Raw genomic sequence first — 72,089 nt, 5'->3', positions numbered from 1 at the left:
GATAATTTAGAAGAAATGAGGTTTAATTGGCTCACAGTTCTGCAGGCTGTACAGAAAGCATGGTGGCATCTGCTTCTAAGGAGACCTCAGGAAGCTTCCAATCATGGTGGCAGGCAAAGAGGAAGCAGGCAGTCACGTGGCGAAAGCAAGAGCAAAAGAGAGAGAGCAGGGAGGTGCTACACACTTTTAAACCGCCAGATCTCTCAAGAACTCACTCGCTATCCTGAGGGCAGCATCAAGGGGAGGGTGCTAAACATTCATGAGAAATCCACCCGAATGATCCAAGCACCTCCCACCAGGCCCCACCTCCAATGACGGGGGCTGCATTTCAACATGGGATTTGGGTGGGGACACATATCCAAACTTTGTGACATGGCTTCTGCTTCTAAGTCCCTGTTGAAACAATAATACCAATGTAATGTCAAGCTAAATTTATGACAAGAATAGCACACCGTCTGGAAGAGGAGAAATGAAAGTAAACTCTTATGAGGTCCTTATATTAAATGACATAATGACATTTGAAGATAAACAGTGCTAAATTACGGGTGTATGCTGCCTTAGTTTCTTATTGCTGCTATGACAAATCACCAAAAGTACCTCAGTGACTGACAGCAACATAAATATATTGTCTAACAGTTATGGGGGCCATACATCTGAAGGGATCTCATTTGGCTAAAATTCAGGCTTTGGCAGGGCTGAGTTTCTTGCTAGTGGCTGTCGTGGAGAAGGCATTTTCTTACCGTTTTCAGCTTCCAGAGGCTGCCTGCATTCCTTGGCTCATAGCTGTCTTCCATCTTCAGCACCAGAGATGGTCATGGCTGTCTTCCATCTTCAATGCCAGAGATGGCCACCTTATTCCTTCTCATATCACAGCACTCTAACATTGATGATCTGCCTCCTTCTTCACATTAAAGAACTGTGATTACGTGGGCCAATGGATAATCTCCCTATCATAAAGTCAGTTGATTTGCAGTTTTGATCCCCTCTGTAGACTTAATTCTCTTAGTTATGTCACATGCTATATGCACAGGTTTCAGGGAGTATAACATGAACATCTTTGGGAGGCCGTTATTCTGCCTATCACATACATATACTATAAAACCTAAAGCAACCCCTGCAATAACAAAGAGTTATAGCTAATAAGTCAATAAAATAAAATAAAATCATAAAATAAGCTCATTTAATATATACAAAGTCAGAAAAATAAGTGAATGGAGAACAGAGACAAATCAGACACATAGGGAACAAACAGCTAGCTGAGAGACATCTCTAACAACAGCAATAATCATATCAACTGTGACTGGTCTAAATAATCGAATAAAAAGACAGAGATTGTCAGATTGGGAAGAAAAAGCAAGTCTCAACAATATTCCGCCCACAACACACACAGACGTGCATGCACATACACACACAACTCACACACATACAATGTAAATATAAAGGTACAAATCGATTAAAAACCAAAGGATAGAAAATGATACACTGGGCTAACAATTATAAGAAGAAAGCTACTGTGGGCATACAAATATAAAAGTAGACTCCAGTAAAAAGAGTATTGACAGAGGTAAGTCATTTCATAAAGATAAAAGCCCAAATGTACAGGAGGACAGAACAATTCTGAACATCTATGCATCTAATAACATAGCTTCAAAATACATAAAGCCAAAACTGGTGGCACCATAAGGAAAAATAGATAAATCAACAATTATAGTGGGAAACTTCAGTACCCTATTAAGACGAAAATCAGACTGGACTCATACTGTTTGACTGGACGAATTTGACCTCGTGATATCAATCCAACATTTCACCCAACTACAGCAGAATATATATTCTTTGCAAATGTACACAGACCATTTATCAAGACAGCTTATATATCAAATTATTGAAAAGCCTGCATATATTTTAAAAGATTAAGATCATACCAGTTAGTCTCTCTGGCAAGAATGGAATTAAATTAGAAATCGGTAACTGAAAGAAGTCTAGCAAATCCTCAAATATTTGGAAATTAAACAATGTATTTCTAAAGCAAAAACAAAAACAAACAAATGAAAAACTGGGTCAAAGAAAAAAATAAAAAGGCAAACTGGAAACTAGAAAATACATTACATTAAAATTTGTGTCATGCTGCTGAAGTTATATTGAGGCTGAAATGAGCAGCATTAAAGGCACACATTGGAAAAAAGAATGGCCTTATCTTATGCTTTAATAAAATAGAGGAAAAGGGGCAAATTAAATTCAAAGTAAGCAGAAGACAAGAAATAAAGATTAGAGCAAGCATCAATGAATAGAAAACAGAAATACAATAGATAAAAAATCATCAAAACCAAAACCAGATTTTTTTGAGAAGATCACTATAATTGATAAACTTCTAGACAGAATGACCAATAATAAACAGAGAAGACAATTCATCAATATCAGAAATGAGAGAGACGGCATCAGTAAATACTCTACAGATATTAAAAGAATTATCAAGAAATATTATGAACGACTTTATGCCAATTAATTTGACAACCCAGACAATAACCTAAATGGACAATTTCATCATAGATTCAAATGACTAAAACTCACTCAAGAAGAAACAGGAAGCCTGGACAGTTTTATGCTTATTAAAGTAATTGAATTTATGGTTAAAAGTTTTTCCGCATAGAAAACTCCAGGCTCAGATGCTTTCATTGGTTAATCCTGAGCAAATATTTTAAACAAAGTTTTAGAAAATCCAACCCAATAGTATAAGACAACATATCAGGACAAAGTAAGGTTTAACCCAGTATGCAAGCTTGATTTATCATTTGAAAGACAATCAATTAACAAACTAAAATAATAAAATAATTTTATTATCTCTATAAATGCAGAAAAATCATTTGGCAAATCCAACATCCATTCTTGACAAACACTCTTAGCCAACTAGGGGTAGAAGGCACTTCCTTTAACCTGATAAAGTGTACCTGTGGAAAACTTTTAACTAACATCCTGCTTAAATGGTGAAAGACTAACAGATCATCCACTAAGAGTGAGAACCAGATAAGAATGTACTCTCTCATTACCTGTTTTCAACTTTATATTAGGGTTCTCACTTGTGTGATAACACAAGAAAAATAAAAGAAAGTTACCCAGATTAGGTGTTTGCTGTCCACATGATCTTCTATGTAGAAAGCTCAGTGTAATCTACAATGAAGCCGTTATAACTAATAAATGAATTTAGCAAGGTTGTAAGTTTCAAGATCAACAAACACACAAAAACAATTGTTTTTCTATATGGGATTGTTTTTCTATATAGCAGCAAGTCTGACCACACTGGGTCTTGGAGAGGAGGTGGAGCACCTAGAACTCATATATTGTTAGTGGGAATGTAAATGGTGCATCCAATTTGAGATGCTATGTGGTATTTCTGCAAAAGTTAAAAATACACCTACTGTGTGAGCCAGCCTTTCCATTTCTAGGTACCTACCCAAGAGAAAAGAAAGTGTATGTCTATACAAAGACATGGACATGAACTTCCATAGTAGCTTTACTTTTTAATATCTAAAAATTGGAAATAACCTAATTGTTAATCAGCAGATGAATAGATAAACAAATTGTGGTGTATTCATGTAAATTAAATACTATTCAGCAATAAAAGGAAGTAAATATGCAGCAACATGGATAGACCTCAAAATAATTGTGCTGAATTAAGAAGACAGGCCAAGAAAAATAATTAATATATATGTGTATATATGTATATATATACATATGTGTATATACGTATATGTATATATACATATGTGTATATATACACATGTGTATATATGTATATGTATATATACATATGTGTATATACACATATGTATATATGCATATGTATATATACACATATGTATATACGCATATGTATATATGTATATATGTATATGTATATATACATGTATATATGTGTATATATGTGTATATATATATTTGTATATATATGTATATGTGTGTATATATATGTGTGTGTATGTGTGTGTGTGTGTGTATATATATATATATGCTGTGGGAATGATTCCCTTGATTTAAGTCCAGAAAAATGCAAACCAATCTAGAATGATAGGAGGAGATTGGTGATTATCTGGGAGCGGGGAGTGAGAGCAGCGGGTGTGACAGGGAACATTTGTGAAGATGCATAATCCAACCCTGGGAGATGATGTTTATTGTCATGAGTGCAGTAATTGTTTCATAGGTGTATAACAAGATTCACATTTACCACATTGTACACTTCAAATATGCACAGTTTATTGTATGTCAATAAAGATTTATTAACAAACAAGACCGAAAAATGTGTTTACATTTTTATAAATGGCTCTTACACTGGTCTGTGTCATTTTTATAAATAGCGAGATAACTGTTTATTACATCTGCACTATTTTGGCCCTTCCCTAGAACAATTTACATTCATGTCAACAGTACAGGATAGGCCCCAAGAAGAATCCCAAACTCAATATAGACTAAATCCTAAACATTGAGCACCTCAATAAAATTACTTTACATAAACACAGCAACTGAAATTACAAGCAATGGTTAGGCTGTTATTAATTTTTAGGTCTACATCAAATAATATTCATGTTAAAATCCAAACAAATACCACCTGTCACCCAAGAAGTGCTCTAACATCAACCAGGGTTGCTGGAGAGCTGAAAGACCACTGGCAGGACATTGCATACATTTGTCAGTGCACTGTGGGGGAGGTGAGTCCACTTACTGGGAGCTGCATGTCACAGCCCTTTTGGTTAATTTTTAGCTTCACCTGAAAATACTTTCTCTCTTGAGAAAACCACACCACAGTGTGATAATGTGAAATAGCGCCATAAAACAAGAAGACATTAATTTATTATTTTCCTCATTTTCAGATGTATGAAAACAGTCAAGAAAAGTATTTAGAAGAACAAACAGCCTCAGAATTTCAGAACTTTCAGAGAACATCTGACTTATGAAGTATATTCATTAAATGTCAACTATGTTTACCTCTTCAGTTCTCAAGTTGCTTAACCTTGCATTGCCAAACAAAAATAAACACATTGGCTTATTATTTCATCACAGCATTGAATAAATTTTAAATTTCATTGTTAAATAGTTTTAATATCTTCTGGGTTCAGAAAACATCATGGTAGTGGCATAAAAGTAGACACATAAATCAAACTGATTTTTGACAAAGGCACCAAACATACATATATTAGGGAAAGGACAGTCCCTTCAATAAATAGTGCTGGGAAAACTGGATATCCACATGCAGAATAATGATACTAGATTCCTTTATCTCATCATATACAAAAATCAATTCAAAGTAGAACAAAAACTTAAATGTAAAAGCTTGAAATATAAAAGTACTAGAAGAAAACTTAGAGAAAACGCTTTATAACATTGGTCTAAGCAAATATTTTTCAAGGATAAGACCTCAAAATCACAGGCAATAAAAGCAAAAAAAGACAAATAGAATAACGTGAAACTAAAAAGCTTCTACACAGAAAAGAAAACAATCAGGAGTGAAAGGTAACCTACAGAATAGGAGAAAATATTTGCAAACTATGCATCTGACAAGACGTTAATACTAAAAATACATAGGAAACTCAAACAACTCAATAGCAAATAACAATAATAATTTAATGTAAAAATGAGGAAAAAACCTGAATAGACATTCTCAAAGGAAGACATACAAAGGGCCAACAAATGTATGAAAAAAATGTTCAACATTACTAATCATCAGGGAAATGCAAATCAAAACCACAATGAGATATCACCTCATTTCAACTAGAATAGCTATTATCAAAAAGACAAGAAATAATAAATACTGGCATAGATGTGGAGAAATCTTATACGCTGTTGGTGGGAATGTAAATTGTACAACCATTATGGAACTCAGTATGGAAGTTCTTTAAAAAATTAAAAATAGAACGTACCATACGACCCAGCAATTCCACTACTGGGTATACCTCCAAAGGAAATGAAATTGATACGTTGAAGAGATAGCTGCACTGCCATGTTTATGGCAGCACAATTCACAATAGCTAAGATACGAAATCAAGCTAAGTGTCCATCAATGGATAAGTGGATAAAGAAACTATGATATATATACTCCATGGAATACTATTCAGTCATAAAAGAATGACATCCTGTCATTTGCAGCAACGTGGATGAATCTGGAAGACATTATGCTAAGTGAAAAAAAACAAGCACAGAAAGACAAATACCACATTTTCTCACTCATATGTGGAAGCTAAAGAAGGTGATCTCCTAGACGTAGAAAGTAGAATATTGATTACCGGGGCTGGAGAGGGGCTACTGTCTAGAGACTGCCCAACGGGTACAAAGTCACAGTTGGATAGGAGGAAGAAGTTCCGATATTCCAGAATAGGAAGGTGACTATGCTTGGCAATATTATATTGTATGTTGCCAAGTAGTCAGAAGAGAGGATTTTCAGTGTTATCACCACATATGATAAATGCATGAGAAGGTGGATATTCTAAGTACCCTGATTCAATTATTACAGAATGTATTCATATATTGAAACTGAACCACAGATAGGTACAACATCATGTGTCAGTTAAAAACAAAATAAAAGACAATTATTTTCTGTGTTCAGAATGAAAACCGAGTCTTAAAAGGAGCTACATATTCATTAAAAGTCAATGTTCTCAGCTTCAAGGGATATATGATACAGGGGGCTGGTGCTATTGAGGGCTTTAAGGAAGGTTTTTAATATTCAACCTTTGGATGTAGACACTTTTGGCCAAGAATAAAAAGCTATTGACTAAAAGGTTACAGTGCAACTGAGATTTCATTAGCTTCACCATCTTTGCAATAGAAAAATCTGTTTGTTATGCATATTTCTACTTTGCTTTTTTTGTTTTTTAATTTAATGTGTCTATGCTTATTATATTAAAACATAGTCATTTGCACCAACGTCTACGCATCAATAGAACAGTGTGATGCACTGTGAAATGTTGCCGAGACACCACCGTCTTGTAGCTCAGCCTGTGCGAACAGTCTTAAGACTACAGCTCAGAAAACCATTTCGTTCCTTGATATGCAACCTCCTAGACACGAGACTAGATTAAAGATGTGTCTGCTGCATGACACCACATTAGTATATTATTGCATAAGTAATGACTCATTGACTGGAGTATAAAAAAGATTGATAATTTACAAAGAAAGTCAATCAATAAATAAACTGTCCCTAACCAGCTCAAGAGCTGGCAGAATGACATTCCATTATCCTGTCAGGCATATTGCAATGAAAAGCGTGAAGCCCCGGGGGCATGGCACCCTACCTGCCTGGCTAGCTCGTACATCCCTCCCCTGCCAGATCCTCCAGCTCATCGGACTTCTCCACCTTTCCCACAACTGCGGCCTCACCACATACCCACGTCCAGATACATATTTGTGTGTCACTTCAATACACGGTACGGTAAGGCTGGCGCCTGCCGGTGGGATGGCTGCCGTGGTGACAGCACCATGTCACTCAAGCTCGGCAGCTGATCCCTGGTAGACAGCGCTGTCAGAGAATCGGAGACTTCCACATGTACGAGTGAAATTAACTTCTGTTAGTCTGACATTTTCCACAATCAATACTCACAGGGCCCTTGTCTCCAGGATCAAAATTCATAAATCAAAAGCAGAAAGCATGAAATAAGGTATTTGATAAATCCATTAAGTGCAGTGGCAGTGTACTTCCGTCATGCTGTCTAAAGTACACTCGTGTGAGCAAAAATCCTCCAGATTTACTACGGGGAGTGCGTGCTGGGCCTGCGTGCCGCTGCTGCGTGCATCCTGGAGAGTGCTGCAGTTACTGAGGCAATATTTTCATCTCAAAATAGCAATGTGATTTGTATTCTTTCTTCAGGTTCCTGGCTGGTGGGAGAAAAAGAATGATGTAGGGCCTGGTTTAAGGAGGCAGAAATCCAACTGATAGTGATTTTGCTGGATACAAGTTACCTGCTGGGAAATGGACTTAGTCTTCATAGACAGAGAAATAATGAATTGTGTGTGTTTATATACATAGATATATATATATACTACAGGTGTGTATAGGAGATAGATACATATATACTATTTTGTGAGTGTATACACAATTATACTGTATATATGGTGTGTATATGAGGACTCTGTGTGTGTGTGTGTGTGTGTCCCTCGACCAACCGTGGAACTTGGCTTGATATGCCCCGTGGATTTAAGGCCCTCTGTGTACAAGAAAGGCTGGTTGTTTATCATCCTCAGTCGGTAAACGGGGAGCGATTGGGCTGTGGAGTGTCTGAAATACAAAGCCGCCCTCTCTCCTTGACCGTGTGCTGCGGGTGCTGCTGCTCTCAGAGTTGGTTTATGATTTTATGCAGCACATTTTATGACAGTAGATCGGCTCCTTATGTCTTCTGCACACCAAACTCCGAATTTAAACACTTCAGAATAAGGCAGCGGACACTGCGTTGCAACCCCTAGTCTCTGCAGTCATGGAGCCAGTGGTATTGGAAGTGGGAAGCTCTTATCCACTTATTTTTTTTAAATGCCTCAAATCTACAAATATTGACAAGGATAATAGCAGAAATAGGTTTCATCTGAAAATTAAAAATCAGCAGACATTCGTTTAGAACTTGCAGTGTTCTAGATGCTGGGCGGAGCATGCAAAGATAGATTTAAATACTTCTGTCCTCACAGAGCACTGATAGAATCTGACTGTCAGGTGGGATTAGGAGTCACCTGAAACCAACCTGAACCCAGTGTAGCAACACATCGTGCCTTCAAAGTGTGTGAAGCAGGGGATTTGTATTCTCCTATTTCTAGAAGGAAGCTCCAACAGATCCCATGGATTTTGATTTGGGGTAATTTTTAGCTAATAGAATGTTCTAAACTATCCTTCAGCTGCAAACATGTTTTCAGTCTGCTAATTAAGTTTGTCCCTGGCACTGGTCACAGCCTCTTCCTTCTTGGGGAGGTGCGGCTGCAGAGGAGGCCTCGTTCTCAGGGAGGAGAGGCCTGTTAGGTTCCTCTGATCCTTCTCGAGCTCCACGCGTGGTGTTTACTGTGTTTACTGCCGCCACCTGAAGGTGGGACTGGCAGGAAGGAAGCCCGCGCTATGCTGCTTCTGAGCCTCAGGGTCCCCAGTTTCTCTGTGCTGCTACCCCCTCACGGAAAGAAAGTGTGGGGACAGCTGTTCCCAAAACACACGCCTCCCCTAAAGAAAATTTTCTCACAAAATTTTCCCTTTCAAAATCCACTAGCAACATGATGTATAAGCTAAAAGAGGGTGACGAGTTCCAAGAGTCACAGAACAGTGTCTTGAGCTTGTGTAGAAACGTCGACATTCTCTCCACCGTGGCGGCTCCCTTCGCCTGGAGCTGGCTTTAGTGCACGTGTCCGAGCCAGCCTCCCAGGCTCATCCTCCTGCGCACCGCGCTTCTACGGGAGGGCTAAGAAGACCATGGCCAGAGTCTTCGAAATAAAATGGCAGAATTTTGCAGAAAAGAGTTCCCACGGAAACTGGAAGCGCCACAGACCTTGAAAGGGTAAAAATGACTGCTGGCAAAAGGGCATACCTTGATATGGAGGAGCATCCAAAAGGAAATGGGATATAAGGAGCATCATACTGGAAGGTTCCAGGGCCGACGTGTTCTTCTGACGCTTATGTTTCTCTTGCTATTTTCTCTTTCCAAGGAAGATAAATTACACTGTGTGGATAGACGTGCAGGAAACCCAGTGGAGAGAAGCCTAGAGAAGGAGGTGTGGGCCAGGTAAGGGGAGCAGGTGTGAGCCAGGTAAAGGCTGCACTTTTCCCATTAATTAATATCTTGAGCCATGCTTTCCCAAGAAATACTGTTTTCTATTAATATGGGTACCTGCTACCTCTCTATTTCCTTTTTGTGAGTTTCTGCTTTTTCTCTGAGAATGAATTTGAGCATTATCTCAAAGATATATTTCTATTCTGCTAAATTACAAGCTTCTTGATTGAATCAGAGTTATCATTGCATGTTTGATGTTTACTAAACACTCCCAACAAATGTGTTTTTAGTGAATGAGTAGAAAGTGGGACAAAACCCAGTTTAGTTGCAAACAATGTTGAGTGTTCTTTGGGTTTAAATAATCCAAGGAGTCAGCATATGAGATGGGACAAGGCTCAATCTTTTATACATCTTGAAATCTCTGTTTTTTATTTTATTTTATTTTATTTTTTTGGTTCTATAGGACGGTAAAGCTTTATTTAAAATACAATTAAAGGAGGAGGAGACACCATCAGCCTCTCTGTCAGCTCAGGTGAGGCAAGGAATGGTAACAAATGTTCCCAGACTACAGGTAACTTACACCTGAAAAGATTAATTTTGCTTTTTGGTACTACTACCAGCTCTGCTCATTAAGGTCGCTTGGGGATCCAGGCTTACTGGGAACCCAGGAGTACCCAGCATTTCGAAGGTGGCATTTCCATATAAACAAGAAAGCGCCCCTCCAGCAGCTCTGTTCTCAGCCCATGCTGACCTGCGTCTTCGCAGCCCACTGGCTGGGATGGCTGCATGGAGCCCACGTACCGACAAGGGGAGCAGAAGGTACATCCTAGTGTGTGCCAGAGGCAGGAGAACCACAGAACCTGGTGAGTGTGCACGGAGGTCAGAGGGCCTGGGAGCAGCGCACGGAAGAGTGCAGGAGGGTCGGAGGGAACCGGGGAGACACGAGTGGGCGGCCCGGGCTGACCAGGAAGGCTACGTGGTTCTCAAGGGCATTTTAGTGGCCCTGGGTGCCAAGGAGGTTTCTCCTTCTGGGTTTCCCTTGACTGGGTCCTGAAAGCTGACCTTGTTTATTCAAATATATGTATCAAGTTCTTACGCTGTGCTGTTTTCAAGGCTCTGGATCTACCGTGGAGATCAGGACAAACGCAGCTCCTTCCTTCCCAGAATTGACATTCGGGAATTAAGTCAAGATTTGATCTGTGCCATCTACAGGCGTGGAGATGGCTGGACTCAAGGCTGGGCTGCGTGGGGCTAAGGGCAAATGAGGACCATGCACAGGACCTGGAGAGTTTACGGCAGAAATCGCAAAGCTTAAATGTCAGAGATGCAAAATGTGTCTGGGTCTGGAAACAGATTTTTAGGCATCTGGGGGTGTCTCAGTCAGCCAGTCTGCGTTAACAAAATGCCACAGGCTGAGTGGCTGAAACAGCATTTGTTTTTCATTGTCCTGGAGGCTGGAACCTGAAAGTGAGCCCAACTGATTGGGTTCTGGTGAGGCCTCCTCCTCCCTACACCCTCATGAGGCCTTGCTCAGGGAGTGCAGACAGAGAGCAAGCTCTGGTCTCTCTTCTTATCAGGACGCTAATCCCAACATGGGGCTCCGCTTTCATGACCTCGTCTCTACCCAATGACAGCATCTCCCAAAGACCCACCTCCTAACACTATCCTACTGGGGGCGTGGAATTTAACATGCGGATTTGGGGGAGACACAAGCATGGACCCTATAACAGCAGACTTGAGAAGACATCAGGAAGAGAGCCATTCCAGGTCCCTTATGGACAGGACTCCCTGGTCAACACGCTTTGTGGGGTCAGTGCCCTGAAAGGCAACTGCGTCCATGGCAGAATCTTGGGTCCTTAGGTATGCAAATTCACCACGGCCTTCCAAATGAGTGGAATAGTAATCAACCTATAGAATTTGAAGTCCCTTATGAAAAATAAGAAAATAAGGAGGCCAGGCACAGTGGCTTACACCTGTAATCACAGCCCTTTGGGAGGCCAAGGTGGGTGGATCATTTGAGGTCAGGAGTTCAAGACTAGCCTGGCCAACATAGTGAAACCCTGTCTCTACTAAAAAAAATACAAAAATCAGCTAGGTGTGGTGGTGCATGTAATCCCAGCTACTTGAGAGGCTGAGGCAGGATAACCATTTGAACCTGGAAGGCAGAGGTTGCAGTGAGCCGAGATCATGCCATTGTACTCCAGCCTGGGTGACAGAGTAAGACTCTGTCTCAAAAAAAAAAAAAAAAAAAAAAAGAAAGAAAGAAAGAAAAAGAAAGAAAGAAAAAGAAAGAAAAGAAAAAGAAGGTGGTGCTTAGCGTAAGAAAGTACCTGTTAGTACATAGATGGCTCTGGGTTCTCCATGCTTTATTTCTTTCACAAAAGGATATTCACATGGCCCAGTCACGAAGTCAAATAGCTTCCATGTGGGTGCAGGTTGCCCCTGGAACCTGAGCCTCTAACGGTGAGTTTCAGAGCAAGCCCTGGGTAACTTTTCTCCTGGGTTTGCTGCCCGTGTCACCACCTTGCAAGCTACTTTCACACCTGGGCAGGTGTAAGCTTCACACCCACTCTCTGAAGTCTCCAATTGAAAACAAACCATTTAAAAAATGTTGCTGGATTAACATCATTAAATAAATATTGCCTCTATAACACGTCAAAGTGAATGGCTTGTTGCCCAACCAGTCTATGAGAAGAACTTTTCCTTTTTCTCAAAGCGAAAAATGCACAAGCCTCTTGATTTCCTCTTGTGGGCTCAATTTAAAAGCTTAGCAATCATCCAAGATCTAAGTGATTATTAAGAATCTCTGCCTTTACTAATGGGCATTGTGGCAGACATAATGTCATACAAATAAGCTTGCATTTGATAAACCTTAATTAGATCATGTTTTGCATTTATGTTAAACAAAACTAAGATAGAAAGTGGCAGTATTTATCTTACAGCAGCCCCTATAAGCAATATGAAAATTAAAAATTATTGAAATAACTTTACCAAATATATTCATCAAATTACACCAGCACAGTTTCTTTACATTATTAGTACCTATAAATTAAATAAATAGATTTAGTATCATGAAGCAAAGCTCTGAGAGGTGAAGCTATTTATTCTCATAATGAAAAAGAAAGCAGCATAGTCTTATTTAGTGCACCAATTGTATGTTTGTAACTGAATTCCTTAGGAACAGTTGATCTGCTTTTCTTTGGCTCAGAGGATATGACAGTAACCTTTAAATCTCTTTGCATTATACATTCCCTGTCTATCAATCTGAACAAATGGTTTGATACTTTCTACTTCTAATTACAAAGGCAGCCAATAATTAGAGTAGTTTTTTTCATATGGATCCTCTGTCGTCTCGGGTGTCAATAGCTGTGGCTTTCCCGAAAGCCCAGATGTACTGTGGTAGGTGCCCTTGAGAAAGATTTTGCTGTTATTTAAATTCAATAAAGTTTTCCTCCTCTCTCCGTTTATTCTGTCTGTTTGCCTCCCCTATCCCCCTGCCTAGAATGTCTGTTTCCTTCTGAGAGAACAGTTATTTGAGAATAAAATATGCATTATTTTATTCTCAATAAAATAATAGATTGTCCTGGTTAAATATTGGAGCACTTGCATAATATTTTTTTTTCCAAACCCAAAGAGAACTTACTTTATAGTAGCTCACAGACCGTTAAAATTATACTTTGCTTGACTTCAAGTGAGGATTACAAAATCTAAACCTGAGCACTGTGCCCTTAGAATACCCCAGAGGGGTGTGTCGGGAAGGAACGCAGGCCAGAGGGAGGGACGTCGCTCTGCCTCCTGAGGCTTAGGTCAATGCCATCAAGATCGGAGGGCGGCCTGATCCGATGCTGGGGACAAATCATGGAAACCTGAGTCTGTTATGCAAAGGAAGTATTTCAGGACCACAATTTTGGACATTCTGAGTCAAAATTAAATAGATTTTATTAGTGTGAGATTATTTGGGAATAATAAGATGCATGTGGCTCACCGAAAGAGGAATATGGGATTTTGCATTTCCTAAGCATTCTCAGTCAGCGAATCCCTGTTCTCTAGGGCGTCTCCAGGCAGGCAGTTGTGAACACTGACCACCCATCCTATCGGTCTTCTGCTGCTTCAGCGTCGGTTCACGACTCTCCACTCAGGGCCACACTGCGCTCGGTGATTGAGCCCCACCTGAGGCACAACCCCAGGCCACAGCACCGTGGGGGGTTCTGTTAGGCCTTATTGCTTTCCAGAATTACTGCCTGTTCTGTAAGAGGACCATGTGCACACTTCCGTGTGACCCGCGGAGCCTGTCTCTGGAAGACGGACGCTTCCCGTCCCCTGATGTTGGGTTTGGCCATGAGACTTACATTGGCCAATGGACTGTGATATGTGTATCCACATATGTGTATGCAATGTGATATGTGTATGCACATATGTATGCAGGACATGTATATGCACATGTGTACATGTATGAAAGGAGACATGTGTACACATAAGTATGTATGAAATATGTGTGTGTGCAAATGCATGTATGAATGTATGAACTGTGATGAGTTCGTGTACATACACAGGTATGAAATGTGATGTGTGTGTGTAATATGCATGTATGAAATGTGACGTGTCTATGTGCACACACAGGTATGACTAAAATGTTGGTATGTATAAAATGTAACACATGTATCAGATGTGATGTGTGTACAAGTGTTTGTATGAAGTGTGGTGCCTGCCATGGGAAGGCAGCAACTCTGAGAGCCACTGCCTCTGCTGCACCTTGTTTGATTTCTGTCGGCTATGAGATCAAGAAAGGGCGTGCTCTCGCCTCAATAATGGTTACAATGTAAAAAGAGAGACAGCACTAAATCCTAGTGGAGAAACAGGAATTGTTACACACTGCTAGTGGGAGTGTAACATGGTACAACCACTTTGGAAAACAGCTTGGCAGTTCTAAATGAGCTGAGCATAAGTTTATCACAAGACCTGGAAATTCCAGTCCTATCCAAGAGAAATGAGCACTTATGCCCACAGGAAGATTTGCCTGGGCATGGTCATGGCAGCCCTATTACAATACCCTAAAGTATCGGGTGGAAAACCACACAGTGTCTGTCAGCAGGTAACAGGATAAGCAAGATGTGGTACATCCACACAATGGAATATTCTCTGGCCATGAAAGGGATTAGGTATTGACACATGCTAAAGCATAGATCAACCATGAAAACTTTATGCTGAGTCCGAGAAGCCAGATAAAAAAGGCCACATATTCTAACTCCATTTACATGAAATGCCCAGAAATGGTCAATTGGTAGGGACACAAAGTAGATTAGTGGTTGCCAGGGGCTGGGATTAAGAGCAAAAGTGACTCTGAAGAGGCACTAAGGGTCATATATGAGAGGTTAAAATGTACTAACACACCACTCAGTGAATTTGCAGAAAATCATGGGAGTGTAGTCTTGAAAGAGGTATGAAGGAAAGAAAAACCCTTCTGGAAAGATGATAAAGCTTATGTAATAAAGTTGTTCAGTTAAAAGTCAGGCCCACGGCTTGGGGCACAGGTGCCAGTGCTGCCCAGAGTGTGGACTGTGGCTCTCGGCCATCGTCACGGCAGGTGATGCTTGGGACAGGATGTTGCCTCTCCTCATTCCTGAGTCTTCTCCTGCAGGAAGAGAGAAACTGTCTGCTGAGGAACCCGTTATTAAGACTGTTGAAGCTGTAGGGTTAAATTATTTACATTCTAAGCAAATATGAAGCATGGTAGGAGGTAGGTTTCTATGTAAAGAAGCAACTAAATATTCAGAAATGTGTTTCACTGAGAAGTAAAATTACCTAATACACTAAAAAAAAAAAAAAAAAAAAAACCAAGGGACTCCTACTATCACCACAGTGGGGGGACTGCCAGTATCACCACAAAGTGGGAACACAGCAGGCATCATTCAGGCTTCCGTCCCCCGGAACCAGCATTCCGCCCCTCCCACAAAGAATTGTGCAGGCTGAAATTTATGAAAAGTCAATAGACATTCAGAAAAACCATATGGAACTGCCAACCGCTTTCATGTTAACTGCGCCCGATATGTTAGTAAGGTGATACACGATAGACTATCGTAAATAATTTTTAAATGTTGATGGGAAATTTAAAGTATTGCCTTAAGAATAAACTAAAGCAACCAAAACGCATGAAATAATAATTATATGAGAAAATATTTTCTTATCACCTGATCTTCATGTTTGATGTTTAATAGGATCATTTGGTTGCAATCACTCTTCTCGCTTTTCCAGACACTGCATTTAACTGCTCAGACTTGAAAATCTCCTCTTACGATGCTTCAGATTCCTCTCCTATTTGTATCATTGGACTTGGTCTCTGTACTTGGAGTCACTTTTTTTTTTTAATTCAAGGCAATTTAGTTTTAAACCAAAGAAACAAGAGCTTTACATATTGCACACGGAAGCATTTCTTTTTCTTCTACTCTGTTTTTTGAACTATAAGAGCAGGGAATTCTACGATGTTGTTATTTGTGTCCAGTAGTGAATACATGTTATTTTTCCTCAAATAAAAGCGTTTTCTTTCTCGTGCACTGGAAGCAAAGGCCCTCAGTTGACTGCATTTACTGATGAGTCATGTTCCATGGCTCTGTGGGAGAAAAGCGTAACAAAGCTCACTGGAGATTCAGCCCACAAGTTGACGCTGCTGTGTAGCAAACGCGTGGAATCCAGAAAGTGGAGGCTCTCAGGAGGTTTTCTCTCACAGAACAGGCTCACGCTGCCGGCCCTGGGGGCACCCTGTGCCAGTCTCACCCATCCCCATCCTCACACAGCAATGGTGAGTCTCCCTTACTTCTGTTTGGAGATGAAGGGTTTGGGCTTGGAGGCCCGCAGAGTGGTGGACCCAAGATTAAAGTTCATGTTTGTCTTATAGTTCAAACTTTACGTTCATCGGATTACAGGAAATCACAGGTGGTTTCGTTGCCCATGGCCAAAGAGGGATCTTTTCAGTATATCCCACTCCTTCCCCAACTCCAAGGGGAATGAGATGGGAATCAGGTGATTTCTGCTTCGAGGATTTGCCAGTGGGAAGGAGGCCCGAGGCGACCGCATGCTCCTCCGTGGTTTCACAGAAGTCCTTTCCATCTTGATCTCCTCTGAAGGTCTCATGGCAACGCGGGGTTCACATTCTGGGGGTGCCGCTGCCGCTCAGGGAATCTGACCTCCTCCCAGGAACGGGGACCACAAAGCCTGTCCAATGTGTATGTCCATTTCCTTCCCTGCCTCCCAATCCTTAAAGAATATGGAACAGAAATGTAATTATAAACAGAGGAACATATTCCTGTTATCACCTGTGACAGGACAGAACATAAGAACCACAGAATCACAGAGTCATACACCTGTCATGGATGGCAGCCCAGTGAGTCTTCTGCCCTGTGGTGGAGACCAGACACAGTGAGGGAAAGTCACAGGATGAGAGCTCCATGCACAGAGAAGGGAGGACCCGGACTCGGTCTCCATGCCCAGGGCAGGTGGCCCATGCCTTGCTGTGTCTCCTTCATATGTACAATTGAGAACATGGGGGAAATGCAACGTGACTGCCATAATCACACACTCTGTTAATTTAATTTTCTTAATCTTAGTACAACTATCACCATTTGGGTAAAGTGTCCATGATTTGATAAATTATGGATTTTTCAAAATTTGAAATAGTTTCTTTGACTTTGAACACATCTAATACAAATGGTAGTAAAACAAGAGTTGAATTTAATTAATGTTTTGGTGGCCTAACGTTACCAACAGAACAGTTCTTCATTTGAAGAACTTAGAAGTATTATCTTTGACTTCAGGTGTGTATGAGTCCGTTTTCACGCTGCTGATAAAGTCATATCAGAGGCTGGGTAATTTACAAAGAAGGAGGTTTAATTGGACTGACAGTTCCATGTGGCTGGGGAAGCCTCACGATAATGGTGGAAGGTATGGAGAAGCAAGTCACATCTTACATGGATGGCAGCAAAGAGCTTGTGCAGGGAAACTCCCCTTTTTATAACCATCAGATCTCATGAGCCTTATTCACTATCATGAGAACAGCATGGGAAAGACCTGCCCCCATGAATCAATTACCTCCCACCAGGTCCCTCCCACAACACGTGGGAATTCAAGATGAGATTTCAGTGGGGACACAGCCAAACGATATCAAGGTGTTTTCTAGTAGTTGGGATAATTTTCTTGGGAAAATGTTATATTTAGTAACACAATATAGATAATATATATGCTATATATATTTATGATTATGCTATCTATATTATATGCTATACATAATATGCCATAATATATGTATTATATGTAGCATATATATTTAATAATGCAATACATAGCATACATATTATATATTGTGATATATATTATATGAATGTTATATATAACTATCAGTATGGTGTTTTGGCTCAAAAGTGTTTTTCATACATATGTGCTTACATAGCCTTCATAATATCATGATGTTTCCAGATACATTATTGAGGAAAATACACGTCAGAGTGTTCCTCACCATAAACCCACAGGTGGAGCGGTATCTGGTACCTGGAAAGCATCTGATATTTCTCATTGAATGAACGAATGAGGTTTGAGTCACTGCCATAATTTTGTGAAACGTTCAGATGTCCGTTGCTTAGACCAGTGGGATACACCTAGCATCACCCTGGCCCCCATCTCCCACCGCTGTTTGCACAAACCCAGCTGATCCCGCAAAGCAACGCACCTGTGGCCGCCTCTCCTTGCAGACCCTCCCCCTTCACGCTCCACAACGAGATCCTTACCAGACCTCTCTTCCACTAGGCTCCCACCCTCTCAGAGGGGCCTCCCTGGCCCTCCCTCCGATGTCACTGCCTCCCCCCGCCTTCAGGTCATCCTGTTTGTTGAACTCTGAATGCAACTGTTGAGCTGCTCACTCTTGTTCTCTGGAAGAATGAGTCCCTGAGAGCAGCCCTTGGGAGCTTCTTCCTCTGGAGCCTCACGTAACTACCGTCAACTTTGTCCTTTGCACCCGTCCTTCCTGGCTGAGAGTGACTCAGCTCTCTCTCTCTCAGAGCCCCGTGGACCTTTCCTTCTACAGGAGTAGCCAAGCCCTTCAGTTCTCCTCACTGCCCTCCCCCCAACCCTGTGGATGGGAAGCTCTCTCTGGAGCTCAGGGTACAGGTGTTTGGGCCAGGTCCTTACTCCCTGGGAAACGTCAGCAATGAGCAGTGCCGCCCTGTCAGAGGAGGGTGGCGAGGGCGGCTGTGCTCTGAGTTTCCCGCCCACTTCTCAGACTCTTCGGTCTCCTCCTTTCCCCTCTGACCTCCTTGAAAATGGGCAACTGCAATGTTCCCTAACTCCTGGGCCTGGCGCCTGGGCGGATGGGAGTACAGTCCCCGAGAAGGGGTCCTGGAGAAGACCCAGGGCCACAGGGAAAAGCCAGGCCTTAGGAGCAGCTGTGCTGCACTCGAAGCACACTTCGCCCACGCGTGGAGACATGGAGTCTGCGGCTGGACGAATGGTTCTGAATGGCAAGGGGCTCTGGGCTTTGGCCTAAGTGTGAGTCCTCCCCATAGGGGCAGTTGCAGCTTTGGACATGAAGGCGGTTTCTCAAGGAAGCATTGAGAAAAAAAAAAATCAGAGGGAGGAGAAGAGAGCATCTCAGGCCAACACGGTGTCCATGACAGGATGGCTCTGGTCACTAATGGACATTTTATAAAGAGTGAACAAAGCACCAGCTTCATGTCATTATTTCCTCATCTCCAGGGTGATTATCTTTGTCTAAAATGAGACCTGTAGGATTAACAGGTAAGAAAGAGAATGCTTGATGCACTGGAGGGCCGCGTCCTAACACCGAGAGATTGCAGGGAAGGAATCAAGCTTTTCCTAAAAGGCAGCCACTCTGGATGGCCCTTAAGTGGGGACCCTCAGCCTCCACGTAGCCACAGGGTCTGCACCCTATGGGTCCTCCAGCTGCCTTGCATGATACCCAGACGTGTGTATGCAGCGTTCCATGTTTGGGACCCCGGGATCATCAGGATGAAGGAGGAGTGTATTCTCCATTTTACTCGCATCAGACACAGTGTGGATGCTGCACAGCTCACACACCGACGGGCCGGACTTCCATCCAGACAGGACAGGGATGTGGCCAGCAGGAGCAATGACCCAGAGAATGCCTTGGGGCACGAGGTCCCTTCTGGCACCTACAGAGCTTGGGCTTCTCTTTTGTGCTCCCTTTGCTTCTTGGAGATTTGGGAGGTGATGAGCTAAGATTTTCAGATCACACTGCACTTCTGAGTAGACTTCAGTGTAATTAAGGCTCCTTTCCATGTCTCCATACACACACACACATGCACAGACATGCATGTACACACACATATATATATTACATTCGTATACAAAATGTATGCATATATAAGATTTAATATATTTTTATATTTCTTTATATCAAATTGGCAGATGTCACAATTCAAAAGATATCAATAAATAGCTGAAGTTGGTTCCAAGAAAGTTCGAAGGGCAGCACAGTGAAAAATTTTTAGGAAAAAAAGGAGAAATAGACAACTTAAACTGCTTATAAACACTGAATCATTGATACGTGTGCTTTAAGATGCAAATCCTTTCCACCCCGAACACAATAAAGGCCTGTTTGTGGAGAAGTACTCAAGAAACTGCTCCAAGGAGATGCCAACAGTGCCTCAAAGCAAAGGCCTGGCTCACTGTCCTTTAGCAGAAAAACCGAGGCCCACGAATGAGGGTCTATGCTGATGACATCTGTCTCAATTTCTTGGATATTTTAGGTAAATGTACGTCAGGACGATTTTGTTCCCTTTCTATTTCTCTTTGTAATATGCGACTGATCTTCGTGTCCTTCAGGGCATTAATAGCTACAGCTCTGACATCTTCATTCTGCAGGGCTGGCCCGAGGGGGATTGATTGAGAGGTGCGTGATTGGTAGTTAACAGGTGTGGCGCCTGAGCTCCTGTCCATGCGCGGGAAGCGGCACCATGCTGAAAGCCAACCCGCGTTTGCTGGGAAGAGATGCTTTTGCAGGGTGCTGAAGGGCGGTTCTTAAAACCAGGTCCACACAGTCAACAGGAACTCAGACATTCTGATGCAGCTTATGAGGGCATTTCCTAGCCTGGAAGCCGAAGCTCTCATTTACTTCCCTTTTCAACTGGAAATTCTGGTTTATGCCTTTCGCAGGTGGATGAAAGTTCTCATTTCTTTCACAATAGCCTTAGCTAGATGGAATAGGGCTGATCAGATCAAATGGGAACATTTGTTTCCTGTGCAATCAAGAAACCCTGTGTAAACATCCTCAGTGTGGGGATTGCTTCCAAGTTTTGTTTGAAAACTTGTTTTTTCCTTCTTCATCTTTTGGACAGAATGAAGACAGTATGCCAGCACCTTTTTGGATATATACATCAGTAAATCTTGGACAGCGTAAAGGGATAGCAACAGAGAGTTCTGATGCTGCCCCCTGCACCCACCCGTGGAGATGGGGATGAATAATTAAAACCTTCGTATTTTGGCAGATGTGCAGACATTTTCACAAACCAAAGCTATCAGTTAGTCAGTCGGGTTTCCCTTATTATTGCAGTGCTTCTTAATTCTTATATATATACAATTATGTTTGGGGAAACTAAATAATAAAAACATTGTTGGGTAAAAATCAGAGTTTTTTATAACCTCATCTGCTGATTCACTGACGAAGCTTCTCTTCAATACGGCCCTAGGACTTCCCATCCCGTGATGGGAACCCACACTATACGTATATACCAAATACTCTATGTACAGACATGCATCACGCCATGATGCGGATACCTCCTGAGAAGTGCATTGTTAGGCAATTTTGTTACCGTGTGAACATGGTAGAGAGCATGTACACAGACCTAGACGGCATGGTCCAGGCACCCCTAGGCTGTATGGTGTAGCCCATTGCTCCTAGGCTAGAAACCAGCACAGCACGTAACTATACTGAATACTGTGGACAGTTAAAATACAGTGATGAGTATTTGTGTATATAAACAGATCTAAACACAGGAAAGGTGCAGTGAAAACATCGTGTTGTCATCTTCTGAGACCACCCTCGTATGTGTGGTCTATGAAATGTCCGCATGTGGTGCACGATGGTATTTGGCCACTTCACGAAGAGAGGAATGAAAGCTGTGGGCTTACAATTTGTTATTTCAGAATTTTTATACAAAAACACATCTTTGAAAGCTCATGCAGACAATGAGTAGAAATCAGAAGCTTTAAGAATTCAATTAAACTGCTTGCAGACCTGCACCTTATTTGGACATATGAAGTAGGTGTGTGCTTTTCCTACACACCAGATGAGACAGGGTCTTTGTTTTTCAGATTACAGAACATGAGGCAGGAAAGGCATCCCCCTGCTTTAGCATTTATACCTTAGACATTTGCTTTTATTTTCCTGGAATATTTCAGATAAATGGATCTTCTGGGCCTGCCTTTGACTCCACGACACAGGGGAGAGCTATGCCTCGGAGGACCAAGGAAATGCTGCTCAATCTTGGCATGTAAATTAATTGCTAAATCACAATGCAGTTTCTATGGAATTGCATTTGAATGCAAGATTAATAATGAATGAATTAATCAAGATTAATTTTATTATAATGAAAACCAAAGGATCTAATGATGATTGGCTGCTTGTTGTTGAGAGTTGCCTTATAAATATTCACATTTTTTGGTGAATTCCTTGACTAGTGTCGTATATTTGAGGGAGTCTTTCCTCGATAGCTCTGTGTGTCATATGGGAGAGGTTTCTGCAGGAACATCTCATTTAGGAATTAATTTCCTTGCTAGACTTTCCATCCCTGGAGGGAGTCCCCAGCTAATGAATTGTTGAGGAAATATATGAATTTTATATTTGGAAAATAAAGCCTCAAATGTAAGGAAAGGCTCTTTTCAGTGATATTTCTCTCATTCAATTATCTTGACATATTTAAGAAAATTAATTCAAAATAAAATGAGGTGATGTTTTGGAAAATGTCAGGGCATTATTTCAATTTGAGTAATTGAGGTTATGGTTTGGTTACATGTTAAATAATCATTTAAATTTAATTCATTTACATCTATCAAATCTACATAACACCCAAATGAAATGGAAGAATGTGGTGTTTTCCAAAGGTAGCATTCTCTGTATTTTCTGAACTGAAAATGTGAATATAGATAAATTTAAAATAGCACCGGGCTTAAGATTGTTTTTGCAGGGCTGATGTCGGTTCCTGAAACTAAGACAGCCATAATTCCCAGTGGGGTTGCATCCGCCTCAGGCCACCTGCCCTGCTCTCCATGCTGAGGCCAGCACAGTCCATTTCCATTTCCAATTTCTCACCCACTGGTCCATCCTTCCCCACTACATTGTGGCTTCAAGACCTCCTTGGGAAATATTTCCATGTGGTCACCAAAGGCTTCCTCCAAGGGCCAGAACAAAAAGATACTCTTTGGTGTTATACTTTCATTTAGCTCTAAAGCACTGGATGTATTGAGTGTCCCCTTGATATGGTTTGGCTGTGTCCTCACCCAAATCTCATCTTAAATTGTAGCTCCCATAATCCCATGTGTTGTGGGAGGGACCCGATGGAGGTAATTGGATCATGAGGGTGGGTTTTCCCTTGCTGTTCTCATGACTGTGCATAAGTCTCAGGAGATCTGATGGTTTTAGAAAGGGCAGTTTTCCTCACACATGCTCTCTTGCCTGCTGCCATGTAAGATATGCCTTTGCTCCTCCTTCACCTTCTGCCATGATTGTGAGGCCTCTCCAGCCATGTGGAGCTGTGAGTCCATTAAACCTCTTTTTCTTTATAAATTTCCCAGTCTCAGGTATGTCTTATAGCAGCATGAGAATGGACTAACACACCCCTAATCCTTGAGACTGTCCTTTCCTCCACTTCTTTTCCTTTTCCCTCTTTCCTGGTCTAGCCCTTCTCCACGCCATTCCCGAGCTCTTCTCTCTTGCTTGCCCCTTACACAGGATTTCTAGATAGTGTAATTCTCTTTTTCTTCCCTTTTCACACTCTCCAGGAACCACCCTGTGTTGGAACACAAGTTTAGCTCCCATCCATTTGCTGATGACACTCCATGTCTCTTCCTCGGCCTTGGCCCCCACCCCCATCATTATGTGTGTGCCTACTGAGGTCTCCCAGGCATCCTCACCCCAGTGAGCCCAATGGCACATCCTACGCTCCTCCCCACTCATCTCCTACATGCCATTCCATGTGTGTTTTCCAAAGAGCCTCATCATCTTCCATGGTGGAGACACTGGTGTGATGGTGGTGAGGGAATCCTGCACCTGCCTCACTGAACCCCCAAAGCAGCCTCAGTCACAAACCCAAGAGCCAGGCCCTAAGGATCAGGGTGGGAGGCTTGGGACACCCTCTAAGGACAGCAGGACTTGTTCTTGGCTTAGATCTGCCATCTGGAGACCCTGTGTCTTTGGTCACGTAACTTCCTAAAAGTCCATGGAATCTTCATGCCATCTTCCCTAGTTACGTGTGTGTTTGCCAAAATTTAACTTGGGTTATTTGGACTTAAGTTTTTGTAATGTTTAGCCATTTGATGTTTCTGTAAAACCTTTATTAACTTTCATACTGTAAATAATGCTATAATTTTTTTTTGGAGTCTCGCTCTATTGCCCAAGCTGGAGTGCAGTTGCATGATTTCAGCTCATTGCCACCTCTGCCTCCCAAGTTCAAGTGATTCTCGTGCCTCAGCCTTCCCAGTAGCTGGGACTAAAGGCACATGCCACCACACCCAGCTAATTTTTGTATTTTTAGTAGAGACAAGGTTTCACCATGTTGGCCAGGATGGTCTCGATCTCCTGACCTCATGATCCACCTGCCTTGGCCTCCCAAAGTGCTGAGATTACAGGCATAAGCCACTGCATCTGGCCAATTTTTTAAAAAATTATATGACTATTTTGAAATAGCCACAATTTCAGTGTTTGTCAAGGCATTCTCGCAAAGTAATATTTCATAATCATTGGCTGCCAAAAATTTTGCTAGGCAAGTAATGTAATTATCTCTAATCCTCACCAAATGTCTGCTTTTAAATCCCAGGCTGATAAATGAACTCACTGGAGTTAAGAAAAGCCCAATTCTTTGCTTAAAGTCACACGAACAAATAGCCAAGATTCTAACCTTCGGGTCTTTTTTAAAATTCTGTGCCTTTCCCACTATACCTGCTATCTTTCATAGAGACTCAACAACAAAACAAATGAACAAACTTTTACCCTAATTAAAATCAATTCTCCTGACTGTACTGTTTACAGTCACAAATGCAGCACGCTTCTCCAAATGCTCCTACGGCCCAGGAGACTAAATAAAGTTTTAGCAAACTAATTCCAGAGCTTAGTGCTTTTCTAACCCATCAGTCTATAGATAGGAAGCATTCAGACTTTAGGTTTGGGTGATTCTTATTTCTTTTTTCACACTTATTTTTGGGCAAATATTAAGTTTCATTTCACATTTACCCCTTTGTCAGGAAAGAGTATTGATGTACAGTAATTTAATGCTCATTTAAGAAAGATCTCATGTTGGGCCAGGCACAGTGGCTCACACCTGTAATGCCAGCACTTTGGGAGGCCGAGGCAGGTGGATCACAAGGTCAGGAGATCAAGATCATCCTGGCTAACACAGTGAAACTCCGTCTCTATTAAAAATACAAAAAAATTAGCCAGGTGTGGTGGCGGGCACCTGTAATCCCAGCTACTTGGGAGGCTGAGGCAGCAGAATGGTTTGAACCCAGGAGGAGGAGCTTGCAGTGAGCCGAGATCGTACCACTGCACTCCAGCCTGGGCGACACAGTGAGACTCCTTCTCAAAAAAAAAAAAAGAAAGAAAGAGCTCATGGTTTGTGCCTATTATATTTCTAAAAGATAGCTCTAACCAAGATCCTTCTTGAGCAGGGCTGAATGAAGCTGTCTTTTTAATAAGCAAGAGATGTTTTTCACTAGGAGACGGCAAGAAAGAAGCACAGGGGCTTTGGAGATTCACATCAGTAATGGTAAAGAAGAAAGGATGCTGCAGGCAGTGTCAGAGGCAGGAATGATCAGGTGTCAGGGCCACAGAAATGTGCTCTATTTTCCTCTGGAAAATGTTGGTTAGTTTGATTTTTAACCAGGATATTCAATCACAATGAACTACCTAATCCACAGATGCCCCACACCACCCGCCTCCCACCCCATGCAGCTTACATTTCCTGGGATTTAAGGGCAAAATGTTTTGTGATTCAGACTGTCCAGGCATCATCTTGCATTTTATGTCAACGGGTAACTACTAATTTTCCACCAAGGGTTCTTTAGAACTGACATTAAAAGCAACTTAAATTCTAATTAGAAACACAATGGAAGAACCTGACTGGGCCCACTTTTGTAGAATTCTTCCTCCTCATTAAGATGAGATTTAAAGCTAAGTAATAGGATCTGTCAACCTCATAAAATAACCTACTTTGGATGGTTCTTTATTACAATCTGAAAAGAGTTTTCTGGCAACTTAAGGGAAAGAGAAAGCAAACTAGTGTTTACTGAGTCCCTGCACGGAGACCAGGAATGCATTTTAATATTCACAACCCCCAAGACAGATCACTTTACGATGATCACTTCACAGGCAAGGAATACGGGGTTCCACAAGGTGACGTCCACCTGATGTCACAAACCTACCACAGCAGGACTTGAGTCTTGCTGTGTTCCAGAATCCATGCTCCCCCTAAATGCACACTATTTCCCCAAGATATGGGAAGTAATAAATGGTTTTGACATAGGAGACTGGCAGGACGTGTTTCCTGGTCACAGCCCTGCTGACCCAAGCAGGGTCCGGTCCAGACAAGATAAAGTGAAGAAAGCCATGGGAACCAGCAGATGCTGCTCAAAGCAATCCCTGGCTGCCCTCACTGCTGGCTGGCATAAAGATGCTTCCACCAGCGCCATGACAGTTTACCAATGCCATGGCAACAGCCCAGAAGTTATCACTGCTTTCAGTGGCAACAACCTAGAAGGGGCTGCCCTTTCCTAGGGAGTCCTTAACTCACTCTTCAATTTGCATGGATCCACCCCTTAATTTGCATGCAGTTGAAAGCAGGTATAAGTAGAGTGTGGATATAGGCGTCAGGAGCCCATAAGCTGCGGACTCTGGCACACTTCCTGTGAGTTTGTCCTGCTCTGCAGAAAGCAGCTCTGGCTTAATGAAAGGTTCCTGCCTAACACCACGGGCTCACCCTTGGATTCTTCCCTGGGCAAAGGCGAGAATCCTCCTGGGCTAAGCCCTGATTTCAGGACTCACCTGCCCACCTGCATCACTCTTATCACTCACAGGCAGGAAATGAGACAGCCTTCCCCAGGAGACCCAGGTATCATTCTTGTGCGATAGGGATGGCAGAATCCAAGATGTGCAGTGCTCTGAACGTGAGAAAACCTCACTAAGTCTGTTCTTACATACTGCTCTAGTTATTTTATCAAATAATACGTTTGATATGTTTGGTCAACTTCAAGACACTTTTTAAAGTCAGAATCTGTACAGTTAAAGTAAGCAGTCCAAGTGTTAATCTGAAAACAATTAACAATAAATACACCAAAGAGTGTCAATATATTCTAGAAACACAGGCAAGTTGTGCCCCTTTAATTTACCTTACCAAATAGACCCATCGTTTTAAATGTAGAGGTCCTTTATTGGAGAAGAAGTCTAGAGGTCAGAGAAAAATACATTGAGCATATAATTTGGAAATGCCATTAACATAGTATTTCCAACTAAGTTCACCAAATGTCTCCCCACGTTTCTCATTCCCTGTGGTTAGTTCTTACACCGAGGTCCTCACCATCCGGGGCAAATGAAATGTAAACAATCACATCTCATACAGAAATAGCAGCACTGACTTCGTTCTCACCATTTCACCTACATCAACTTCTAATCAAAGGGTCTTTGGTACTGCCATTAGAATAATATCACTACTCACATTTTAAAACACACTATTAAATACTCTCAAAAACAGAAGCCATAGCCTGGGCAACACAGTGAGATCCCATTTCTACTAAAAAAACACAAAAAGTAGCTGGACGTGGTGGCACATGCCTGTGGTCTCAGCTACTCAGGAGACTGAGGTGGGAGGATTGTTTGAGCTCAGGAGGCAGAGGCTGCAGTGAGCTGAAATTGCACTACTGTACTCCAGCCTGGGTGACAGAGGGAGACCTTGTCTCAAAAAACAAACAAACACAAAACAAAATGAAACCCCAAACCCAGAAGCCTGGGTGTGGCCCACATGTGGTTAAGGCTGAATGTCTCCTGAGGGCATGGAGGGAACGCAGCACACACACACAAGGCTCAAAGTAGAAACAAATGAGTTCGTGGAGCAGCCAATCTATGTGAAGCATGCACTGCCTTCTCACACTTAATGCTCATGCTTTACAGATGAGGAAACAAAGGAAGATTCAGAAAAGGAAGGCAAATTATTCACCCTCTTCACTAACCCAAGGCCAGTCAGTCCTAGAGCCCAAAGTCACATGGCTTCCAAGGATCCACTGAATCAGAGCCATACCCTTCCCAAAAAATAAAGCTCAAGGTTACTGTCGTCCAGATTTTTAAATAATACCAGGAATCCCCTAGCCTGCCCTGCATTACAGATGCAGATATCATGTTCAAGTCTAAATACATCATGAAAAGGACTATGTACAATGGGTTTTAATGCAGTGCTGAGACACAGAAAGTACTTAAGGTCGAGCCTAGGCCGCCAAATGTCAGGCCAGCCCTTAATTTTTGCAGGGCCCAGGGTAAAGTACAAAGGGAGGCTTATCTGCCAAATATCTACATATTTAAAAGTTACGGCCGGGCGCGGTGGCTCACGTCTGTAATCCCAGCACTTTGGGAGGCCGAGGCGGGCGGATCACGAGGTCAGGAGATCGAGACCATCCCGGCTAAAACGGTGAAACCCCGTCTCTACTAAAAATACAAAAAATTAGCCGGGCGTAGTGGCGGGCGCCTGTAGTCCCAGCTACTCGGGAGGCTGAGGCAGGAGAATGGCGTGAACCCGGGAGGCGGAGCTTGCAGTGAGCCGAGATCCCACCACTGCACTCCAGCCTGGGCGACAGAGCGAGACTCCGTCTCAAAAAAAAAAAAAAAAAAAGTTCCACAAGATTTTTTTTAAAAACCTAATAAATAAAATAAATCCAGTGTCCCACCTTGGTAAATACATTTCAGCAATGACTTACTCTTTCCAGTGCTGGTTAACAGGCCAAGTGCATGCTTCCTGAAACTCTCCCCGCCCTCGCGTCACTTGGAGGCAGCAGTGCCCAGCTGGAGCCATCAATGAGTTGGGGGAGAGTGGCTACGAGCAAGCTGCAGCCTGTGGTGAGCTCAAGGATGTTTCTAAGTCCAGAACCAAGGTGAGAGCCTTACTGGACTTCAGTGTTTCTGGGATGGGCTCAGGATGTGCACTTGTCCCACGTTCCCAGGGGACTAGCTCCCTGTTGCCCAAACCTAAGACCTTTTGATAGAACAGAATGTTTTTATTTCAGTAAAATTGTCTTTATTTAGCCAATTAGGAAAAATCTTCCCAGAATCAAGTGTTTTCATTTTTAAAGAAGCTAATTTAAACAAAATTTACCATTTGATTATTGAAAATTGAAAGCAAATTTTTCTAGAGCATGAAGGCAGTACTTTGGGAGGAAAAATCATATGCTATAAACAGTTTGATACAAAACGTTGGGAACAAAATAAGAACATTTAGAACTAATATTGATTTTCCATATCCTCTTATTTTCTCTTACTGTTCTTCATAATGCATTTGTGGTTAACACAAAAATTAGTATTTAATTAGTATTGAAATTAGTATAGAAGTTCATGGTTAACACAAAAATTAATATTAGTAACACTAATTCATAAACATCAGTATTTGTATTTTGTGTTTATGGTTAACACAAACATTAATATTGAAGTCTAATATGGACTTAGATTTTAGTACTATCGATCTAATGCACTAAAGCAATTTGCCGAGGAAGTGTAAAAGGTGGTATTCTATACTGGGGGAGATAAGTAGGCCAGAGAAGAAACATGTGGGTCCTTTGCAGGGAACAGGTGTGGGCTCCCCATGGTGAACGCACCATTATTGCTATCTCAGGGTCATCTTCTCCCAGGATTCTAATGAACAGCCTGGATACAAAGAACTCAAGACAAGAATAAAACCTGGAGCTTTGGGAGGCTTGAGAAACTGGTTTCCACACCCCTCATTCTAGCAAAACTCATTCATGCTGGATGGCAGTGCAAAGGGGTCAAATGAAGAGTCTGGAATAAAGCCAGGCAGATGGGATAGTGAGATACAGGAGCAATGAAAAATACTTCTCCAGACACTGGAATTTGCTGTTTCCCCCTAATCTCTGATTATCATAACTTCGAATGTTATGAAGCATTCCGATCGATCGGCCTAAGTGCACTTTGTGTGGGGTGATAGCGAAGCACGATCCTATCTACTCGCCACACCTCACGTAAGAAGCAGGGCATGCAAAAAGCCATCTACATTTTTGTGCAATTGCAGGGAGCACCACATAAAGCCTTGTGTACATAAGCAGAAATATTACACCCTTACGTGGATTTAGCTTGCCATATAAATGAAGCACGTATCAGGTTTATACAGGTTTCAAAACCATTAGCACTGATGGCTTTTAAGGAGAGCCGTGTGCTATGACTCATGCTTTGCTCATTTGTGCCATTTGGAAATTAAGTATTCTTAATTGAAGTAATGCACCGCAAGTTTCAATGGTTTTCAGCAGAGGGGACACATAATTCCACTGTAATTCGAGAATGATATTCTAATTGATTAATTGGCTTTTCTTGTAAGGTTGCAAAGGAGTTTTCAATGTAAAAAGGTTATCCACATCTCAGCAAGAATAAAAATGCTAGGATTGCACGATAAATTAGTGGTGCCGTGGTGGGAGGAAGTGTGGAATGAGATGACTACTTTACTCTCAACAAGTGGATTCTATTTTTTAATTACATACATTTATGGGGAAATGCAAAATAAAGCAAAAATAGAAGCAAAAAACAAACAACCAAAAAAAAAAACAACCCTAAGGCCCAGCCATGTTTGAAAGAAGAACACACACATATTCAAACACAATGTGACAAGGCCGGTTGCTGATGTAGAGATCGCAGCTGATTGGGGAGAATGCACAGAACACTCACCCTCTTTGATTCCAGAAATCCACCCTTTCCTTAATGACACAGGCTTTTAAATCCAAACGAAAGCTCATTCATCATTTGCACATCTATCCCTTCCCAGTATCTTTCTTTCTTACCTTCTTGGGCCCATAAGAACATGGCTGAGTGGGTTGGGCAGAAAAGAGATGGACATTTCAGAGAATAATAGGAAAGGATCAGGGAGCTGGAAGAGTTTAACTTTGATAATAGAAGGATTTAGATAAGACGAGCTAAGACTTTATAAAAGGTTATGGCCAAGAGTCTCCTTAGTTTGCCAGGCAAGCAGAAGAATGTCATGGCAGCTTTCACCATGAAGATTCTTGCTGCTCCAAACTCGAGATGTGGACTAGGGAACATTTCAGGTGCTAAGTGCGTACGGACTCTATTGCAAGATCAGAGTTCTCTGAACCAGCGGTCCCTAGAGTTGAAATCCTTTCAGAATTCCCACCCTGGTGCTGCAGATCTGGGGGAGGCCTGAGACCATGCAAGTCAAATCAGCCCCTGGGTGGAGCCCATGCTGATGATGGCCCCTGGTCCATGATTTGAGGAGCAAGGGACTGGCTATCAGAGGAAGAGAGAAGGAAATCACAGGTCTTGCTGAGGAGCAGTTATTAACATTGAAGGGTGAAAGCATATTCTAAAGTGAGACTATTTTCTGCAGCGATGTCTCTAACATGGCTGCAGAAGCTGAGGCTTTGCTGTGCCACAGTCAAATAAGTTTAAAGATCAAAACAGTTTGTGACAACCACTTTACTTTGTTTTCATCCCTCTTCAACTCAAGGGCAAAACTTGCCTGAAGACATAGTGATTTCCTAATGGGGACCTGTCCCTAAGCCTACCATGTCTATCATGCAGTAATGTAAGAATTTGCCTGCATTATGAGGGTCAGAAAGCCTCCCAGGAGGTCTAGCTTTCAAAACGGCACCTTCCAACCTGCTTCATGATGGACTTCAAAATGTATTTCTGGGTTGAAAAAATCGACACTCTTGCTTTATATTTGGTCACAATATTGGCAAAAAGAGTGAGCCACGCAGATCATGATAATAAAAAAAAACCCACAAACTATCCTTCGGGGAGGATTTTTGGAGTAAAAGTCATTTTATGTGGTATATAAAGGATTTAGAAATGATGGTGACCTTTGTTGTGACGACTGAAGATATTTTGGGGGAGAAATATATAAAGCCCTACCCCCTTTTTAAATGGTAAACGTTTCTCTATTTCTCTCTCTGTCCCTCTCCCAATCTTCCTCTCTCTCTTTCTCTTTCTCTCTCTCTCTCTCTCTCTCTGTCTTGGTCTCTCTTTCCCCACCCACCCTGCCTCCTGGAGGCTCTCATTTTAAACAGGTATTCACCAGAGAAACTCAGAGCTAAAAAAATGCCGTTTGGAAGATGTGTTTCCAATATCAAAATTTAGCAGGAAAAAACGTCTGCAGATTTTCTCTTAACCCTTTGCATCTCCTCTCGGCCAGGTTTTGACCTCTGAGACGTGCCCGCCTCCTGCGTGTGTGCGCTTGACTCTTGGCCGCCCACGGCTCCGCCACTCGGGTTCCAGCGCGTCCCCTGACACTCGGAGGGCCACTGTTCTTTCAGTCATGGTTCAAAGCAGCCCTGAAAGAATCATGAAGTGACACTGTGAAATTACTGTAAAAAATCGTGCGGCGGTGTCATGACATTCTATAATTGAGAACTCCAGCCCTCAGAGCTCTATCCAAGCCCGTACGAAGGAAGGGAAAATCCGCGTTTTGACGGTCACATAAGCCGGAGACGTGTGTGTGAGATTGTGTAAACTCGGCCATGTAGAAAGTGAGCGCATGTTCCAGTCTGTGCCCCCATGAAATTGGCACAAATCATCTGGATTTGACTTCAGGAAGGTGGTTAGGGGGAACAAGAGTGTGCAAACGAGGGGGTAATGGCCACTCAGTGACCTAACCTATGTCACAGGGCAGCTGCTGTGTCAGCCAAGGATCAAATAAAGATGGATGAGCCGATCACAGCCGGGCTCTGCCTCATTGGGCCCAATTGCCTTAAACAGCAAATGTTCATAGAGAAAGATGAATAGGGCAGCCAGGTACAGTAAGGAGTGGAAAAGTAGAACAGTGTGGCTCACAAATCGACTGGAGTGTAAGAAAGCCTTGGCGTGGCTGCCCTTTTCTGAAATGTGATTCTTAAAGGGAAAGCAGTGACATCAATCCTGGCCCAACACTATTCTCTCAATTTAAGGAGTGAGAGGACCAAAGTTCAGCACTTTGAGCCTTCACACGGCCAGGAGGGCACCTGACTCTTCCCTCAATGTTCATAATTGTTTTCATCAATGCTATTCTTACATTTAATTGTCGGCACTGTCCTTCTCCAAAAGAAAGTCATTGGTACAGAGCTATGTCCACCCACTGTGCATCTAATTGCTCTACTTTGGAATAAGACTACCTTTTAGAGCAAATTAAATAATAATATCAGATATTAATAGGTCTCAGGGATCCAGGGCTCCCTCAGGTCCACAGTGTTTTCTGAGGTAATCGGCACCCAGCATCCATCACCCAGCCCCAAGCACCCAGCACCCAGCATCCATCATCCAGCCCGAAGCACCCAGCCCCCAGCATGCAACACCCCACCCCAAGCATCTAGCACCTAGCATCCAGCACCCAGCCCCAAGCATCCAGAACCCAGCATTCAGCACCCAGCACCCAGCATCCATCATCCAGCCCCAAGCACCCAGCCCCCAGCATGCAACACCCCACCTCAAGCATCCAGCACCTAGCATCCAGCACCCAGCATCTATGGAGGAAAGAATTAAGCTGCTCCTTGCCCAGCAGGGGGCTCATGACAGCCCAGTTCAGGACTCTTGAGCCTTTGGGTGTAGAATTTGCAGCTTCTTTCATCAGAAGGTAGTTGAATCTCCCATTATGTATGCATATATTTTTGGTAAGTTAATTGGACTATCAGAAGTAATTTAGAACTTTTTATAAGCAAAATTGCTTTTAGCTTTTCACATAAACTCCCACAGAGCTCATCGGTGGGGTTGGCGGGCCTCCGCCACACTGCCCAGGCCCCCAGGGCACGCCGGTCAGGCCTTCTCTTGGTTTCCAGGCAGACAGGAGCCCATCGTGTACCCGCCAGGTACTGAAGGGCGTGATGGGCCTGCTTGTCACAGCAGCATTTGGAAATTCTCAGTCGTCCTAACCAGGAAATGGGACGTCACACATGTGGGTGTGGGATATGCAGCCCCTGCATTCTTAAGCCTCATACATGCAGCCTGGGTGGGTTTTGCTGTCCTCACGTCACTAATGGAAAAGCTGAGCCGTGGATGGACTGGTATTTTTTATCAGAGCCCCCTGGGCAGTGCTCTCCAGAGCGAAGACGAGGAGCCAGGCCCCTCTTGTTGTCAACTGGCTTGTGCTGCGAGAGGGATCGAACCCCAAGCAAGGCAGGCCCAGCTCCCTTGTGAACACCCAGGCCCATAGTCGCGTGTGTACATCCATGCAGCCATGCACAATACATGCGTGTATGTACATGAACACATACATTCATGATAGCAGAAAAGGTTCTTCATCAGAGAAATCAATTAGCCATATGTTTCATCGCAAGAAAAATCCTCACCAATGATGGTCTATTGAAGAGAGAAAACAAAGATTTGAAAGAGGCTGGTTCTTTCAGAGGCATATGTTTCATAGTTGCATTCGGTTTATTTAAAAAGACATGAGGAGTTTTTCTAAGTCTATACTATGTCTTCCCGTACTCCCTAGTCTTTCAAATCCCTGTTCTCAGTGTACAAAAATGCCAAGTGGGTAGAATGCGGTAAGAGAACACCAGCATCACAGATCACGGGGAACAGCCATTCCAGAGAGCCATTTGTCCCACACAGGACGAACGAAAGAAGCACCATTCTCTCCGGAAGGCAATCCTTGGAAATGTCTGGTCAGAGAAGGGGAGGAGCGGGCCTGGTTTCCCTTTGGATGAGATGAGATGCCGTCTTTCAGACTGTGCCATGGACAACTCTGAAAACCGGCACACTCTCCACAATGTGAAGCTTAGCAGGCCACATTCTCTCTTGAACTCAGTTAATTTGCGGTTGATTTTTGTTTTAATTTGGGTCATCCAGTCTTGCTTACCTTTTAATGAGAAATGAGTCATCCTCAGTAATATGGGAAACGCGAAGTTGAACCCAGTCCTGCTCGAATTCCTCCACGCTAATGACACACCTGTGGATGGTGCGTCTAAGCAGGAAGTGGCGGCTGACTAAACGACTCCGAATGCGACCAGATTAATAAAAACCAGGGTGCTCTGAGGCGACAGTGAATCTCCTTTTAAGGACTCGTATGATAAAACTGCATATAAATAAAACAGTTAACATCGTAGTTGATATTACAGATAAACTCATACGGCCTGCTGTGCCAGGCTGGGGAAGGACGCGTGGCCACGACGCCTGTGCTGTTTCTCCAGCTGCCCCCTGGGCCATGAGGACCAGGCCCTGAGCCGGACACGGCCAAGCCGCGTGCATGAGCCTGACCCTGTGTCTCCGTCTGCGCTTCTGCCGTAAGTGCCTTTCAGCCATTCCAGGCTTCGTCTGTCTCTGCTTCACCTTCCACAGCTGTGGCCTCAGTGTCCCCTTAACGGGAAAGTAGGCGCATGTGCATTGTCTTCTCAGTGTGAGTGCCGGGCTGCGGGGCTCCTTCCCGCTTCACGAACAGCCCAAGCCTGGCTGGGCGAGGAAGTCCTTGCGGGCAGCAGGCTCCTCTGTGCCAGGCTGGGGAGAACCCGTGCCCCACGTTGGGATCACACACCAAGCTCAGGGACCTGTTAGAGGTGCCCCGCGTGGAGATCCAGAGGGCGGGAGCAGAAGTCCTGCCTGCAACTTGCCAGGGTGGACGCACGTTCTGGACATGGTTTAAATCCCTTCATTAGCTTCATCCAGCCACAGTTTCATTATCCTTAAAATGGGCGTAAGGGTTTCTAAAACATGAGAGGAAATCAATGAGATTCCATATATAAATCATTCAGCACAGGGCAGGCAGCCCCCAGGAGCAGGTCCTGGCCTCCGTATTCCTGCCTCTATCAAGCCGGGGTTCACTCTCCCTCCTGTGAACCTGCATGGCTCTTGCAGACGTCTGTGCCTTTGCTGATAATGCCGGTTCCCCATCCGGAAGGCTCTTTCCTCTTCTCCTAAACCCGGGCATCCTCCCTCTGAGGTTGCCCCACCCCATTTTTATTTTCCTCCTCCTCTAGCTTTCCAGGTTACGGTGTCTGTAAAAACTGCCTCACAATTAATTTTTTACAATCATACCTGGCCACACTGTCTCCTACGACTGTGAGCTTCTCATCTTTGTAGAACAGACCAGGATTCACCTTGCACTCTAATGAATGAAAGCGTGCAGTTACTAAAATGTTCATGTATTTTAAAAACCCAGGCTTAAATGTAGACAGAGTGAGTCCTAGAAAGCCTTTTGGGTTGTACTAGGAAGCACCCTCATGCTCCCTAAATTTCATTTTTAACACCCTGGAGCATTAAGTACTTACCACTAATTAAGACCTCATCAGGAATTGGTTGATCAGACCCCCTCTTTGTCAGCACTGACAGGAGCTCCTTTGAGGTCTTGGGAAGGTGCCCACCTGTAGGGCAGGGTCCCAAACCCACGGGCTTGCAGCTTCCAAGGCGGAACTCAACGGTGATATGTGATACCTGCTTATTGAATGAATGAATGAAAGATGAACAAACAAATGACTCAATGTTGCACACAAGGAAAGAGAAAGTAAGAGCCTGTGTTTCCATCCTAGAAAGGATCTGGAGGGATAATGCACATTTGTCTCTGCTTACCTTTCAATTGTAACTTACAGATCACTTCCGGGGGCATCTCTTCATCCACTCGACAAACGACAGGACAGGCCTGCAGCCCTCTCCCACCTCAGAGACTGCACCTTTGAGGTTCCGGAGGTGAAGAACCCCAGGGCCTTCAGCCAGGGCATGACCACTCGTGGACTCAAGTGGACTCCTCTTGGTGGGCGCAGTGCCTCTCCCACTTTCTCAGAAGAGGAAAGTGTGGGGTGTGGAGGGCGGGGTGAGGGAGGCCACGGAAGGTGGAGGCGGCTGGTGAGACGCTTGTGTTTCCAGGCCTGAGCTGTTGTGGGCACCTGAAAGAACTGGCTTTAAAAGGCAGCGACTCGGTCTCAGGAAGTCGGTATTTTACACAGGAAAGAAAGAGATGGGAAAACAGTAGCAAAACCATAAATACCGAACATTCCAACCACGTGTGATGGAGAAATGCCTTCTTCCTGCAGCAAATGCAACTTGCAGAATCATTCAGGGCAGCGATCATATCTTTTCTTGTTTTTGACTCTTACCTGTGTACGTGGCAAAGGCACAAAATCAATGCCCAAGGATGTGCACATCATCAAGCTCTGTGGCACGCTGAACTCAGTTACTTCCAATTTCTTAATATGTTTCAAAATCCCTAAAACAAAGCAAAAAATTTCATCATCCTGGATATCATCAATCCTAATATTTCCCTGAAGTGTATGCCATATATCCCATCTTTCTCCTCCTGTGTCTAACCTTACAAAAAAATAAAATAAGGGCAGGTGCAGTGGTTCACACCTGTAATCCCAGCACTTTGGGAAGCCGAGGCAGGTAGTGGATCACTTGAGGTCAGGAGTTTGAGACCAGCCTGGGCAACATGGTGAAACACCGTTTCTACTAAAAATACAAAAATTATCCAGGCATGGTAGTGTGAGCACCTGTAATCACAGCTACTAGGGAGGCAGAGGCAGGAGAATCACTTGAACCCGGGAGGCAGAGGTTGCAGTGAGCCGAGATTGTGCCACTCTACTCCAGCCTGTATGACAGAGTGAGACTGTCAAAAAAAAAAAAAAAAAAAACTAAAGGGGGAAACTAAAATGAAAGGGCCAGTCTGTCAATAGAAAAGATGATTCTGATTCTGATTCTGATGGGAGGGGCATAGTTGATTTACCTGCAAGAGAGCAGGGCACAGAGCAGGTGCTGGTCTCTAAGGTGAGTGTTTTCCTTCCAGGATCACAGCTGGGGAGACAAAGGAAAGGGAGTCACAGCTGAGAGGCGTGTGAGGCCCCTCCCTGGGCATTTCAGCCCAGCAGGAGCATGAAGGCTGAAACAAGAGAAGCCGAAGTGCTGAGAGAGACCCCAGCTGGGGAAGGGCAGGCAGCCAAGGCCAAGGGCCTTCCCACTAAGCCTCCTGTGGGACGGCGGGCGGGGCCAGTGCCATGGTGGGCCTCGGAGAACCTTGTTTCCACTCTTTGAGCATCACCTCTACTGTGCTTGGTCCAATCTTCATTCCAAGCAGCTGATTAAAAACATGAAATGAACATTCATAGAGCACGTGGGCAAATATTCCATGTAGTCTGTAAGCACAGTTCCATTCAAATAAACAAGACCGTCTCTAGCTGGGAAGTTGCCTTCAAGAAACACTTGGGAGCCAGCTCCAGGTCCACTGGTGCACCATCTGTTTGCGTGGTAAGGTGCCCTCTCACAGGGTGCTAGCCCCAGGCAGAGCCATCAGGGCACAGGGTGGAGCAGGACAGACTCCTCAACGAGGCAGAGTCCTCCGGGATCCCTTACACTCGGATGCCAAATGCCTGTGGAGCTGATTCCTTCTTGAGGGTGGTCCGTTTTTGAACCCATGTCAACATTAGGGTTTAGTTTCTGAGTGTTTTTTACTTTAAATGTCTTATGGCCCTCCCACCCTCCTTTCCTCTGAAGGACCACTTCCACCTTGGGTGTATGTGAAGTCTGGAATCAGAAGTCACGTTTCCCTTTTGCAGCAAGTACAGAAAATAAATGCCATAGAAAACCTGGTATTCTTGGTTGTTTAATCAGAGGGATCGTATTTATCTTCTTGCATTTAGTAGAGGTGTTACAACTACTGAAATGAGACATGATGTCATGTACAAGAGGAGGCAAAACTGTAAAAAGACCTATCTCCACACAAGGTAGCTTAGACCCACACATTTCTTCAGGGTTGAAAGACAGATGTTTGTGAATGTCTGCGAGGGGCCGAGTTCTCACTCATTGGTTCTGTTTCTCAACAATGAGGGCTGCCCAGGATTGGTGTCCCACTGGGGGTTCAGTTTACAAAAAATAAAAACCCAAACCAAAGCAAACAAACAAAAAAAGGCACAACATTTTGGAGTTCCCTAGCAAGGATGGATTGGTTAAAAATCTCTAAAGAAGGTGCCATGTGGTCAGGCCCCTGGCCCCAGACACTTCCACACTTCCAGGCCCCACGAATCTGCCCGCCTCCCACTGCCTCACAGGCTCTGGCAAATTTCTGTTAGCTTTGCAGCTTTGATACTTTCAAAAGCCAGTCCTCTGTATGAGCAGCATAGTATTTAATTGGGTGTATAGTGTTTATCACTCCAGAATGGCAGGTAACGTTCATGGGAAGAATACAGCAATGAGTGATGGCTTTGGTGAGACCTCAGTACCTACTAAGGCAGGCAATGTTAACAACGGTGAGATTCTTAGGAAACACGCAACGCACGCTGGAGATGTGTGGAAAGCAGCATGTCTAAAAGCAAGTGTGTGTGCCTGTGTGCTCCTGCGTGTGTGTGAACGGAGACTGGGACTATGTGCTTCCAAGTGTGTGTGCCTGTGTGCTCCTGCGTGTGTGTGAACGAAGACTGGTGATATGTGCTTCCAACTGAAAGTAGGTGTGTTAGAGTCATTTAGGTTTTTTTATATCTAAAATATTATATTTTTGAAAATCATGGTAGAAGGTCAGTCTGTTCCTGAGAAAATTTTTAAAAGTCACATTTAGAGAGAAAAAAAGGAATTGCTCTACGATTGTAAAATTCTTGCAAGACTATCTTAAGTTTCTTAAATTACCTTCTTGCAGATTTTGGATTCAACTCGGCCAAGAACAAAGCATGGGCAGCACCCGGCCTAAGTGCTGAGCACCCGGCCTAAGTGCTGAGCACAATGGGCAAAGAATGAAGCTGAAAGGACATCCGATGGCTCTAGTATTTCTTTCTATCTATTAAACGGTGCTCAGTCTATGGGAGCAACCAAGATTTTAATTACAAATTGCACAAAATCACCTAACCTTGCGTGTGTGTTTAAGCAGCAGTATTGCAATATTTACAGGACAAAGCAACACACAAACCAGTAAGGCCAGGGCACGGTCAAAGTACAGGCTCCAGTTGGATTTGAACTACTGTAGGGCATGCAGAATTAGACAGTGATAGTTTTAAAAACAAAAGATGAAAGAGTAGAGGTGTGACCTTCAGCACACCTGCCTGAGTTTCAAAGCTCCCATCTGTGAGGGGCGGATGCTGCATCTACCATGCTGGTTTACCTTGCAGAGGAGATGATGGTTCGCTGGGCACCTGCCATGCGCTGGGCTTAGAGACACTGAGTCTCTAGCTGAAAAATCATTTACAGAAGCTTCAATGTGGGGCTTCCTGGCTGGTGAGGGGAGATAGACTGTGAACGGGTACACAAACCAGGCACTGACATGCGCCTGGCTGTGCCCAGCGCTCTGATGAACAAGGCAGGTTAGGGGTAGAGAGTGGTGGGAGGCCTGGCCTGCAGCCGGTGTCCCCCTCCCGCCAGATGAGCATCCCTTTTCTGCAGGCGTTGCCCCGGTACCGAGCGTGGAGGGGTCCCCACCTCGAGAGGGAGATAGACTCACACAGGAAACAAATTAGAGAGTAGCCGAGTTCGCCAAGTCATCGCTGTTCTCCCACTGTAAAAAGGGTAATTTGTGATAGGAATACTTTCATCAAACAAAACCACTGCTTCCTGTCATCATTGGATTGCTTTCCCTGTTGAGAGACTTAAAAGAATTCCACCCTCCGAATACTTCTTCCTTGAAGGAGTCAGTTTTGCGGGGTGCCTAGAGTTGCGCTCCTGTCCTGGCCGCACGCAGGGCCTCACACCCCACCCGTCTGTGTGTGCCGCCCCCCCCTCGCCATCTGGTAATTGCCACCTGCTTAATGTTGATGATTCATCCACCTGGTCCCCCTGGCTGGGGCCTTAATTAAACAATTCGGTGCTGCTGTGTGGGGCCCCTTCGTAGGCCGCGTCTATACTTCAGGGAAGAAATGCCGACAATAAACCTGTTTTAAATAGAGTTTCTGCTCTTGGCTTCACTGAGCAGGGACACGTTTTATTTTTTTTAGGACAGAAAACGCTGTTAAATTGGTTTATTTATATGGGGTTGTGGCCAGCATGGAATAGGCTCCTTAGACCGGTTCTCAGTGATTGAATGGAGTTAAGGAATCTTGAGTCTAAACTGGCCAGCAATGTTCTACAAAACGGTTTTAGTATTTTCATCTTATGTTTCAAATATCAGATACTCTTTTAAGAAAAAGCGGAAAGAACAAAACCACCAAGTACGATTGCAAATTAGAATGACCCTTTGTCCAACTTGGCCAAAACACACGTATGTGTGAAAAAACACAGCACATAACTCCACAAATACACATTCAAGGGAGATGACGGCAGGATCGATCTGACAGTCCATTTGGAGGAAGGAATAGTATATAAAACGCCAACGTTTATGCAAGAATATGGGACTTACGTTATATATACAGTTATATGTAACTGTGGAAATGTCATGGTTTTTAAATGAGTAAAAACCATGGAACTAACCAAGTTTCTCATAAGACAACTTTTTATTCTGGAAACCTACAAAGGTGAATAGGTTTGTTGAGTTGCTTTTCATCACACGGTGGGAACCAGAACTGAACAGAACTGAAGAATTCCTGGAAGGGTCCAGTGGCATCTGCTCCAGTCCCGGTGAGGACCCTCAACATGCTGCCACTCTTGTTCTCTTCCTCGTGCCTAGATGGGACTTCACACGGATGCCAAGGGTAGCAGGCAGGGCTAATCGAGGTGCTACAATAAAATACCGCTCTGAACAGGGCAGCTTGGTACACATTTGCAAACATCCCATAAATGTCATTACACTGTAGTAGGATTAGAAACATTGGATCCTGCTGTGACCTTTCCTTAGAGGAAGCAAGTTTAACCCTGAAGCAAAATGTATATTGAGAATTGCCTGTCTCTTACTTTAGAGATCTCTGCATTCCAGCAAAAATATAGAATTATTTTTCCTAATTTTTTGTGGCTTCAAAATTAATTACTTTAGGGTAATTTAAAATGGCATATTCTGCCTCCAAATTATGTTGGTTAAATGTATTTCCACCACTGCATCTTCAACCCACATTGAGCCACTGAAGCCTCAGCATGTGTGAATCCAATGATCTGGCAGTGGTGTGTGCTCAGTGAAGCTGGCTGAGGAAGACATCATAGCGCCGAATGAGTAAATTAACATTTAAAAATATACAGCAGCGTTAACCTGATGTTCTTGTTGACTCACAAGTTGAGCGGCAACTTTTAGAAATTAGAGGCTTACCAAGTTCCTGCAGACAGGCTTTGTTTATTTGCTTTTCCAAAGCTTGTGCTGACAGCTAAGATACAGAGGTTGTGCTGGTGTGAAAACAAACTCAAATTTCCAAAAGGAGAAAGAAAGAAAAAAAAAACACAAAAGCTCCCCAAACAATGGCGCTTCTTGTGACAGCAACTCTCTCTGAACAGCCTCCAGTGTTTAACATATTGAAACAGTTCATCTTCCTTCAATGAACTTTAATAACTCTGCCAGGTAGGAAGCTGCGCTCCATACTTCTTCATGTTGTCTCTTCCCCTCAACGTATCTACACTGATGTGCTCATCTGGCCAACTTTACGGCTGCGGTGTCGGAGCCCCTTGCGCTCGGTTATTACCATCATCAATAACCTGTCCTGCCCTCTCGCCTCCATTTCTCACGCCTTCCTGGTACCCTTCAACATCTAATAAGAGCCTTTTACCATGACCACTGATCAATACACATGGGCACCTGTTCCCTTTCCTAAGCACACCCTTCTAAAGTAACGTGACAAGGGGGCAAATATGATTTTGATGGGATCATGTCAAGGGACAAGAAAACCTATCTGGAAAATTTTCCTTTGGGGCCAATTTATACAGATAACCAATTTTCACACTTAGGGTTAATCACTTCTGTCTTTGTTCTCTAGCCGTGATCCATAGAAATAAAAACAATCCTTCGTGGGTATTATGCTAACCCAATATTACTTTTAACAATTCTATTTTTTATGCATATGTCTAAAAATTAATGAATTATAATAGAAATATAATAGAGACTATAATATCATAGAAAATGTCAATATGAAATATTTCCTAAAAGGTTCATAAATATACATCTACCCCCCATTACTGATTTTTGTTCAAATTTGATTTTAAATATTAACATTTTTATCTTAGGATAATAATTATTTTTTATCTTGGAATTATTTCGAGGTATGTATTTCAAATTTTATTAACAGCCAAAGTGTCATCCCTGTCTTTATGTGCACCAACACATACACAAAAACAGCATGACTTCTTCTCGGCAACTTTATATCATCCAAAATGGTTATCATATGTACAGACATGATTATGTGTGTTAGAAGCACTTCAGTCCAAATCTGAACAGTTGACAACTTTAACCCTTAGCATGACATTACTAAGGAAATACCAAAGTGTCAAATACGTTGTGGTTTCTTCACAAAATTAGTGCATGAGACCAAGGACAAAGTGAAATAATATTTTGACAGATGCAGGAGTGTAGCTTAATATCATATTGGTTGCAGCAGCTCTAAGTTAGGGACTGTATTCCAAAATTCCATAACAATGACTAGAAATATAGTTGAACTGCTATCGTGCCAATCCCGTATGTTTGGGGGCTGTGTGTATACATTTAATACAGGAATGTATAAGTTCCATGCTATCATTGGCTTTGTGGAATTTAAACTAATATTTGTGAAAGTAATAATATCAAATATCAAATAATTAAAATGCAAAATGCGTTTTTATAATAGAAAAATGGCAACATTGTTGGCTGTAAGTTTTCCAAGTATGTACTACGTATTTGTGGCTGTTTTTTTCTCCTACAGATTATAGTCATCTTTGCAGGAGGCATTAAAAAATGACATTTCTAAAGTAAAGGCCTGTTCTGTTGGTTTGCTTTTTATTTGAATTTTTAAGAGCATGGACAATTTCTAGCTTTATCATGCTCTGGGCATTTTAAAGATCAAATTTTATTTTAAATTTTGTTACACAACTTTTTTTTTTTTTTAATGCTAAGAGTAGCCTAGCTTTAACCCTGGTCTCTTCTCCACAAACTGAGAAAAAAAAAAACATGAGACAGAGGCTCTGGAAGCTTCATGACCCTGAGACCCTAATGCCTATGAAGACAATAGGCATCATTGACTTGATATGTTCCTATACTTAAAATCATTGGGCTTAGCTTATTTTGCCACAAATGATAAAGAAAAAAATCAATTGCTAGAAATACAAGAAGCACAAGATTATATTGAGACTCCAGGGTTATAAATATTGCAGGGTTAACCACTCACGAGAAAATAATCTGAAAGGCAGTTTTAAAACTATCCCTACTCTGTTTAAGCTATTCTAATTAATCATAGCATTATTATCAACACGTGGAAATGAAATCCTTCCCCTAAGTTTAACTGTCCTCATGTCTCGTTCTTCATAGCTGGGAAATAAAGACCTTCCCCACTAGGTGAGCCGATAAGAAAACGATTACAGCAGGTCCCATTGCGTAGACGGCATATCCAAGCAAAGAGTTTAAGTGATAATAAAAATGTACCACTGCAGAAATCACTGGATTGTGAGCTTCGATTTAATGTCCGTATGCAAGCGCAAAATTTGATTCCTGTTGCAGAGCATCTTACATTAAACATGAAATTTATGTTCCTAATCTATGAAAGCACTCTATTTTAAAACATATCAATTAAAATGAAAGTGTTAAGAGAAATCAAATATTTATTTTAGCATAAAATATATAGTATAGATTAAAACACAAGTTACCTCTTTCTGGGAGGTTATGTGTTTACGCATAATGTTTAATTTTATGTAATTATTTCTTGGTTATTGATTTATTCAAATATATTTGAGGTACAAGTGTATGTTTTTACAGTGTGCTCTTTGTGCACTCACAAAAGTTGATAGGAAATAGTAACTCCATCAGCAACTTTAAAGTAATGGTAATACGAAGACTCCTCTCCGCTTGCTATTTGATTGGAATTCAGCAATGCCAGCCTTTTCTGATAGGTAATTGTCCTTTCCCATAGAATTGTCATACGATCCCATATTACACCACTCCGAAGGTCAGATAGGGGGTCAGACCTTCTCCAACTGTTTTTGATGGGGTGGAAAACACAACAGAATTAAGAGATTTCATTTACGGGGAAGAACAGCTTATTTCAGAGACTTACCTGCCTGTCTGAGGACAAAATACATTCTTTTAAAACATTTTTGAATAAACTGTACATATATCCAAGGCAAAGCAACTTCTGACAAAACCTAGTTCATCTTGCACAGATTACTTAAAAAATCAAGTCCTGATAACATCACTAGAAGAGATCTGATGCCTTAACTGTACACTTTTTTTAATCGAAGCAAATGACAAATAGGAACAAAATTAAGCTGTGTAAATTAAAAGAGCTGAATTATAAAATCTTTATCCTTCAAGCATTAAGAAATATAAAGCAAGAAGACATTGATAGCCTATGGGCAAAATATCTATTTATATGAAGCAAAATCGAAATGACTGTTAGACTGTGTCATTGTTGTCTTTACCTAGGAGTCTAACGTGAAAGATAAAAGTGCACTTTTAGCATTCTTTACTAACCCCATATGGCAACAATAAAATTGACATGAAAAATGACTTTGATCTTCTATAGCATTTTGTGTGCAGGCAGTATTAAAAAAATTCTTGCAAATATTCATGAAGTAGCCTTAAAAGTAAACACCTAGTGGCATACCACCTTTTAGAAGAGATTTTTTTCCCTCTCTGAAAACTTTTTATGCATATGTATATATAATAAAGTGACTATGGAATGGGCTCTTGAAGGTGCATGGAAAATGTCTTACCCAAAGCCCTAAACAGTTCTGCAGTACTTGGATCATAAATATGTTTTGATAAGTGATAAACTCATTTGGCATACTAGATTGGACACTCCCAGGAAGAAGAGAACAGGTAAAAAATGTTTGATCTTGCAGGGGAGCTGTTGTCTGTCTGCTTTCTAGGATGTAGACAGAAAACACTGTTTGTCCCTATCAGGCTTCAAGAAATCGAAAAGGATTTCAATGGCGGTTTTATTTCCGTCAATCATTAAAACTGTAATAACTCAATATTCAAGACAACAAGCTATAAAACTATTCCCATTCTACCTTGCCAGCATTTTATGATAATTCTTTCTTTTGGACTTTAGAAATCATTTCCCATTCTTTAGCAACTCTCTGAAATAATTCTTACTGACTGCAGTGACACCTACTGCTGGCAGGATCGCTTTACTTGGGGTCTCAGACACAGAACAGCAGCCTTGCAATCGGGGGGCATGAAGATGAACAGAGAATGATTATTCGGAAATGCAATTCCTAACAAAAACCAGTGCTGGCTCCCAGGCCGGCCTGAAGCAGGAAGGAAGCACAGCATCTCTCGGTTCTTTTGTCCCAGGACTCAGGTTCCCATCTCCACCCAGGCAATGGTGGAGCAGCTTGGAAGCCAGGGATCTCTGCCTTCCTTAGCCTTCGGCCTCCCAGCCCAGCTCCCTGAAACACCGCATCTACAGAGAGCCCTGCTATGCCTCGGTATAAACCACTACCTGATTAACAAAATAATTATTCCAACCACCGCCACATTCTGCATAGACTTAAGCCTTTCTGTTTTAACAAAACAATGTTAATTTTCTCTTAGAACATCTGTGACCCATTCACATAACTGCTAAATTAAGACAATATTATTTTAAATCACTATCTTTGTTACCTTCCCAACCTTAAGAAAAGCCAGCAAATAAATTTAAGACCATGTTTCCTGAGATACTCATTTGAATTCTGCCCTTGCCAATATGCACGAATATGTCTACAGCCAGTTTTCCTCCTTTTGTGCTTTAAAATAACATCAAAAGCAGCAACAGCACAATAACAATTGTAAAGACAGCTAAAATTTTTAAGTGATCATGCAATAAGCTTTCACATTGTAAAACTAAAGCTATCTCTGCAGTTGTTTTCCTAAAATATTACTGTATTGACATCGCACCGCCCTCTGCTCTCTTCCCACCAGCTTGCTTTCCGTTGTTTTCAGTTCCATTAACCATTGAAAAATAATCCAGTATTAGGGAGAAGAGCTCTTTTTCTGTATCGTGTGTCTTAAGGAAATCACTTTCTTAAAAAAGAGAGGAGATTTCATTTGTAATATTTCCAGAATAAGCAATGAACTCTCTTTTTCATTTTGAAGACGAAAGCAGAACGTGGGAATATTCAGATCCAAGCCAGTTTTCTGCTGGATGTTTAAGAAGCTTACACATATACAAATGTATTTTATGCATATAGCAGATACGAGGCATGTATAATTCTAGGATATATAAAACAGAAGCACTAAACATAATTTAAACAAGTAATAAGAACTTCATTTCCCCACACAGCACATACAACCGCAGCCGTGGCAAAGCTCATCACTGCTGTCTCAGAATAATAGGACTTGGTTTTGAATTGCTGTCCTTAAAATCTGACGATAGAAAACAAGTGCAACGCATCCATTAACACAACACAAAAGTTAAGAAGAAGTTGCTCTCAGAGAAGCAATCATTGTCTGTGACTCCATAGTGCCACCACATGGAGTGATATTTGAATATAATTCAACTGTTTCAGACTCAGTAAACTGTCTGTAAATAATACTTTACATACTTCATAAGACAGCAAAGAGGGATATCTAATCTTCTCTCTAGCATGTGAAGTTCAAAATGTTTCCTTGTGAACACAGAGGTGTCTCATTTCTAAGAGCATGAATGCACTGTAGTAAAAACCAAACAGCGAAACTGCTTTATTCCACCAATAAAAAAAGAGCCATTTGGTAAAAGGATGCATTACACATTTTCTATTTAAATTAGTTTATAAGAAGCAGATGTTAAGCTTTCCTTGGTAAGAAAAGAAAAGGAGTTATAAATGAATTAAACTATTTTTTCAGTGGATCTCTGACCCTTCACTCTCAATGCATTTCTGTTTTGAGTAATAATGTAAATGCATATTTTTATTACTAAGGCAAGTGGTTTTAGCAATTATTCTTTAAAATATTAGATGTCAGGTTAGGAAAGTCCACCGAATTAAATGCCAGTCTGATACCATAAACCAGCGCAGGTCCCAAATCACATTAACTAGAGAATCTTCAGATGAAAACTCACTCCGTAAGAGCGTCTGTGGAAAACGCAGCCTAGGCTTCAATTCTACGCTCTAATAAAGCGTCTGTGATTTCAGATTTCATGATCTCTGTCAATTGGTTGTAAAGTACAAATTGCAATTCAAGCAAGTTTGAGAGCATTTTCTTTTTTTGTAGGGGAGGTTGGTATAAACTGGGATGACGTTGAGCATCCAAGCCTCAGCCAGAAAGTGATCATGTTTCTAGAACACGACCCCCGTACACAGCCCCCCACATGGTTCACCACGGTAAAGGTGCTTTCCATTGTAATTGTCTTTAAAGGAGCTTTAATTAAATGCTCAACGTGGATGGCCTCACTAGACGCTTTCATGCTCAGACATTTTTAAAGAGCAGAGCTCTCGCCGGCTGGAAGCACAGCCTGTGCGTCGGACGCTGTTGTCTCTGCGACGGTTCCACTGAACTCACTCCTAACGATCTACCCTCAGTTACCTAACTTCAACACTATTTTTTCCTTAGACTGCATTAATGAATCCAATAAATAAAGCATTGTATCACCCATCCAGAATGGACATTAATTTTAGAACAAAACATTAATCAACTTAAATTTATGTACTAATGCAGACACAATCAATTTCAACTTCTTATGACAATTAGCAAAGCTTTCGCTACATCTCTAAAACACACTGACCCATCAATTATGGTTTGCATCAAAGTAATGCTAATGACACCTCCCTAGTCCTTAGGCTGCCAACAACCCACCTGATTGGTCAACTTGAATGCAGCAAATCAATTAATATAAATTATACATGCACGAAAAGATGGGTTAATATCATAAGTTAATTTAATTAATTGTGTTTGATTAAATGAGGTACTTTCATTAGCCCACTTAGCCATGAACCATATATACATCATCATAATCCTTTTACAAGCTCAGCCGCCCAGACATAGCCCTGACATCAAGAGCATATTCAAATTACCAGCCTCAGCCATGCAAACCTCCCTGCATAATTAACAACTAAACGAGCTGCAGTCACTTAAGCTGAAAAGAAAACTGTTCACATCAACCTCTCTGATACTGTTTAAATTGAAGGTGTCATGGGTAAAACAAAGGTGAACAGACAATGGTAATTAAAAATTAAAAAGGACAAGGGGGATTTGCAACTAATGGAAGCAAAGTGGAAAGAGGGCTGAGGCCTTGGTTCTTTCAAACGCAGTGTGTGAGTATGGGGTCATTCAGATCCCATCCTTTCTGGGCTGTGCTCAGTGCAGAATGTCTGCCGGAATCAGAGACATGGAGCTTGACTGGATGGTGGACGAGGGCTGACCTAAGCAGCTCCATCAGGAGCAAATGAAATTGTAACAGGATGGCCCCCAAAGCCATGGTTTGTCGTTACCTCATCGTGAACGCCGGCCACACAGGTGCGGAGTCCTGTCCATTTCGCCGGGGTCTGATCCCTGGCCATGTTTTCAGCTGTGGTTCCGACCTCAGGTATCAAACCCTGTCCAGCACGGGAGCCTCGCCCAGCTCCCGAGAATGGCATTCATTAAATGGATTTTCTTCCAGACGACATGGCAGAGGCTTGACATAAAATATAGGGATGTCTGATGGAAGTTATTCATTCCTTCCTGGTTCGATGCACAACCTTCCAGGGATGGTTTGAATTCACACTGGTTCCCAAAGTAGAACAAGTAGCAGGGCTGCATTTCAGAGATAGAACCGAGTCTGCAACGCAGCACCCGGAGGAGTTTCAGAACACGGAATGATGAGGCCAGGCCTGCCTGGTCTGTGAACACAAAAGTAAAGTAAATGGCAGAATTGAGGCAATTACACAGAGGACTCAACACACGACTAGTAACAGTATCTTTGAAGCTGAAGCAGAAACATTTATTTTTAAGTTTGCCACAAATCCTCTCAATTTGTCATTGGATTTTGGGTATTTAGACACAGATTCAATAGCAACATAAGTAGTACCTTGACTGGGGGTGGGGTAACTGTGTTATCTTTAGAAAGGAGTAACACTTATGCAGCCATGGACATAAGTAACAGCACATCATAGACACAGATAAACATTTCAAATAACATGACAGTCATCCACATGTGGTCAATTATCACCTCATGCCTAAGAAACACAACCACACTTGATGGAGAGGTGATAGAAGGGGCTGAACATGTAATTTGATTTGGCAGCAAGAAAAGATTTGTTCCTTTTCATGCCAGCTGCGAAAAGACTTTCCTATTTCTAGACGGATAAATTGATGCAAATATAAATTTATACACATGTGCCCACATTCTATATAATACGCAGGAAATGTAAATGTTCAAAGTGTGGAGGGCACAAGCCTCAGCCATTGGCCCTTGGTAGAACTGGCCAGTGCAGCCCTGGCTCTCCTGGCGGGAACCATGCATTCTCTGCAGTTGGGGTGGAGATGTCCACCCCGGTCTTGTGGTTAGGAGGCAGCTCAGGAATCCACTCCTGGCTTCCAGTCTGGCCTGCTGTGTGGCCTGACCTGGTGTTCAGCAGCAACGGAGTTCAGATGGAAGGAGTCGTGTTCATCTCACAGGGCCGCTGAGGTGTACATCAGCCACTGTGCTTAAAGCACTCACAGAACAGCCTGGATGCAGACAGCCCTCAAATACTTGTCAGCTTATGTTGTTATCATCCTCTTTGCATTTATTTCTCTTTCCCAATGTAGAATACAGCAACCTTTGGTCCCCAGGGAACATCAGTATGTCAGGTGTATTCGTGATTCTATGTTACAAATAAGAATTTTACAAAGCCCTCTTAAGCTTGAAACAACAGGAATTTTCCCTTGGCAACGGGTCTCAGGCTGGAGAACCGCCCTGCTGCATTAGTGCCAGGATGGAGTCTGCTCTGTGTCTGTCTTGTTCTGGAGCCAGTGGTTCCCCAGAGCATGTTTTCCTCATGGCAGATGGCCAAAGTGCAAGAGCCTCTAACCACAAAAGCACAGCCAGTGCCTCTGCTCAGATCACACGGGCTGCCATCTCAGTGGCTGAAGCGGGTCAGGTGGACAGGCAGAAGCCAGTAGGGTGGGCAGGTGTCACCTTGGAGGGAGGAGCACAAGGTGCATGTGGGCTGCACACCGTCTGGTGACCACACCAAGAAAATCATTTCCAGTTGGAGAAGTCGATGCATCCATCAGTTACTTGGTCCCAGAACCATGCCCGGTGACCCTGGAATTCTGACATCTGTTTCTACACATCTTCCTTCCCCATAATGACAGGCTCATAACAAAATCTTAAACACAGAATTAAATAAATGATTTTCAATGAAACAATAAATTGATGATGAATGAATGAATTAACAAACACTTATTATGTTCACTTTTAGCTATTCTGTTCTACTGGCTCTATAATGTCACAGGAGTTTGAGAATTACACTGACATCTCATTCATAACATGTCCCTCCCACCAAGAATATTGTACAGCTCCATAAATCCTAGGAGAATAGTTTGTTTGTCAATAAGATGATTTGCATACGGAGGATTGTTATTTTTTTAAACAAACTGTTATTGAGCTAGACCTTAAGCATTTAGGAAAACTGATTTGAAAGTTCATGTTCAATCTATTCCAATGATAAAAATCATGGAAAATTCAAATTAAAATTATGCAGACTAGAGTTCATTTTATAGAGAAGCAATCTAAGTGTTTACTGCTTTTTAGGACTTCTTTCCCAATGCTTTACCTCATCAATTGCTTTTTAGTGAGATTGACCTACTCTGCTCTAGCAGACACGGTCATTTCTCAGAATCCCCTAACTGAGGAATTCTCAAACAGCCCAGAAAGCACCTACTTTGCCGTTTGCTCAGCATGAGAAGGAATCTGAACTGAGAGGGTAATACTGACGACTATTAATTTAGCTTTTGCAGATCACTGATGATGGAAGGAAACTAATAAAAATGTGCATGAAGTCTGGAAAGTTTTTCACTGATGTTGACAAAGGCACACCAACACGCCTGCATGTGAGTGCCTGAAACATTCTCCAAGCAACGAAAGCACAGGTTTCTCACCCAGCAGGGGGAATGGAGACAGCTGTAGCAAAACAAAGAGTGTATGAATTCTAAATAAAATTGCTGAATTCAGTCTTAAAATTAAGATTCTTGGATGCAGAGTACATGAGGTGTTCTGGAGAGGAAAACCTTCATCTGGTCTCATGTCATAACACACAGCTTAAATAAAAGGTAATGCAAATGAACGTGCAGTTGTGTGCATGAAGAAGCAATAACCCGGGTGGTCCCACATAGCAGAGGCAGCACACAGATGAGCAGAATTGTCTACTGTACAGCTCGGGGGCATTGTGATGGAGCTCTCGTGTATTAACAGGGAAAGCATTCAAATGTCCTTCAGAGCTCTGGGTTGGTTAATTGGCATATGAACCTCTGGGCCTTACAGGGCACCTTGTGGGTAAAAATCTGGGACAGTCATCAACTCACCTGGGCAGTTGGGTTTAGCCACTTCCGGAAAGATGAATTGAACGCTCTACTTTATAACATCCTAAGGCATCATTTGGACACGGCGAGAGAGTCAGGGAACTCGCTGGGGTCAGGAAAGAGGAGCAAAAGGGGCCTGAGACACTATTGGCAGTGCTTAAGAAACTGCTTCTTCAGTCTGACTCTAGGGATATTTGAATAAGCTGCTTAAAAGAGCAGTTTATTTGATACTTCCTTCATCCTCTAAGAAACACCGTAAACCAACAGCTAACCCACTACTAAAAGCAAAATAACACAGTAATGCTTCCCAAACTTTGATTTGCGACTCCTGTAGTTGTTAAAAGATTCTTTTATTTTATTTTATTTTATTTATTTTTTTGAGATGGAGCCTTGCTTCATCGTCCAGCCTGGTGTGCAGTGGTGCGATCTCGGCTCACTGCAACCTCCGCCTCCCAGGTTTGAGATTCTCCAGCCTCAGCCTCCCAAGTAGCTGCGATTACAGGTGCCCACCACCACACCTGGCTAATTTTTGTATTTTTAGTAGAGATGGGATTTCACCTGCTGGCCAGGCTGATCTTGAACTCCTGACCTCAGGTGATCTGCCCATGTGAGCCATGACACCCGGCCAAAAAATATTTTATGAATTACAATTTTCCATTGTAATTTTCCAACACAATGGAAATAGGATGTATGGGCTAGGATAGCAAGTATGGGTAAAGAAGAGTGGGAAAGGCCGGGCATGGTGGCTCATGCTTGTAATTCTAGCACTTTGGGAGGCCGAGGTGGGTGGATCACTTGAGGTCGAGAGTTGGAGACCAGCCTGGCCAACATGGTGAAATCCCATCTTTACTAAAAATACAAAAATTAGCTGTGCGTCGTGGTGGGCGCCTGTAATCCCAGTTACTTGGGAGGCTGAGGCATGAGAAGCGCTTGAACCTGGGAGGCAGAGGTTATAGTGAGCTGAAATTGTGCCACTGCACTCCAGCCTGGGCGACAGAGCAAGACTCAGTCTCAGAAAAAAAAAGGAGTGGGAAATAAATTGTTCTCTAGACCTCACTGGGGACTTATGAAGCCCTTTTTCATGATAGAGATTCTGAGAGACCTTATGGTAGAGAGATCTTCTTAAGTTATTTAACCAGCATTACATGGGCAAAAAAGTCTTCCCCCCGCCTCCCGCCCCAGAAAACAGATGTCAACTTGCAAACCCATGTTTTTGGGACACAGTTTGGGAAGCACCAGGGTAGAAGTGCATTATTGAGAAGCATATTTAAATCTCCTCTTTCTCCAGGGGCCTCACTGACCTGGAAGATCCCTGGGATTACCTGAAGGCAAGTGCAGGGCCCAGCGGAGTGGCTGGTACAGGGAGTGTCCCTTTAATCCTCCTCTTAGGGCAGAGTGCTGGGAACTTGGATATTACAGGCCGGTGATCTTGAGGGGTGAGTGCAAAATGTTCTTCTTCAGGCCATGAAGATAACACTTAGGAAATTACTGCCATTCCTCTGAAAGCATATTTCTTTACTCAGACCCTCACTGTAAGTCATAGCTATGGGCGCAGATATTTAAAAAATATTTTATCTATACTTTTTTTTCTAAATTGGCAACTCTGAAGACATTATACTTAGGAAGAAATGTGGATGACTATGTCTTAAGAAAAAAAATTATGATACTTTAAGAAAATTAAACCTTTGACTTTTAAAGCCTCCTTTTAAAAATACTTGGAAAAGACTTAAACTAATTTTTATTATAAGGTAAAATGCATATGGTATTTATTTTTCTTGCTTTATTGCACTGGCTAGACCCATTAGCAAAATGTTGAACAAAATTTTTAGGAGCAGACACCCTAGCCTTCTTGGTCTTAGTACACTTTTGACGTAAAAGACTTTTATATAAAACATTCTTGTTAGTCTTGAAGTCTTCTTTGTGGAAGGAAATGCCTATGAAATGTAAATAACACATCAAGTAGTTAAAAAGACACACATTACAACACTGATGAACCTAAAAAATCACACTATGTGAAAGAAGCCAGAAAAAAATTCCACATATTATGATTTCATTCATATGAAATGTCTAGAAATAGTAATTCTACAGACTCTGGAGCAGCATGGGCCTGGGGCTGGGGGCGGGAGTGGGGATCGACTGGTGATCAAGCATGCAGAATCTTTTGGGAGGTGACCGAAATGCTCTAAAATCGTATTGTGATGGTTACACAGCTATGCTAATTTACTAAAAATCATCAAGATGCACACATAATGTTGACTATTATTATATGTAAATTATAGATCAACAAAGCTGTTCAGAGTAAGCAATTTTTAAAAGAAGAAAAAAACATTTTTTTCTAAAAATTTGGAAAATTGACTCAAAACTAAACATAAAATGATGAATAATTCTTTGGCCCTCCAACTTCTTCAGGGAGAGATGGTGTAACACAAGCCCTGGAGAAGTTTAAACTTTGGTTATTTCAAAATTGTCAGTTCCTCAAATTGGAATTTAGGAGACTCTTTTGACTTCATGTGTGATCCTGGGCAAGAGACATGGTTCATTCTTTGTCTTTTTACCACACTTAATTCTTCGTCTCATATTTATGTGCATCCTCAGAAGGTTTCAATTTTCTTCTCCACTATACTGACTCAACTTTCTGATATGAATTGGCAGGAAGTTTTCATTTTTGTGTTATACTTCCCATCACTAGGCAGAATAGTTATCCTGCTTCAGGCTCTAATTTCTTGAGAGTTCTGTTGGACTTGTGGATTTCTTTAGAAGTTCCTTGCTTAATTTTCAAATGGTTGGAGATTTTAAAAACATTTCATTTTTATTGATTTCTAATACAATTCTGTTATGAGCAAACTCTTCATAACTTCAGTCCTTTTAAATTTATCAAGACTTGTTTTTTGGCACAGTATATGGTCTACATTATGACTGTTCAACGTACACTTGAAAATAATATGTATTTGTCATTGCTGCATATAGATCCTATAAATATCTGTCAAGTTGACAATGATGTCTTCTATTGACTTTTTTGATTTGTTTTATTTCTTTTAACAACTACAAAGTGAATGATGTTATAATGTCCAACTATGAAAGAATTTGTCAGTTTCTCTCTTTAGTTCTATTTTGCTTCAAATATTTTGAACCTCTAATATTATATTATTATTATTTTATTTTATTTTTTTTTTTTTGAGACGGAGTCTCACTGTGTTGCCCGGGCTGGAGTGCAGTGGCACGACCTCGGCTCACTGCAAGCTCCACCTCCCGGGTTCACGTCATTCTCCTGCCTCAGCCTCTCGAGTACCTGGGACTTACAGGCACCTGCAACCACGCCCGGCTAATTTTTTTTCTATTTTTAGTAGAGATGGGGTTTCACCGTATTAACCAGGATGGTCTCGATCTCCTGACCTTGTGATCCGCCCGCCTCGGCCTCCCAAGGTGCTGGGATTGACAGGCATGAGCCAACATGTCCGGCTTAATATTATATTATTATATCTTCTTGATGTATTTACCTTTTCTATTCATATAATGAACTTCTTTATCCTGAGCTTCTCTTTTCCTGGATATTAATATAGCTATACGAGGTTGATTATATTTAGTGTTTATGTGATAATGTTTTCCATATTTTTAGCCTTCACATTTTTTGTGTCTTTATATTTAAAATATGCCTCTATTAAATACTACATAGTAGACTTTGCTTTTTCAGTGATTCTGAAAATCTCTTTCTTTCAGTGGTAGTGTCCAGTGTCAAGTCCATTAACATTTAATGTAACTATTGATATATAAATGTAACAACTTAAGTTTATAAAGACTTGATATTTGTTCTCTTTTTCTCCTCTGCCCCTTGTTGTCTTTCTCCTTTTCTCCTGCTATCTTTTTGGTTAATCAAGTAACTTCAAATGCTGCGTTTAGTCTCTTTTATTAACTATGCTTTGAACTATGCTTTTTTTTTTTTTTTTTTTGCTTTCTTCTCTCTCAGAAGAACCTTAATTTATCATGGTCGACACTAAGTTAACACTATGCCACTGTATGTTTAATGTAAGAATCTTACAACAACTGCAAATTATTGTACGAATATTGTCCTATATTTAACTTTTACATTTGTTATAAAGCTCTAACTACATTGTTTTTGCTTTTGTTCATTTTAAACATTTTACATTTAAACAATTTTTTAAAGCAACAAATACTTTAAAGTATTTATTTTTTTTTATTTATTTATTTTTGAGACGGAGTCTTGCTCTGTCGCCCAGGCTGGAGTGCAGTGGCGCTCCGCCTCCCGGTTTCACGCCATTCTCCTGCCTCAGCCTCCTGAGTAGCTGGGACTACAGGCACCTGCCACCATGCCCAGCTAATTTTTTTGTATTTGTGAATTCTTCCTTTCAATTTTCTGACATTTCCCAAATACAACTAACTTCTAGGCCCTGATGGGATGCTGCCTTCTGCCTGATCTCTCTCCCTCATGACCTGAAAAAGCTGGGAAGTGCCTTCATGGGAAAAGAGAGGAAAATTTGAGTCACTTTCCTGTGGTTCTCCTTTGTCATCGCAAAAATTATTTTCAGTTATTGCTGGTTTTGGAAACTCTTCAGTGCCATCAAAAATTTATTTTTTAATATTTGTCCAGAGTTTATACTTGTAATTGTCAGGGGAGTTAATCTGATAGAATCTACTTTGTCACTACTGGGAGCTGAAGTCTCCAGCATTAGCTTTAGTATTTCGAGAATCACATGCAGTTTTGCAGCGTGCTTTGGGAAGGAAGGATAAATGTCTACACTCCAGAGTCTGCAGGCTTTCATCACACTATGTCTACACCTCCGCGTCTAGCACATTACTTCATTGGCGGAGCTTCTTGGCTGCATCGAGCTTTTGTGCTGACCCCCCTTTCTATTGTCTAAGTACACATTAGAGCTCTTATGGAAAAATGCACAAAATGCTGATGGAAGGATGCTTAGGGTATGTGGCCTTTGGCATTATTTTATATATATTTTAGCTAATATTTTCTATAAAAATTGAGGTGAAAAAACTTCAGTGTTTAGATGTGTCTGAGTGTGTTGTTTGTGCATGTATGTGTCTTGCCAAGTTTTCCTTTGCTGTATCATTCATTAAAAAATTTTCCCAAGATTTATAATTAGATACTGAATAAAATTCAAGTAATTTTTTTCATCCTAATACCCCCACAGCTCTATGAGGTTATTATGAATATTCCCATTGAAGGGATTAATACAATAAGGCCTAGAAAGATTGTGTAATTCACTAAGTTTACAAGGTCAGTACTAAAATGATAATTAACATGCTTGCAGTCTCACTCCAGAGCCTGATGTCTGAGTCATCAGTCAACATTTTAATTCCTTCTGCTTAAATCTATTCCTACATTCAGCTGTTCAAAGCCCAGCTATCCATTAAAACCACTTCAAATGCTGCTTCATTTCCTCTTCTAATCACTCAGTCAGTAGCAACCTTTGTCTTCTGAAAATTTATAGCAGTTTTTGCACCTGTTGTCAGTTGTATTATTCAAGTTTATATTTGATCATAGAAATTGTTAGTGTGGAATAAAACTTTAAAATAAACCGTGGAATAATGTAAAGAAAAGACCTTCTAAAAGTTTTTGGCAGTGAAAACTTCCCACCCTGCTCCGAGAAATTGCTGGAGCAAGGGGTGACATTTACCCAGTGCACTTCTGTGTAAATGAATCCATTCTGCTGATATGGCCAGCAGCTACTCTATATGGAAACTTACATTAACAAAACAACACACAAAAGCAAACTTCTCTGGCGATGATCTAGACCCACCTGGGGAATTATCTGCGGGACCCTCCCCCACCTTCCTCCTTTCCCCAGGGTGGCCACTGAGACCTTATTGGGAATCATTGAGGTTCCGGGGACACAGCTGGAATTTAAGTTTTTCTGATGTGAAGACCTAAGACATACTCCAGCCAGTGTCTTGACTTAATCAGTTAGATTCTGACAACAGACACCAACTAAGATGCACATGGACCTGAGATTGTCACCAGAATGCCAATACATTACTTTATACAGAGAACCGTGTCCACCTTGAGGACTGGAAATCTGCAGAGTGCAATGGGTGACACCCTCTCTCCTTAGGAATCACACACTCTTCACGCCTACGCCTCTACCTTTCCTTACACTTATGGCTAACTGCACCACCAGGTAGGGTGACATAATTTCTTTCTGTGGGTTATTAATATATCCAATAAAGCTAGATCTAAGGGCAATCAAACCAATGCATTCTCTTTTAGGTGTATTCAATTTTTCATTTAATTATTGAAATAAAACTATTACCCCATTTTACAGATCATAAGTTTTATTTTCCTTGCCAAATTTCATATTCCTTGAAGACAAAAAGCATTTTAAAATGTATTCATTACACATTATTCAACTTGTATGAAGAGATACAATAAATAATAAGATGATGAAAAATATTCTACTCATAATTGTTTAAAATACATGATTTTGTGGAGAGACATGTGTTCTGAACAAATACAGAGAAAAAAACTTCATACTATAGGAACAGAAAGAAATCAGGAATAAGTGAGTGATTTTGCTTGAGTGAAATGAGAACAGCCTCACAGAGGTAGTTTCTGAATTGGGACGAGCAAGATGAATAGAATATTCTGGACAAAGAAGGGTGAAGTGTCTCTTCCAAATGCAAGGAGGAAAGACAATCATGTCTTGTGCAAAGGAGCTGCTTTTTATGCCCATAGCCCTCAACATTTTTCTTCATCAAGACACGTGAAACTGACTTCCGATGCACAGACTCCCAAGAGTGAGAAATGACTCCCAAACCCAGATTCCTGTGCTGTGGTTTGCACCTGTATCTTCATTGCAAGTTAGCTTTCTAGAATGGTGATATGTTTCCTGAATAAATGGAATTATCTCTAATTTTAACATGAAACATGAATTCCCTGTCATATTGAGTACTTGACAGTCTCATGTTCTTTGTCAAGGACCTTAAAGATTGATTCTTACCAGACTGCAGGCCCAGCAGAGATCCTGGGCTTTGGGCAGTGACAAGCTACTGAATGTTTCTTAGCAGAAGCAGGGTGGAGATCAAATCTGGTTTTGGAAGATCCGTGCAGTAGAGGTGCAGCTTTCTAGTGGTGTGGTTTGACAAAAATCAAGGGTGGAGAGAAGGACACCATATAAATAGTATTAATTATATTTTAAAATTTATTTTAGAAAAACTGTTCAAATATACTTAGCAAGTGTGTACTATATACTAAGGATATGTTTTCAGGCAATACCCAGATGAATGTTATCCAGTCTTTCAAACTGATAGCAATCTCCTGAAAGATTGAAAAATAAAATAATTCACTGCAATGTGGCTGTTGAAAAAGCAGTGGAAGGATTTTAAAGAGGAGAGATGTGATCAAATTTACATTTTATAAAAATCTGCCTGGAGAATACGTTGAAATGGGTGAAACAGGAGCATATGGAGGCTGATTGAAATCATCACCCTGGTAAAATCTGAGTGAGAAATGATGAGGACCCGAGATTTAGGAGGAATGAAGCAGGAACAGGCTGGGGAATGTGCATGAGACGAACTGGACAGGAATTGGTGACTGACTTGTTGTAGAAAGAAGGGGAGAAATTGAGAATGCCTTTCAGGTCTGATTTACCCAAGAGGTAATGATCCACTGAAAAGGGGCAGTGACAATTGAGGAATGCCTGATGCGGGAGGAAAGCCCCGATGCCTCAGAACCTAAAACAGCAGGACTTACATCCTCCAGGACTCAACCTGGTGAGGTTTACTCAAGCTTTGTGAACCTCGATGTATTCATGCATCAGATATGAAAAAATAATAGGGGATTGGTCAGGAGCGGACTTGCTAAGGGTTGGCAAGCAACTAAGACTGAAGTCCCCATGAGTCAACCCACCAAGGCTCTGTCTCCTGACCATCCTCTCTGACCATACCTTGCATGGGCTTGAGGTTACCACCTGGAAACCAAATTGAGGTAGTGGATATCCCCAGTGTACAACAAGGAAAAACCAGGGAGCCAGGTCTCTATTTTAGAATATGCCCACCCAAGACTGAGTCTCCAACATTATATATATATATATGTATATATATATATGTATGAGTGTGTATATATATATATAGTATATATATGTATATATATATATATTTCAAATATATATATATATATATACTATATATATATTTGAAGTTTGAGTGACAACAGTTAGTAAGCTATGAAAAGCAGGCATTATGAACAAGCACAAGTAACCAGAGGGGTTTTCTGGGCCTGAAAAAGCCGACAGTTTATCCAGGTAAGGGAGAGAATGGGGGGACCCACCTTGCTGTTCTGCTGAGGGTCTGGGGCTGAGTGGGCAGAGCCTCCCAGAGGCAATTCCAGCACAAGCCACGTGCGATCCCAGGAGAAGCTCCCCGGTGTCCTGGAGGGGTACAGGCCGTGAGGCTCGCAGGAGGATTTGTGAGGCATTCTTCACTTTATTACCTGGGTTTCTCCGACTAGTCCAACCCACCTGCAATTGAGGAAGGCAGCAGAAGTTACTGGTAGAGGAAACAGCCCTGAGCAGGACTGGATGGAGTCAGACTTGCAGACCACAAAAGGGCTGAGGCGCCTTCGGGAGCTTTCTGTGTGTCCTTCCGTGTTGTTCATATCAGCATCCTGCTCTCCCCTCACAGGCTGGTGTGGGGGCAGAGGAGGAGAAAAGCAAGGTGTGGGGGACTCCTCACCTCTTCACAACCATGGGGAAAAAGACCCACGGTCTTCTGGTTCCCTCGGCTTTCTTAAAGTAATGCTGTTATTGGCTGAATTGCGTTCCGTCAAATTCATCTCCAAAAGTCTTAACCTTCAGGACCTCAGAATGCGGCCATCTTTGAAGATAGGGCCTTCAAAGAGATGATTACAGTAACATGAGGTTGTTATATTGGGCCCTAATTCAACAGGATTGGTGTCCTTATAAGAAGAGATTAGGACACAGACACACACAGAGGACAGCCATGTGAGAACACAGGGAGAAGACGGCATCTACAAGTCAAGGAGAGAGGCCTCACCAGACACCAATCCTGACGGCACCTGGATCTTGGACTTTCATGCTCCAGAATTATGAGGAATTAAATGTGTGTTGCTGAAGCCGCACCGGCTGTGGTGCTTTGCCATGGTAGCCCTGGCTAAGGAGAAGAGCAGCTTCCCTGAGCTGAGCACACGGCGACATCCTCTCTCCCACAGGGTGGCTGGAAGACGGCTGATATGGCTACTAGTGGCCATACAGGGCCAACAAGAAGGGAGCTGAAGTGATGTAGGAACTATGAGGTCTTCTCATAGACACACCTGCTGCTGGGAAGAGTCAAGGCCACACACAGCTTCTTTAACCAGAGGTGGATGCTGCACGAGACTGGTGGAGCTGACTGCAGGCTGGGCTCCCAGGTAGCTTAAAGAGGAATATCCTGCTGCCCTTCCTTCAATGACTGATTGACAGAAGAACAGGCTTCTGTCTCATGCCACCATGTTTGGGTTTCCCTAACCAAGTGCAGTAGTTTCCACCCAGCTTCCTTAGTAGGGACAGCTGAGTGGCTTTCACAAGTTTCCATAGCTACAGAGAAACATCATTTTACATAGTCTCACTGTACAAAAATTCAAACTCGAATAATCTGCACTTTTCTGTGACTAGAATCGTCTTTCTTTGCCTTCTGTTTTTTAGGGATGGGGTCTCACTCTGTCACCCAAGCTCAAGTGCTGTGATGCAAACATGGCTCTCTGCAGCCTAAAACTCTTGGGCTCAAGCAATCCTCTTGTCTTAGTCTCCAAGCAGCTAGTACGACAAGTGTGCACCACCATACCTGGCTAATTTTTTCTTCCTCTTTTTGTTGTAGAGATGGGGTCTCACTGTGTTGCCCAGCCTGCTCTCAAACTCCCAGCCTCAAGCAATTCTTTCACCTTGGCCTCTGAAAGGCTGTGATTCCTGGTATTCACCATCATGTTGACCATGCTTTGCTTTTCTCATTTTTGTTTCTAGGTCACAATACTAGTAACTGAATCCAGGCTTACTGTAAAATCTAAAATTTATAAAGCCAAACCTGAAAATCACCTCCCAAGTCAAATTCAGCTCTCCTCCCTAGTAAATAACTTTATCATGTTTGAATCCGCATCCTTCCATAATTTTAATATAAAAATGATATAAATTCAAATATCTCACTTGCTTATGTTTGCAAAAATGAAATTATACACAGAGCTTTCGAGTTTCTTTTCTAAATGATCAGTGTGGATCGGGGAGCTTTCCATATGGATAAGCAGAGCTACCTCACTCTTATTAGAGCATCGTCATTTATTTGCTACCCCCTATGGAGGGACATTAAAATTTATTCTAATTTTCCTACAACTATAACAGTACCGTGATCATTCATAGTCAGAAATCTGTGTGTGCCTGCCAGACCTAAAACGTGGCTGGATTCCCAACAATTGTTGAGTCACTTGAAGAGCATGGAGGATCCCATGAGAAATGATGCTGGAGTTGCTTTGAGGGCTCACTGCTCTTCTCAGTGTCTTAGTCCCTTTGTGCTGTGGCAACAAAATACCAGAGACTGGGTAATTTATAAAGAACAGATTTTCCAAACCTTTAAGTTCTGCTTTAAAAAAAAATATAAATGTCATCTTTGCATAGCTTCCCTCTTCTTGCAATTTATGTATTTCACTATAATCGGTTTAGAGAAGCCACACAGCATCCCAAATGCTGCCCAGGGATTCCTTCTGCCAAACATCCCAGTTCATCAGTCTTACTTTCTGCTTTCCAAAGAGATCTAGGACACAGACATAACTCAACCAAGTTATCTGCCACTTTGAAAGAAGGATGGATTTCCCCCCAGTGTCCAATAATGTATTCTTCATTTCTGTCTGAGACCTCATCAGAATGGCTTTTACTATCCTATTTCTGCCAACATTCTGGTAAGTAGTCTCTAGGAGGAAACAGACCTTCCCTCCTCCTCCTCCTCCTCCTCCTCCTTCTTTTGAGACAAAGTCTCACTCTGTTGCCCAGCCTGGAGTGTGGTGGTGTGATGTTGGCTCATCGCAACCTCCTCCTCCCAGGAGGAGCTGGGACTACAGGCACACAGCACCAGGCCTGGCTAATTTTTGAATTTTTAGTAGAGACGGGGCTTCATCATGTTGGCCAGGCTGGTCTTGAACTCCTGACCTCAGGTGATCCACCCACCTTGACCTCCCAAAGTGCTGGGATTGCAGGCATGACCACTGTGCCCAGCCACTCTCTCCTTTTTCTGAGCCAGCATTGCAATCGACTTTATGTTCACAGCAATATAGGTTTTTCCAGCATTTACTGCAAAACTGTTCTAGCCTCCCCCTGTTACCCAGTTCCAAAGCTGCTTCCACATTTTTAGATTTTTGTTACAGGGATATCCCATTCCTCTGGTGTCAGTTTCTGCCTTTGTCTATGCTGCTCTAACAGAATACCTGAGACTGGGAAATTAATAAAGAGCAGTTCTGGAGGCTGGGAAGTCCAAGATCCAGGCACCCTCACCTGGTGTCTGGGGAGGACCCCCTGCTGAGTCCTCACCTGGCAGAAGGCAGAAGGCAAGTGAGCCTAACAGGGCATGAAGCCTCTTTTAAGGGCCTTAATCCTGGTCATGAAGGAGGAGACTTCATGGCACAATCACCTCTCAAAGGCCACATCTCTGAATCCTATCACAATGGCAATGTCTGAATTTTGGAGGCATCATATTTCAACAATAGCACTTGGATTATTGGTTTGCTCCTCTCTATTTCTTAGCTTTATATAATTTCTAACCAAAGAGTTAAGTGAGTTAAGTGGTTCTTCACTGCCTTTAAATTTATTATATATTTAGCCTTCTAGAATTTTTGTATGTGCTTAAGCAGTATAATGCACAATGAGTACAAATTTCCAGGGATTCATGGACTCCCTGCAAGCCTTTAAAGGAACCCCAGATATTCACGAGTGTCTTGGGCCAAATGTTGAGAACTTTTCCTCTAATACTTGCTCTATTACTTCTACCAAAAATTAATAAATATATTCTTAACCAATCTACTTTTTCCCTTATAGTCACATTGATTCTGGGATCACAACCATGAAATATAAACACTGCTTACTTCATATTCATGAACGATTCTCCTGAATATGAAAAAAAAATTGAACATATGGACATTGGGGGTTAAGTTTAACAAGTTGGAAACTCATTTGCTTCTTCAGATAGAAAATTCATTCACTTGGCACAGAGCAATAACAGCTATGAACATAGTGTGTAAATATTTTATGAATAAAACTCACTAGTTGCAGCAATGCATGAAGCAGATGCTTAATTTATGCAATGACACCTCCTGTCTGTGTCACAGGTTGGCCCACTTGTGCGTTCACATTCAGTTTCAAACACAACCTTCTAAGAATCATGCACTAAAGCTTAACTAAGCTGCTCTCTTAAGCATGCATAATATGCCTAAGTATTGCTAACTCAGCAGTGAAAAATAAATTACACTTTTAAGCCAAACAACACTCAACTTTAAATGCTGCTTGCTAGAGCAAGGAGATAGAAAGAGACTGTTCTGATATTCACATTTCCTGTTGAATTCATCAATTGGAATTATATTAATATTTTCTGATAATCTCTGAAACCACTTTATTAGTTAACTCTTCCTTGACTGATATAAGTTAAAGAATGGTTTATGAGCTTCATGACTCAGAAGCCATTCCTTAAGCACCTACGAGTACCTTGGCATCAAGCAAAATATGTCACCACGAAACGATAGTCACTAAAGGTCCACAGGTGATTCCACTGTGAGGAGGGTTGAGAAGTCCCTGCCTGACCCTTGTCTGATTGAGACCATGCTTTTTAATACACAGCTCACAAAACCTTCGGCGATACGGCCTCTGCCTACCTCCCCATTTCCTCTCTGTCTTACGCGTCTCTGCAATGCTGTAGCCAGAGTGACCCTCTTGCCCTCCTCCCCGCATTCTGATGTGTGGCTGCTTCCTGTGCCTCTGTCCTGACTCACAGGGTCCTAGACTCATTCCAGCATCTTCTCTTGGAGGCTGTCTCCTTTCCTGGTGTGCCCCACTCCCCAGAGCAGCGCTCCGCAGACAGGAGGCTCTTCTTGTTTGCTGAAAATGAATGCACGGATGCATGAATATATGCATCAGTTTTAACCACGATCTGAAGTTGCTCACATTTATTTGTCATTACCGTGACTCTAAGCTTATAACATAAGTCAACACCCGGGTGGAAGTACCAAGGAATGAAAATCATACACTGGTTGATATTTGCTGTAAATAAATAATTAGTCCTGTTTTCAGACTTGTCCTACAATATGTAGAGTTGGGTCCAGGCAGGCATGTAGACAGCTTCGTGTGTAGCAACCCCAAATCCTCACTCCGTGTGGGGAATCTGCACAGAGGACCAGCTGGAGGAGCTGTTGGTGCCCTTGGCTGTGAGGCTTCCTCCTGCACAGCTTTGTGGGAGGCAAGGGCATTGGCTGGGCCACCCCCACTCCTGCTCTCCTCTCCCTCACTGCCAATTACCCCAAGCTCCATCTGCCTTCCCAACCCCCCAGGCCCCCGCATAAGACAAAAATTTAAAATGAGTTTTGGAAGTGATATGAAAACACATCTGGAAAGCCATACTTCCCGGGCACATATGCAGTGTTATTGCATGTGCACGTCAGGCCGCTGTGTCATGATATTAGCATGAAAACACCATGGGTTTCAGGTTCCAATTGTCTTGGTGTCAGGCACTCAAAGTCACTTACCGAGCACTGTGTGCCAGGAACTGTGCTGGCCCCATGCCCATGTCCTTCAATCTACCACTGCTCAAACCTGCAAAGAGCCTGGGATGGCATGTCCAAAAAGCTGGTAATATTTCATTTCAAATTTCAGGTTTCAAACTTCATCACCAAGAACCATTATATCCAATTTGATTTAAATTACATAGAGTTAAATGGCACGTCTATTTTCCCAGATAACATCTCAGAAACCTGTCCTCTGGGATGACTGATGCAGTTACCTTTCTCCCCAGGGGTCGTGAGGGAGCTAAGAGCTGGATGAACAAGAAAGGGGGCACACTCTCCCTGGAGTAACTTCCTTCCTTACCAGGAGACCAGCAAAGCTCTTCGGCGAGCATCCTTCCCTGATGCATGATCCATGATCACTGTGAGATTAACAGCACTTAGCAAACACAGGCTAGAATTTCAGGCACTTTCTTAATCGCCTCCACCATTCCTATGACTAACAGAAGCCCTGCCAGGTGGGGGTTCCATTGTCGTCATCATTTTACATATGAGGTGCCTGAGGTCACAGGAACTTGTGCTGTTGCATCTTCTTCAGGCACAGGCGGGGATTGCGGCCAGTGGTCCCCAGGTTCACCCCTCTCCTGTCCATCCTATTCTGTATCGCTGGACATGCACTAGAAAGGATCTGCTATTGGATTTTTGTATAACACTTTTCTTAGTGTTTATTTGGCTGCAATGTTGTAATTTCTTTTCTTTTTTTTGGCGGGGAGGGGGGATTCCCAACAAGCATTTATTCATTCGGTCATTCAACAAATTCTTATCTGGGGTCTAATCTGTGCTGAGTTCTGCACCACGCAGTGGGGACATCGCCGAATGGTTACTGATCACCTTTTTTGCAGTTCTTCTCCATGGCCTGCCTGGCTCTGTCCCTCTCCCTGCTTGGAGCACTGGAGGCTGACCCTGCCCGCTGTGCACACCCGCCTCCCCTGGCCCCTTTGTCACTGTCTTCTGGTTGAGTCCGGTCTGTGGAGGGCTCTGGTAGGAGACCAAAAGGCAAAAGGAGACGGAGCTTCACCTCTTGGGACACAGCTGGGCCCCTCCACAACTGTGGTTCTCGCCAAGTGGCCCCACTTCCCAGTCTGCAGTGGCATCATCTCCTCCCCTTGCTCCTTCAGCTGAGTGAGGGGGCCCCACTTGCTGTTTCTGGGGTCCGCAGCATCCAGAATGGTTCCTTTATTAAATGATCTTCATTTGCAGCATCTGGGGTGAATTCCGTAACAAGAAACGCAGGGGTTGAAGTGGGATGAATAGAGACGTAGATCATGTGCCATGAGAGGCGACTGTCAGCCGTATCTCAAGTGCAGCACAGCCAGGCTTTGAGGGGTCAAGATGATCTTTACCTTTCACAGTGAGCAGGAGGAACCACTTATGAAGGTCCGACCCTATTTCCAGTTATAAGAATACAGAAGCATGCCCTAAACCTAGTTTTTGCTTTGAAATGCAATATGCATAGGAAGTCAGACACAGGTGTTAATGTAAACTTTTACTGACCTTACTTCAAGCATTGGTTTTGAATCATCATTTTTTTAAAGAAAAAAATTAGATACCAAAAGATAAATGGAAGTCTAAATTATCGATTTGCTAAATATCTTCCTTGCTGAAGTCTTTAACTCCTGTTGATATTTTAGCCAGAGCATTACATATGTTATGTCTGCTCCTTGTTATTTTCCTTTGCCTCTTTGCCCTAAAAGAACTGCACTAGACATCACCAGGACACATAGAAAAATAGAAATTTATGCAAATGTTAAATCCAGAAATCTTCAAATGGAAATAAATCTGAGATTTCTCATAGCATGCTAGAAAACTGTAGGAACAGGCACACGTTTTACTGGATTCTTGAGCCAACTAAAGCCTCTTTACTGCCCTTTCCCTGGAAACAGGACTTAAATCATAAACCTCAGAGGCCAGTGCTGTAAAATGCTGCTTGTATTGCAGTAGAAATGAAATGTCCACAAAAGGTAGCTAATAATAATGATAACCAAGTGATTCTAAACATAAAGTATTTGTCTTAATAATATTATTTTCCCCATTGGACATTAAATTGCATGTTTTCCATGTGTATTTATTTAATCCCTAAAATAAATTTATTATGTTTTAAACCTGAAGAAAGTGAACATTTGAGAGCATAAGTGACTATACCAAGGTATTAGGGCTTGTGAATGGATTTGAAGTCCAGCTGTGTCTGAATCAGGGGCCCTATTCTTAACCCATCTTTACATTCACTCCTAACTCACCTTCGATGAGGACTGTGTCACCGCAGCATTTAGAGAAGGACGTGGGTGGAATACCAAGTCCATGGGCTACTTATTAGCTACCTGTGTCTTGATTCTCCTAAAAATCTTTCCCTGACTGTAAGATAGGATGACAATATCCACCACATTGAGGCTTACGAAGATTAAGAAATATTCTTAAAATATGTGATAACACGTCTACACAAGGTACGACGCCTAGCATTCAGTGGCCATGCAATAAATGCCTGTCCTCTTTCTGTCTTATTCTAAGTAAAAGAGAGTATAATAGCTACGCTCTCTCTCCTTACTTTAGGATTTCCTACCTTGTGTTTGTTCCAAATAACATCTCAGTGCTCCTCTTTACCAAGCCCTGGCATAACCCTTTCGAGGACTGAATTTACTCCATCTGATTTTCACTAATTTGGTCCCCAGTTAAACACACTGAGAGAGCAGAAATTCTAATGTGTTGTAACATTTATTCCTTTTCCTACTCTCAGATAAATAGATTAGTATTGTTAGTATTAGGTTTGCAAAGATATGCCCAATGGGCATGCCCAAGAAGGTTTGTGTTTTGTTTTTCTGTTCGTGTGTGAGAGAGAAGAAAAATGAGAGAGAGAGAGAGAGAGAGAGAGATGGAGAGAGAGAGATAGGAGACAAAACCAGAGAGAGAGAGAGAGAGAGCGCAACAGGGACAGAGACAGAGAAAGAGAGAGAGACAGACAGACAGAGAGAGAAAGACAGAGAGACGGACAGACAGAGACAGATAACAGACAACTCATGTTAAAATAGAGGGTATAAACTAGAGTAATAAGACTTCCAATAAGTAAACATCCCTTTTATTATTTTTTGTAAAAGGTTACATTCCTTCATAATAAATATAGACAAAGATGTGTTATTTGCACGTTTATTTGTGTGTGTTTTGTTGTTTTCCTAGAATAGAGTCAGTTAGTAACTTCCCAGCCTTTCCCTCGCTCTTCCTCAGACACCTGCAGTCAAGTGCATTTCGAGAAAGCAGGTGATTTGTGGCAGGGTCACTTAAAGAATAAAATTCCAAGTTTCCTAGTCTGCCCTACCAGATCTTTAATAATCATAATGATTATAAAAATGCATGATCGGCTGCTATAGGAGGTAAGTGCATTTATTCATCTCCTTGCTAGGACCAGGCTGTTGAGCCTGGGAGGTTCGTCGTTCCACAGTCTTCCCGTCACCATGCCTGCCTGGCTCCAAAGACCGCCCCCCCACCGCCATCTATAGCACACTCACCTGGGTCCCTCTCACCTGCCAGTCTCCTTCCCCAACCACCCCTTTCTGTCTTATGATTGAGCACATGTTGAGAACGTTGCACAGGACAGGTAGGTCTCCTCCTGCTGAGTCCTGCTGGCCCCATCAGCCCTCACAGTGCCTTCCAGCCTGCACTCCATGCCCCAATGCCGTTGCTGCCCCAGCACACAGAGCCAGTCGCCCCCTTCTCTGCACGTGTTTCATGGCCTGGTGATGCCCCGTTTTCACTCTGTCTATGTAATACTGCTAGCTTGCCCTCTGTCAGTCAAAGAGGTCTTCAGGTCATGTCCATGGATTTTTAAATATTGTTATTTTCTCAGAAGTCAACACAATTCCTGACACATAAAATGCTTTCAATAAGAGTTTACTACATGCTTACAGTTTCAAAAGCATTTCAACATGCTATCACAGAAGTCCTGTCTTCTACCAATACACAGTTTCACGAAGTTTACAGGGAAAGGAAAAGTTCAATTCTCTCAGCCCTGTCTCCTTGAGGAGGAGATTTTGCATATGTTCTTGAAAATCAAATACACACACAACACACACACAAACAGACATGCTTTGTTTCATTAACAGATTATAAAACATAGCTAACATTACATAGAAATATTTTTGAAAATAATAAAAAGGAAAAATTCTCCCATTTTACAGTGTCTAATTGTTCATGAAATAAATTACAAAATGCAAATCCAGAAACAAATTTGGATCTCCTTAGATTATATTATACACATAAATAAGCATATAATAATGTGTGTGTGTTTCCGTGCACAATTATTTACGACATGAACAAAAAGAGTGGTGAAGCTGAAAATGTCTGTTTCAAAGCCAAACAACACTGGAGATTGCCAATCTTTAAATAACAATCGATTTTTATATTTTTTAAAAATCCTGCTTCTGGTAGGACTTTAATCCCAGAAGTAGGATGTGTATGTAGGAAATCAAGGGTTCACACCCCTTTTTAAGATTGGTAAGTAGCAGCTCTGCTCACATTTTTGGATTAGATATGATTGGCCTTCCTTTTCCATCGGTTCCACATTTGTGGTTTCCACCAACTGCAATAGAAAATATTCAGGAGGGAAAGGATGGTTGCACCTGTACCGAACATGTACTGACGTTGCCCTGCCATTATTTCCTAAGCCATATAGCACAACCACTATTTACATTGTATCAGGTGTGATAAGTAATCTAGAGATGACTTAAAGCACACAGGAAGGTGTGCATAGCTTGTATAAAAATACCACACAATTTTATATCAAGGACTTCCACATCCAAGATGTCCTGGAACCAGTCCCCGACTGATACTGAGACATGACTATGTATACAAAAAAGGAATGAAACTGGCAAGATAAAAGAAACACTTCACTAAACTCCTGTCTAACTTCTCATTTCGAATATACACAAGTGTTTCTAAACCCAGGTTTGCATAAGCCTTATCTATTATTGATATGAATTCTTATTTTATTTCAAATTTTCTTTCTATGTTTTTGGAACCATTATTCCCTCCAGGCATACCCTAATCATATCACTGCAACAGGAAGGAAAATAGCATTGCCAATGCTGCCAGGCTCCCGTAAGAGATGTAAGAGAGCTGGCATTGTAAGTTCAGGGTTTTCGGTGCCCGGATGGTGGTTTTGAGACCTGCGCTGTGGTCTGCCTTGGGTGTCCTCGCAGGCATTGTAAGCATGCAGTGTGATGTAGCAGCTCTGTGGTCTGCCTTGGGTGTCCTCGCAGGCATTTTAAGAATGCGGTGTGATGTACCAGCTCTGTGGTCTGCCTTGGGTGTCCTCGCAGGCATTGTAGGCATGTGCGGTGTGATGTACCAGCTCTGTGGTCTGCCTTGGGTGTCCTCACAGGCATTGCAAGCATATGGTGTGATGTACCAGCTCTGTGGTCTGCCTTGGGTGTCTCGCAGGCATTGTAAGCATGCACGGTGTGATGTACCAGCTCTCTAGGATGCTCCAAGGTCAGACACAGGCTCCTAGCTGAAAACAGGACTGAGCATGGTCCTTTCTATGCCAGGTTGCAGGTGAAATACCCACTCCCAATCTGGACACTGCTTAGAAAACTCCACCTTCTTGCACACTTTTCAAATGTGTATACCATAGATTTGGTAAACAAATATGCTTATTCTCAATGTAGACAGAAGGATAGTCATGAAATAGTATGTTATGGAGTTGTAAAAAAGAAAGTCCCCAGCAAAAGAAAATTTAAA

At 42.2% G+C, this 72,089-nt stretch overlaps 4 annotated features.

Moving 5' to 3' along the window:
* Positions 32,429–32,930: an enhancer, noted in NCBI's record as "H3K4me1 hESC enhancer chr18:75848151-75848652 (GRCh37/hg19 assembly coordinates)". NCBI's record gives its function as "activates a minimal SCP1, AML or CMV promoter by ChIP-STARR-seq in naive H9 embryonic stem cells {active_cell/tissue: H9 hESC(naive)}" and the evidence as "EXISTENCE:reporter gene assay evidence [ECO:0000049][PMID:30033119]".
* Positions 35,548–36,747: an enhancer, noted in NCBI's record as "MED14-independent group 3 enhancer chr18:75844334-75845533 (GRCh37/hg19 assembly coordinates)". NCBI's record gives its function as "activates an origin of replication core promoter dependent on BRD2, BRD4, P300/CBP and CDK7 cofactors, and independent of MED14, by STARR-seq in HCT116 cells {active_cell/tissue: HCT116}" and the evidence as "EXISTENCE:reporter gene assay evidence [ECO:0000049][PMID:35650434]".
* Positions 37,690–38,190: an enhancer, noted in NCBI's record as "H3K4me1 hESC enhancer chr18:75842891-75843391 (GRCh37/hg19 assembly coordinates)". NCBI's record gives its function as "activates a minimal SCP1, AML or CMV promoter by ChIP-STARR-seq in naive and primed H9 embryonic stem cells {active_cell/tissue: H9 hESC(naive and primed)}" and the evidence as "EXISTENCE:reporter gene assay evidence [ECO:0000049][PMID:30033119]".
* Positions 38,191–38,691: an enhancer, noted in NCBI's record as "H3K4me1 hESC enhancer chr18:75842390-75842890 (GRCh37/hg19 assembly coordinates)". NCBI's record gives its function as "activates a minimal SCP1, AML or CMV promoter by ChIP-STARR-seq in naive H9 embryonic stem cells {active_cell/tissue: H9 hESC(naive)}" and the evidence as "EXISTENCE:reporter gene assay evidence [ECO:0000049][PMID:30033119]".

This window comes from Homo sapiens, chromosome 18 (assembly GCF_000001405.40).
Source record: "Homo sapiens chromosome 18, GRCh38.p14 Primary Assembly".
In the NCBI taxonomy this organism is placed as follows: Eukaryota; Metazoa; Chordata; class Mammalia; order Primates; family Hominidae; genus Homo; species Homo sapiens.
Note: the sequence above shows the minus strand (reverse complement) of the source record. Positions and strands in the feature narration are given on the sequence as shown.